The following is a 72089-nucleotide window of genomic DNA, read 5'->3' as shown; positions in this document are numbered from 1 at the left end:
ATGAAGTCATACTCATTAGGAGTCATAACGCTATCAAAATCGAACGAATATTAGTTAGAATTAAAAACACCAATAACTGACTGATTGCCAGACGTGAAGGATAAGAGAGTTTAAATGTGATTATTGCAAACGTACTTATTATTACTTCGTTTTTAACAGGGATTCATAAAATACATATTCAGGATGCTCATTACGTAAAAAAATGTTTGTGTCATCTTCAGATTTTTCACTGCAGAATCCCGTACGTGCGGAATTCGTCGTTTTGAACAAATTTTCTGCAGTTACATTGCAAATTTTGGTATGGTGTTTGATTGCATCATGTCAGCTCACCTGATTAGCCTGCAACTGGGCCGGGATAGCCTGGTTGGCAGGGCACTGGACTCACGTTCGTGAGTCCAGTGCCCTGCCAACCGGATTTTCAGTGAATTCAGTCGGATCCAGTCGACCGAATCCAGTTCGAATCCAGTCGACCGAAGACTCCTCGTGTAGTAAATGGTGACTGGTGCACGTTGTTAAATCTGTCAGGTCAGAGGTTTGGTATTCAAAATCAAGCATTTGATTCCATTGAAATTTAAATGTTCTGCCTGCTTAACATTTTAATATAATCAAAACTGTAAACATGTTTCCGCAGCTCCAGCGTGTCCTCTGCTAAGTGCACCAGCCAATGGGAAACTGACATTTTCAAGTAATGAGCTGACTGAAGGTGTCACAGCTGAAACAGTCTGCAACCCTCACCACCGTCTCATTGGTGAGCAAGTTCTGACGTGTTTAAATGGTGGACATTGGAATGAAGAGTTACCTGTATGCGGTACGTAAGAAACATGATATTTTAAGTTATCTAAATTTTCTTAATTTTATGTTCATTTTATATTTTCTAATAAGTATTGTCAAAAATTACTTTCAGTTAGGTCCAGATTTATCTGCTTTTATCCTAGTTTATTTATTATGAGATAAACTGGCAGAGCTCACCGATTCGTTTAGCAAAATTAGTCAATTTTATTAAAACAATCACACCTTGACTTATTTAAATGCAATTTTCGGTAATATATATTAAAAAACATAAAACCAACATAAAATTAAGTCAATTTAGATAAATAAAAGTACCAAACCAAATCGTATGAATAGACAATCCATAAAAGGAAAGTACCCCTAGCTGCGTGCAAGAACAATTCCGGTCATGAGTGGGATATGTCATTCTTAATCCTTATAATGTACCTTACTTCCCCTCCAAGTTTAAACACGAAGTTTCGAGACACTCTGTGCAACCTTTACGAACTTCGGCAATTTTTTTCTGAATTCCAACATAGCATTATGTCTTGTAAGTGCAAAGATACATGTCTCATCGTCTTGCGGCTTCTTTTCGTTTTATCGCATAATGTCTCTCCTGTCACTCAAGCCCTTAGCAACACAAGCACGAATGATTACCTAGTTCAAATGATAAAAAATACTTACAAACATATTACTAAATTCCACTGGATTAAAACCCACAAAGGATATGAGGGCAATGAAGAAGCTGATTGAGAGGCCAAATTAGCTTGTCAAAAATCAACAATAGATCTATATGACGTACCATCAAAACAAACAACAAGAACAGAACTTATGAGGAATAACCTTTCAACATGGCAGCAAGGATGGGATAATAATGATACAAAGGGTCGACACACTTACCAATTTATCCCAAAAGTCAGTAATCGAAAAATCTGCTCCTACTTCTATATCAATCAATTTCTAACTAACCATGGAGCCTAAGGTAGTTATCAGCCAAAATTGTTCGGGAAAGACCCGAAATGTAAAGTTTGTAAAAGTTATGAAGATATCGAACACGTATACTTACTTTCTGTCCAGTTTATGATGATTTAAGAATTAAATTTCTCCCGAGAAATTTCAACTTAGATACCATTAAAAGAAACTGGAACCAAACGAAAATAAACAAAGGAATTGAAGAGAATTTTAAAAGACTTTTTGAAAACAGAATTGAAGATCTGGCCTAAACCGATCCTTCAACAGTATTCCCTGGATGCCTCGAATGGGGGGCGGGACAGGGTAAAGCCGAACTATCGCAAAATGTGCATTAAAAACAACATGGCATTATTTCTCGACTCTACATAATTTCTGCTAGAGATGAGTTTGGGCAAGTTTTTGGAGGCCAGAGTCCACCCGAACCTGAGATCCAAGGGATCATTTCGATTCCAAGACTTCCGACGTTCAGCCACGTTTGTAAGATTAATATCAAAATTCGTGGAGATAAAAATGGGGAAGAAAATTTGAGACAGATTAGTTATATCGTTAAAGATATTCAGATTATGAGATATAGCGCTTTAGATTTTTTTTAATATACTAAATAATGCTTACAATATAAAACTTTAAAGTGAAACCATCGGATTTTCAAGTGCTTGTTTAGTTTGAGAGGAGTACAAGAGTAGGAAAAGTTTATAATGAGCCCGAATCCGAAACGCAGAGTAAGCTCAGGATTCCAGTCTCATCTCTAGTCATTACTAACATCCGCAGCCTACTGAAAAGTCTAAAACAACAAATCGTGTAAAATTTGTGGACGGTCCGTCTGTATCGGATTTTCACGATTTAAGAATTGTTATTAAGTTTTGTCTTTATTTAATATATAGTACTTATCTCTATAGTGTTTGATTATCGTAAACTTTCACTGAAAAATCAACATATAATTAAATCCGTTTCAACATATAATTATGTATATGTATTAAAATTAAAACCGGGCATGAATGTACGAAATTTCAGGTGCGCATGGATATGTTGGGATTATTTAAAATAGCATTTTCAATTATGCAAGCAATATATTTATTCATTTCTGTTTTTTTATAGAGAAATTGGCCTTCTGTCCGGATCCTGGAGACGTGAGAAATGCAGCTAGAAAAGTTCCTCCAGAATCAGTCAAGATAGGCGGGCACTTTTTGCAGGATAGTAGAATCAATTATAAATGCAGAATCGGATATGAGCAGATGGGATTCGCCACGATTCTGTGTCTCTTTGACGGAACATGGTCCGATGAATTGCCGTCTTGCATAAAAGGTAATGCGATTCGAATCTATCTAAATATCAAAAGCTTAGAGAATAAAATTGCTCTGCATTTTAAGTTGTTTACATTTACATTTTAATTACATTTACTGCTACGTATAGTGTGGCTTTCAGGAGAACTCCTAAAGACATCAGTCTCGCGTCATGGCGGGTACCATGGTTACGAGGGAAAGTCACTTCGAACAGGGGTGTGGAGTGAATAGTTTTGTCGTGATCTTTGCATAGGTCAGCGCGAGTAAACCAATCGACACCTTCATTTCTCCATTTCACCTCCATTAGAAATGTACTCTCGCTTGTTACCGTTACCATAGCAGCAGACAGCCCCAGACGTTTCATCTGGAGGAGTTCTCTTCAAAGCCACATTATACATACTACTACATATTTGAAGTTTACTGCTGTTGAGTAATAAAGCTCAAAACTATTTTATTATTATGTCAGTAGCTAGTGTGTAGTGAAATTTACTCTAAAATCTGGATATTTTAAAAGAATTGATAAAAAAAAATGAAAATAACGTGGAAGCAATTTTTGTTAGAAAATAGACAAAATCATATTTTTAGGAGAAAAAAAAACACACAATATATATTTTCTCAATTTTTCTTAAATATATGAGTTTCCATTGAAAAGTAAATTTTCGTTATTTGGAAGATTTTATTCACCAATTCTTTTCAACAATCCACTAACTTCCACTGACTTACCCGAGTTCTTTATTGAGTGGTATACTTCTTATCATTTCCGTAAACTTATAAACAAATAACAAAGCGTTTCGTAAGGAATCTTTATAAAAAATTAAAATTCTTTTAGAACCTTTATCGAAAATGAAGACAAAAAAGATGGACATCGAGGATTGCAAATTATTATTCAATTGAGAAAGATACAAAAAAAAGCTATCACAATTAAAAAAGGTGGGTGTACAGAACACCAAAACCTGTTGGATTGCAGTTTGAAACGTGAGGATACTTCTGATAATCGTATCTCAACTCGTGTCTTTCTTTCCATAATGAAATAGTTTCTGGTGTTTCGTAAAACCACTTTCTTCACTGTAACTTCACCACCAAATGAACTGTAACTAAACTAAACTAAACTGTACTAAACTTAACTGTAACTAAACTGTAACTTCAACTGTGAAACAGATCGCAATAGCCTTTTTTTCCGACTAAATATTAATTTACTACCCCGAATATGTATATTTTTTGCTTGTTTTTAAATTTTGTTGAGCATTTTCAAAATATATATTAACCCTTTAATGGGTCATTTATTTCTAGTAAAGGTAAATTAAAGTATTTTTGGAATTGAAATTGTTTTAAGAATAGTAATCGATACAAGAAAAACAAAACTAATTTAGTTTTTAAAAATGCCATTTTTTGGTGGTAAATATATTTAACACCACCTATTAGGAACTTACTGATTTTTATTTTTCTTTATTTATAAAATAAATTCTATAAATGCTACAAACTTCAAAAGGAATTATGTATTTCGTAACTTTTATGCGCTTTTTTGAACTAACAAATGGTTACCAATTTTATTCAAACGCACTTCAAGAAGGCTGAAGTTATTAACAAATGGAAACCTAAATTAAAAGTGGTGGTAAGTATACTTCCCACGGCCTTCGAAAGGGAGTTCACAAAGAAACAACGTGTAGATTTTACTCGATTATTAATATACAGTTATTTGAGAACTTAAACTCATTAAGCATGTGTGGACTCATTATTTTGCTGAATGTATTACCAGTTGATGATTATGATCCATGTAAGTAAGGATCCATTATGGGAGAATTTTTATGCTTATAAGGGACTGTTTTAATTTTAAGTAACGCTTGTTACAGCTGTTGCCATTAGTACATAAAGTTCCACATTTTATTATCTAAAATATTCTTTACGAAAGTTTATCTTACTCTCAGTTTCATTACATGGGGTTCCTGTTAACTAGCGAAATAGAAAAGCCATTATTTTGATTAAATAATCTCTATGAACAGCTCATAGATGATGCTTCATTTGAGAACCCAGCAGTTTAGAAATTGGTTCAAAATTGCAAAGTCATATTTTTATCTGTTTTAAAAATTTCAAAACATTGTGTACGTTAAGTGTTTTCATGGTTTTGGACATCGTGTCAAACATCTAATCTAAGAAAACTTTCTTAGATCTCGCTATGAAATAAAATGGGCAAGTGTGCTCAACAAATTAATTAAATCGGTATAAATACTAAAGTAAATTGAAAGTATTACAATTTACATTAAATAGAAATAAATTTTTGCATTTTACGTTAGGCCGCGATAGCCTGGTTGGCAGAACGCTGGACTACCGTTCGCGAGAACGGGAGTTCGAATCCAGCTGGCTGAAGACTCTCCGTGTAGTAAAATGGTGACTGGTGCATGTTAAATCTGTCGGTCATAAAGTCCTCCATGTTTCCATAACAAATTATACTTTCTGTGTACTGAATTGGAGATGAATCATTCTCTGGTTCAGGTTAAAATTACGATCTGTGGATGAGTGAATGGATGTATGAATGCGTCCGACCTATAAACGAGTCCGACCTAGAAACGAGTGTGGCGTATGAGTGGGGCGGAAGTCGAATTCTTGGTCATAGATGCTGGCGTTCCTGAGAAACAAAAACAATAATTCCTTAATAATCGACGACAACAACAACAAGTTACGTTTTTCAGATAGACTGAAAATAAGAAAATAATTCAAATTTTGTCAAACTTAAAACAAAAAACATAGGGTGCATCTCTTTCGAAAGGCTCAAGGTCAATTTTCAATGGTGATAGAGGTTAATTACTAAAGGGATGCGCATCATATTTTTCATTTTATATCTGTCAGAAATAAAATCCTCTCCTTCATTTTCGTCTACTTGAGAAACATAGCTTCTAAATTTTTCATTTTATTTCATCTCTTTTATTCTTTTTAGGAATGATTTTAGATTGTATTGGATTCAGGCTCTCCTGTCCTGAGCATTATAACTAGAGATAAGAGGTCGAAATTTTTATTGTTGATAAATTTTAATTAGCAATAAAATGGCTAAATAAATTATACTTGTGGAGAACGGGAACGATTAAAGCTTGTACTGTCATCCAGCAAAGTTCCTCAGTTCAGTTTTGAACCTTGTAACTAGCCGGAAAGGGGTCGAAAATTAAATCGACGCCTATACATGGTGAACAATTTTACTTCCTTAAATGATTATTTTCTTCCAGCATACAGCTTCCGTTAAAATTTAAGTATTCTAGTTATTCTTTGTTCAGTGCGAACTGAGAGTGTCAACATAAAGGTTCCCTGCTTATCGGTTCCTCGATGCGTCAGTGATTCTTCTCTTACTTGCCATTGATCAGATTAGAAGCGCTTGTCATAACTTTGACTGCGAAAGCCAAAAGAAATACGAAGTTTCCGGTAGTTTTATTTATTTTCCCAATCACAGTTCTCACTGAACAGAGTATAACCGGAAAGTGGCTTAAGTTCTAACTGCAAGGTTCCAGAATAATAAGAAAATTCCAGTTCATAGCACGTCCCCACGTGTATAAATTTTCTATCAGATTTAAAATTATACCTACAAAAGAAATATTAAATTAAAATTAAAAAAATATATAAAATTGTGCCTACAAACGAAATGTATTTTTTTTCGAGCTAAGCCAAATCGTAGTTTTACGGCCTAGTTATGTTTTATCCTTTTAATTAGAAATATTTGAATATTGCACTAATCTATATAAATTTACTTTAATTTTTGTAGTTTCGTCTCTAAAAACAGACTGCCTCACAAAAGGATCTGAAATTGTTTCTGAGCCAGGGGTTCCGGTCAGGTTAGTTACATCTACGCCTTCTAGTTGCTTCAATAAAATACATGTTTTGAATTATATTGAAAGTGTGAGGTTTCTTTGAAAAGTAAATATATATTAGGTGCATCATTACACTTTATTGCGAATTACGGCAACTCTGGCTTGCACCTTAAAAATTTAGTTTTCTTTCTGCAGTTTGTTAAACATTTCTACACCAAGTTTATTTCATGTTTGCAATGGCTGAAGTTCATTTTTAATACCTCTAAAGGGAAAATAGCTTATTTAGAGATCATAGTAGGATTACTAGTTTAGCGTTCGTTGCGAGAAACCATTTAATTGCCTTTTATGAAATTTAAAATAATTCATCACGGTAAACTAATTTATACAATAGCAGAGTGTCGAATCCACCTGCCCATTAAAAAACATGTCCAGTTTATACTAGATTCCAATTGGAAATGTGGAACAGCTGTAAGAGAAAGGATTAAAATGGTAAACTATTTTTTACAATAGCAGAGTGCCGAATCCACCGGTGCAGTTAATATTAGATTCCATATGGAAATGTGGAAAGAGAAAGGATTAAAACGGTAAGCTAATTTTTACAATAGTAGAGTGCCGAATCCATTTGTCCATTAAAAACATGCCCAGTTTATATTAGATTCCATATAGAAATGTGGAACAGCTGAAAGAGAAATGATTAAAACGGTAAACTAATTTTTACAATAGCAGAGTGCCGAATCCATCTGTCCATTAAAAACATGTCCAGTTTATATAAGATTCCACATGAAAATGTGGAAAATGTTGAAAGAGAAAGGATTAAATGTCAACAAGTGAAAGCCTAGGTAGAAATGGATTTAAAATATTAGAATAAAGTGTCCTAAGAAAAACTTGAGATTGCATCAGAATTTGAATCTGATGGCAGAGTGATGAAATTAAAATGTATCTATTTATGTTTATCCTTAGAGTTGTCTGTCCACCTGAATGTGCAGATGAGGATTTCAATGTATGGGGAACTTCGATATACCGACAACATTCGTCGGTGTGCCAGGCAGCCATTCATTCAGCCAAAATTACAAATAGTGGAGGACCGGTTGATGTCATCAATAATGGAGAATATTCTCATTTCACTGGAAGTTTTTCGAACAACATTGAATCCAACAGGTAAATTTACAACCATTATTCTGATAAAAATGTACAAAAATGAGATTAAAAATAATTAAATGAATTTTAAATAGTTCTTTTTTAAATTCATGAAGTATTTTGGTATATTGAATCTTGTTAATGTTTACAGTCTTGTTAATTTTCCATATTCCGTACTTAAACGGGTTGTTGTGCAAACTAAAGCAGACTAATTGTTTTATAGCTAAAGATAGACTTTTAATAGTGCTATACCAAAATAACTTTGCTAATTATGAAATTTTGTTATTTCAGTTTTGCAGATCGAGATGAAAGTTTTCGATTCGATAGATTGCAACCACAGCATCGTGTTGGAAACAATAAAGGTAAATAGATGCATTAAAATGAAATACGCAAAGAAAGGTGAATCGAAAAATTATACTTTTTTAATGACATTATTTTGTTCATTGTAAAATGTACTTTCTGATACGCATCTCCTTTAATAGTCACGCACACAATTTTTTAGACATATTTAACATATATGCAATACTACTCTCAATTAGTAATAAATTGCAGTTTTGAGTTATAGTCATTAATTTTTTGAAGAAAAAAGCTGTCTGGGCAAACACTAACTTGGTGAAGTGCTTATTCACAATTTTAACCCAAAGATATTGATTTGGGGTACAATACAGAATATATGGTGGCTAAGACAGAAGTTTACGTTTCAATTAGATAAGTTTTCTAGCATGACATGAGATTTTCCGTCTTGATGGAGGGAAAAATCATAGTTCGGTTTGCAATTTCTAAATATCCCAACAAGATTTTCATATGCACTAGTAAAAATAAGTTGACATTAATGATAGATCATAAGTTATTCCGTTATTTTGACTTGTCCTTATCAGACTTTAGAGGATAAATGAACAAATAATTTTCCTTTTCATATAAAATATCATAATAGTTTACATTATAAATATCCCCGTCGTTATAATTAATACTTTTTTCCACAAGTAATTGTAATCCGAAATTTCGATGTAAAAAAAACAAATCAAAACTGAGCAGGAATATTGCCGCTAAGTTCTGCGTAAGATCATTCATTCTGATTGTATTTTGAATAGGATGATCTGAGCTAAAAAAAAACATATGAATCAACTGGCAAAAAGAGAAAAAGTAATTGAAACGGATCTTGTTAAGTTTTTAATTTGATCATGAAAATATCTTTAATTCTGATCTTAATTTACATATTGTAAACTTTATCAAAATATTATTGATAAAAATATGAATAAATAAATTAAAATACCCATATTTGAAAGTTTTAAGGTTTAATTCTTGTTCATTAGAACTTAGATCATAATAAAAGGGGTCACCTAAGATGGTAACTCAAACAGCCAATGTGTCTCAATACTTATGTCCAAAAGTTAGGAAATAAACTTCTTTTTGCAAAACAACTCAATCAATAGCGAATCAAATCAATCGAAGATTGATAACGATGAGTCACATATTTATAATTAAAAGATATAACAGTGATTACAAAAAACATGTTACAACGAGTTCAAGATCGTAAGTTAATGGGAAGGGCTTTCCAAAAATGATGTTGCACAATGGCACTTATGAAGGGTTTAATATGGAATGACCATCTCCTAATCTCAATACGGATCTCAAAACATCCTCCGTAAAGTCAGTTGTTAGGTTTGGGAGGCTTCTGAAAGGGAAAAAATAAACTTAATTGCTCTACCGAGAGCATCCAACGTGCTCCGAGTTAGCCACGTTTGAAGATCTGGCTAACCATTCCATCCTTTGAATGTCTTTATCTTGTACACTCAACTCGGGAATGTATTATCTTGTATGCTTAATAAACTAAGCTCTGTGAGTACACGCGTTGCTATCCATAAAATTAAACTGGCGACCAACAACGCTTCTGAAAATTTTTACTTTGAGCTTGAAGATCTTAGCCGTATGCTTCAGATAAGTCAAGGTGCTTATAAAAAACATCAGATCGTAAGAGAGCTCGTTTAAACTGGTGCGGACAACACCTATCTTGGACACATGCGCAATGGTTCTCTGCTTTCTTCGCTGATGAGCCTGGATGCAGTCTAAGTAATTATTCTCGGCGAATTCAACAATAGAGAGAACCAGGCAATAATTATTGCCTGAGCCGACATAATGTTGGACGGCTTCACAGACTTGCATATCTTTCAAGGATGCATCCTGATATCGAACTTTTTTGAGGCAAAAGGCTGAGATCTTAGAGCTTTCTGTAAGATTGTCTAGTAGCACCGTTGATCTCTAGTTCACTTTTAAGAATGATAATGCGTATCAACACAGCAATCAAGCCTATAAGCACAGAATTGCTTCCAAATAGATTTTAAGAGCTGAATCCCATAAAAACGTCTAAGATGTTATTGGCAAAGCCATTGTAGCTCATCATTCCTCTCTAAATCCTTCCGAGGTTAATAACTGCCAGCTATTTTTGTTCCGAAACAATTTTTAATTTTGTAACCAGCATAAAAGTCTGTTGCGAAACGTGCATTGCAGGCAAGGAGCCTGCGTTGACTATATAGGAATTTACCTTTCCGTCACAACCCATATTAAATCCTCAACAAGTGACCTTTTGCTATAACATTTCGAACTATCTTACTATGATACCCATCAATTCATGGTCGAGTTCGTGCATTTGTGTTTTTCTGATCATAGTTTTTGAAATTTTTATGAATACTTTTTTTTTATTTTGTGGCATTTTCACATAAAATTTCACTTGATTTGGTACATTTAATCATCACTGGATTAAATTGTCTAAGAAAATGTGTTTGCTCCTTACTTTTAGATATTTGTGTAGTTTCTTATAAACATGGTTGCTTATTGCATCCACAAAAACTCTATTTTTAGTGTTAATAGAATTTTTGGTTAAAATCTTACTAAAAATATAAGTTTCTTTTTTCCTTCGAAAAGTCTTTAAACACATGTTTGTATTTTTTTTAAAAATGGCAGAATGCGATAAAGGATTGGTGAAGTTGGATCAAAAGTGTGCTTACATATCCAACAATCTTCGAACTAGACAGGAAGCAGAAGCAGTTTGCACCAACATGGGGTTGTCTCTCGAGTTACCCTCTTCATCCCAAGACAGACTCAGACTGGTTACTGAACTCAACATAAGAGGTAGTACCCACTCACAATTTCTCTGTTTTTAAGTTAAATATGAAAAACATGATGAAATTGATATTGAAGTATTGAAGAGGAAAAAAGACAGAATGTTTTATTTGACAGCTAATAATCGGTATAAAATTAAAATTACGAATCAATAAAGTAAAAAAGAGTTATATAAAGTGGCGCAAATTATTATTTAAGTGAAAAAATGTTTCCTAACTTTAACCAATCACTATTGCGGTTCATTAGAGCAAAAAGAGATTAAACATTCTAAGATCAGTTCTTGTGAAGATAAAATATCATATTTTTATTATAAGTTTAATAGTTAACAATTCTTGTTCTAATAATCGTATGCAAGAATTTTTGTAATCCATCGCAATTTCTGTACATTTTTTTATGCTTTAATATTTTCAAGTTTTTAAGTGCTATAGATTTTGCGCAGCAAAAAGAACAAAAAAATGCAACGTAAAGGTGAACACCCTAAAACCGAGGCAGTGGCTCTTTTAATTTTTTAATATAGCGAGATTCCTAATTGGCGATCAGAATGGACTACATTGGCGCATAGAACTCCTTACTTATAGCAATATTAGGCACGCTTTCACCATAAGCAAGTGGATAGTCATATCATAGGAGTCGGAAGTGCGTTGGTTTCTTTCTTGATTTTCAAACCGGCTAAATATTTTTAAGCTTGAAAACTATATGACGCTCAAAACTGCATTAAACATAGCGCTTAATTTAAGTATCATGGAAATTTCATGATATATTTTTGACAATCTAAATACATAAAATATTATGGAATACATCGTAATATATTCCCATACATATGAGCAGAGAAAGAGGTGGAAGGAGGGAAGTTCTAGTTATGAAACCTGTTTTCTTCCCAGAATTCGAGTGTTACAGTGTTACCAGAATTCGAGAACTGGAAACGCTGAATAAGAAATATGCATATACTCTGGTATTATCATCCATACTTAGAATTTAATTTTTCTGTGTATTAAATTGAAAATTTGATTTTTTTTTATAGACATTGACTTCATCTGGATTGGAAAAAATGAGACTTTGGCAGATTCTGATGCAGCAGATAGTACTTATGACCATAACAATAACAGTCCCTTCTGCCCGGGTGCTTCTGTTTCTCATTTGACTTTAAAGAAATCGAGGAAAGGTTGTGAGGATCCCTCGAATTTCATTTGCATTCAGAAATCACAAGCTTCTTCTTTAGGTATTGTAAAATAATTCTTTTTTTATCAGTTTTTAAACTATTAATGTTTTTATATTATAATACAAAAAAACAAAAAAAAAAGAACTAGTGAATAGTCAACAAAAATTAATTTGGAAAGATAAAGTATTGTGTTACCATTTTTTGTTAGTTCACTAGCATCAATAACACCTATTGTTTTTCCAGCTGTGTGTAAAGATCCAGGATCCTTAGAGAATGGCGCTTCTAAACCTGTTGGACAAATAGACGGCGTTTATTATGTGGGATCCTCCATTGAATTCGCATGTCAATCTCTACATTATCTGAAAGGTGAGGAGAGTATATCTTGTACAACTAGTGGAAGTTGGTCACACACCAAACCAGTTTGCATTAAGGGTGAGTATCTAGTGTTACATTATATTATATATATTGTTCAGTATTAAGTTTTACTTCTAGCCGTTATTACGTATCCTACCGCGGAATCTCTTTTAATCATCAATTAAAGCACTTTCTTTCCACTTTCTTTCAATTTTACCAACACTTTCTTTCAATTTTTGTCTCTTTCAGTAAATGCATGTGAAGATCCACCCATTCCGATTGGTGGATTCGTAACATATTTGCCACCTTTGAAGTCTCCCGCCGCCCAAAGAGCAGCTGTAAACAACAGAGGAACTATTCAAGGAATGAGGTAAGCAACATAAGATTGCTATTAATTGCACTGTGTAAGTTTTAATTAGCTTACAATATCTTAATATACTGGGAATATCTAAAAGAATCAGCTTAAAAAATCCTGTCCTTGAAACCTTCAGAAATTAAATAATTAATTAGAAAAGTGGTACTTAAGATATATCGTGTCAATGATTGCTTTAAGATCAATTTTATTAATATATTAGATTTTAGTAACATTTATCAAAGCTTTATACTGTTCTTGCAAAAATTGGAGTTAAAAAAAAGTACAATATTAATAGAAAAATAATATTAAGAGGAGAAGAAAATAGCGCTTGCCAAACTATGACCAATCATTATTGTAATTGAAAAGTGAAAATGCATCGAAAACCCATTTAGTATTTATCCAGTACTACCGAAAAATGTGTCTGTTTTTTTCGCCTTCTCCTTTGAACTTATTTAAATATTTTTTTTGCATTGTTTATTGCTTTATTGATTACTTACATTTGTAGGCTTGTGGGCTCAATTTAGGCTTATAAGCCTTTGTCAAGATGAAGGACGGATAAAACAATTCAGAGAAAGACATCACGAAGAATACATCCTGGGATACGGCAGGATTCGAACCCGCCACCTCCACGCTTCGCACAGCGTTTGGCGGGTGATGCCGCTCGGCCAGGGAGGCCCCGTTACTTTGTAGCCGGTATCGAGCATACAGCTTTTTTGTTGTTGCTAGAATTATTAAAAATATATTTTGGGTGGGTCATTACGAAACATCCTTTTTATTTTAGCCCTCTTCTTTACTTTCTAACTCTGAAAAAAGAAAAGAAAAGCTAATGCACTTTTTATTGTATTGAGTATCGTTAGTGTGTTTACTGCTACAGTGCACTCAGTACATTGCCTCAATAAATTTGCAATAAAAATATTTTTTAGCAATACTCTTCATTTAGTCTATTCATTTTTCATAGAGTTGGAAGATTGCCGGTGGGACTATCTGGTCATTCTGGAGCTCCTCAAAATGCCATCGGCATCACAACTACTCCAGAACCTGAAACTATATCCTTACCACCCGGACTTCACAGGATTGGAGAAAGAGCAATGTATGATTGTGAATCTAGGTACTACAAGCTCATTGGGTCCAGAACCAGAAGATGCCAAGGAGCAGGTGAATGGAGTGGAAGGCCACCAACTTGCATACCAGGTTCGAACAACTTAATTTTACTGGTTTTAAATGTTAAACAGATAATATGTGATCCACAACAGGAAGATTAATCTAAGATTTTCTTCAAAAATGTATTTGATAATAAACCTGGAAATATTTTAAATATTTTTATACTAAGACTAAAATGTAACCTGTAACGCCTTTAACCTGTTTATATATCTCGATTATATTTTATTTTAAAAAGTTAATAAAGTGAACTTAAATAAAAGATAACAATACAGAACATGTGTAAAGTTCACAGTAATGATGAAATATGCTACTTTCGGACCAAAACAGCTTACCATCCCTCTGCATTTCTTGCTGGGATGGGATGACACTCATAATTTATTGTATAGTGGTCCCAGTTGAATTTTAGTAGTCTCAGGTTAACGGGTCACCGTTAATTTAGTGCTCTGTAGGATATGTTATTTTCTGTGTTGAAAATTGAGTTTTTCATGATATTGAAAGAAAAAAATATATAAATATTATCGAAATCTGACCAATCAATATGAATACAGTAGATGTAGAATTAAAATAATCAAATCCAATATATTTTTTTATTACCAATCTTTATTCTACAAGTTATCTATTTACTCTACTGATTATTTTTAATGCTCATGCTATGTCTATTTACCCCTATATACAAGGTAGGTAGGCTCAGTTGAAACAATTTTGCAATATATATATATATATATATTGCAATATATTTGACAATGGGTCCTTTACAAAATAGGCTAAACTTTTACTCACTTACAAACTAATTTCGGCATTAAAGACTCCAGAGGGATTAGGAGAATTAGAGATTCAGCTATATANATTCATCATTAAATTTTAAGTGGTTTCATTCATCTCTAGTTTATAACCAAGTGTGTTCAACTAGCCGCAATTCATATTTGATGTTATTGTTATGGAATAAAACTGAAAAAATCAAAGAATAAAAACTGGTATAGTCCCTCCTGCCTCTATAGTTTTTACAGCCATCATAAAGGTGTTTAAAGTACTGGTTTAGGATCATAGAAAGATTAAATTGGAAAACTTTGATGGCCTTATTTACATGCATTAATGCTACTGAAGTGTCATTACAAAAAACTGGGGTTCAATACCCATTAGCAACCTGAAGCCCATCCGGATTCATATCGATAAATATCAGATTTCCTGGGCTCTCATTGAGCTGTACTGACCACATTGTCACAATCATGTCATTGGTTACGAAATCTTAAAGCTTTAACCTCCATGTCCTTAATCGCCTACAACAAGCAGCCGCAGAAGTACTTTACTCGCCTTAGAATTATTATGCAATTAGTATTTGCAACATTTCCGTTGCAGTTTAGCAATTGGTTTTTTTCCAGATTATTTTCGTGTTTCATAATTTAGCAAAAATTCCGTGAAATTTTGTAGTCTAACTTTTGAACGTCTCTTTGTGATTTCATTTTCCTCATTTCATTTCAGTCTGCGGACGATCGGATTCTCCACGATCCCCCTTTATCGTTAATGGAAATGCATCCGATATAGGGCAGTGGCCATGGCAGGTTGGCATAGCACGCCATTTGCCTGATTTAGGACAATGGTTTCTTTTGTGCGGGGCTTCTCTACTTTCCGAACGATGGGTGATAACTGCAGCTCATTGTGTCACCTATGCAGGAACAACGCTTGTAATAGAACCGAACAGATTCCAACTTTATTTTGGAAAATACCATAGACAGGATACTAAAGATGACGAATACGTTCAAGTGAGAAAGGTAAGATGTTATGGACTCAAAACTTATATATAAGAACATCTTAATAGTTCGAGATTCAAATATATACTTTCTGAAAGTGGCAGATCTTTATTATAACATAATACATTTCAGTCAGTGACATTTCTTTTCATGGGATTTCGGTTTTTGCCATATCGCATTTCGTTCCCGTTACTAATTAGATTCATCTATTTTGACAAAGAAAAACATTTCTTGTTGTTCAGTAACGGTTGTGCTTTAATTGATATTCTCATTATAAGGACTTATTTGGTGTACAAATTAGTTCAGTCCGTTTTCTTGTGGTCAAAAATGCATTTACTTCAGAACAAAATGAATTAACAGATTAATAAAAATATTGTCGATCTCTGGCTACTACTTTTTCCCACCTCTCAGGCAATTTTTGAATTCCATCTCGAAAACATGTCTCGTCTTTTGAGGCGATCCAAGTTAGGAGCCAATTTTCGATTTCTGCGAAGGAAGTGAACTGGTGACCTGCCAAATTGTGCTGCATCCGTCGAGATAACCACTAATCAGGAGGAGCAATGTCCAGCGAATACAGCGGGTGCGGTAAAATATCCCACTTGAGCGTTTCCAAATAATTTTTACGATTTTTGAGACATCAGACCGACCGTTATTATGCAGAAGAATAACTTTGTCCTGTCTTTGCTAGTATTCCGGCCGTTTTTCTCGTAATGCACGGCTCAAACGAATCAATTGCAGCCTATACCGATCGCCCGTAATGGAATCACCAGATTGTAGTAGCTCATAGTATACAAAACTATTCACCATTCTTGAAACGTCGAAACGATTCCCTACATGATTTATCAGTTGGAACATTGTCACCATAAAATTCTACCAGCATTCGATGCTCTTCAGCTGCACTTTTCTTACGATTAAAGCAGAAGCATAAAACCTCCCGCAAATGGTGCTTCGTTACCACAAAACTTGACATACTCACCAAAGTAAAGAACGGGGTTTTTGTATGAAACTGAAAGCGATATAAACTGAATCTTATTGACAGATGTTTAACCTCTCTGAAACCACCGAAACCAGCAGTTGTCACTATATAACATTCGTAACAGCAGAGCCATCTTTTAAAAACGGACCGAACTAATTTGTACTCCCAATATATTCCCATTATAGGGGACCGATGTTCCCGTTTTAATGACTAATGCCTCTACTTTGACCTGAATAATAAATTGAGTCAGAATGACAAAATATTTAGAATATTTTTCACGAATTTAAGGTGTATGACGTCATTTTAACTCACCTTATAGCTGAAATTTTTTTATCGTCAGCTCGGAGAAAAGATTTTCTTATGTTTAAGTACCTTGTTCTATTAAATTAAGAAAAAATAGTTCAATGGTAATTGAAGTAATAACATAACTCAAATAATTGAAAAAAATAATGCTGTAGTTGTTTTTTCTCAAATAAGCAAAGCGTTACATCAATTGCGGGAAGATTTTATTGCTTGTGTTTTCATGCAGATCTTATGGCAATAAAGCTTACAGAGCATGTCAATACATCTTTTTTCAGATCGAGGAAATTCACATTCATCCAGATTATGATCCTGGATTAATGGATGCTGATATAGCATTAATACAAGTGGACTCACCCGTGCAGCTGAATAGCAGAGTTCAACCTGTCTGTTTACCCACTGAACAAACCACTAGAGAAAACTTGGTTGAAGGAAAAAAAGGAGTGGTAAGTTTAATTTTTATTTCACGATTTAGATCAAAATTTCCTTTTCTTTTCCTCCACTCTCAATGTAAAGGATGAAAAAGCTGAGAAAACAGCCTACAGAGATACTTTACAGACAATTTGAAGCGAGAAATTTATGTCCTGTCTGAGATCCGCCTGAGGTACCATCCGCACTGTATCCGATTGCTCTGGAAAAGAGTGCAAATCTTTAGAAATTATATGTAAAGGAGCATTCACACAGCATTTGATTTCCCAAAACGAACCTGCAGAAGTGGCACAGTTGGAAGAGTTAAAAATTTTGGAAATGCTCAGAAACTACATGCAAAAGACCATTCGCATTGCATCCGATTGCCATAGATGAACGCGCAGATGTTCAGAAATTATATTTAAGAAGTTTAATGTGAATTAAGAGTTGGCTTCTCTAAAGAATTTTGCCCTCAGTTAATTTTTTTTAAAGAAAATATATTGAATATCAACAGAGTCAAACTATGCAAACTAACTTTGTGAAACAACACAAAATAAAAGATTTATGTTTCAAATATAAAAGATTTATATTCCTTGCGAAACGAAACATGACGAAAAAAATTGGTACTTCACAAACTATTGTTAATAGTTTGAGAGCCTATCGCGCTCGTACTAAAATGCAAAACTTCCAGATCGACACAGATTAAGATAATCGTTACATTTTAGTTGACAGATGGTGTCATCACAGTTTAAAATTTGATAGAATAATTATGAGTTTTAATTTTCTCCATCAGGTGACTGGACGGAGACATATAGCAAATGTTATGTCTAAAATTTGATAGAATAATTATGTGTTTTGCTTTTCTCCATCAGGTGACTGGATGGGGCATGAATGAAAATTCCACATACTCTGAAACTTTGCAGCAAGCAGTTTTGCCTGTCGTTTCTCAATCCGTGTGTGAGAAAGGGTACGAAGATTCTGACTTGCCCTTGACGGTGACGGAGAACATGTATTGCGCAGGATTTGCCAGAGGTCGATCAGATGCTTGCAGTGGTGACAGTGGCGGACCTATGGTTTTCACAGATGATTCCTCACGAGAAAGAAAATGGGTATTGGAAGGGATTGTCAGCTGGGGTAGTCCACAAGGATGCGGAAATCCCAACCAGTATGGCGGTTTCACAACTGTTAGTCAATTCTTGGATTGGATTCACCTTTTTTACTAACAAAAAGCACAAGAAATGTGATCACATTAACCACGGAATTCATTATATTCTTACTGTTTGGTGATAAATGGAATATTCAAATCATATGTAACCATTTCTCCATACCTTTCACCCACAAAATGCATAATTGTACTAATATATGTGTAATTTGGATGACATCAAATAAAAAAAATTATTTTTTATATAAGGTAACCTTTCTTAATCACAATGAAATTCATTGAAACCTGCGCTTCATTAATTAAAAAGAATTTTTTCAAGCAAAATTTTGGACTTTTGTACCAAATGTAATCAATTTCTAAACTATTATTAACAATAATAAATTAGTTTAACATATGTTCCAGTAACCTATGTTCCTATGAATTAGTTTAACCTTTATGCTTTTGAAATTCTTTCTTATATATCTCAGTCTTATATATCTCTATCTTATATATTTTATTCCCTTTACTTTCAATTTGAAAAGGATTTTATTTTAAAACTCATTGAAACATTTCTTTAAAATTTTATTCCATGTGTGTTGAAGAGGCTGAACTCTTAACTTACCAATTTGTATATGCCCTACATCTTTAGTAAAAGTATTTGTTAAAGTTTACTTTTGTAATGTATTTGCGGGGAAATCGATAAAGTTTAACAAATGTGTTTGCAGTTTTATAATTTTTTTTAAATAAAAATTTTTTTACGGACATTTTTATAAAGTACACGAGTTACATCACATGAGTTTAATTACATGAGTGTAAATTTCCCTAATGAGATTTGGAGTACATTACATTTAAGTTCATTTATAGTAGATAAGTTCTGTGACAAAGAACTGGTGAGGCTCGCTTCGAATTCTCAATACTGTCAGTGAATAACATGTAAAGAGTTGAAAAGTTTAATTTATTTAAATGCCAGAGGGTGGAAAGACCCCCCTACACTTTTTTTAAATGTAAACAAAAGATTTAGAGTTAAATAAAACGTTTTAATAACGATCATTTACTTATAAAACAAAAGTATTATATAATACTGTTCTTATTATATATTTAACACTAAATTTTTACCTGAACTAGAAAAAATGAGAATCCAATTGATGCAATTTAGGAAGACTGTTCGACAGATGAAGTCCTTCAATTTCTGAAAATTATGATTGGAAATTGGAATATATTATAATTCGTTAAGTTTAATTTGTAGTAGTGCTGCCATTTATTTCTCTGCAGAATTATTTTAAATGTTAGAAATAACATTTTTACCAAATAAATACTTATCACGTCATACAAAAAATGTGAACTGCAATTCTTCGATCGAGTGAATGTGTACAACTTCTAAGTTGAAAAACCCCGAGTCTACTCCACGGCCTCCCCCCCTTTTACAGAACTCGACCATTGTTCATTTTTAGTACAATTTTAAACTCAGTAATCAACTTTATATGTTCTGTTCTGATAAAATTAAAGATCTCCACTATTCGTTGTTGTTGTTACTAATGTCACTTGACAATATCAGCAAGCCCGCTACGCGAAATCCTGCGATTTTAAACCAGAGGGTGCATTTCTTGTTTTTCAGTAGCGCCATAGAAATCGATTTTAGACAAACACATTAATTTTTATTATAAATGTATGAAATGTATTAAATTACTATATTACTAATTTAATAAGTCGAACAGATTTTTTTAACCTCAGGGACTTCTCCAATTACTCGCTAACACCAGAAACTGCCGATGCAGTTCAATTTATATCACTTAGCTAATTCCTGTAATGCCTCAAGTTTATTTATAAACAATGAAATGTAGTACAATAAATTTCATAGCTGATTTTAATTAATTTTTTATACCTGCTTTGCATTGTTCGCCAATTCTCGGAACTGCTTGTTCAGTTCTATCCAGATAACTTGCGCCTTTTATCTGTATCATCCGTAGCAGGACGGAGTACCAATAAATTGACAAAAAAAAAAAAAATTGTTCTAATGGATTGATATTCTCTCGTAAACGAACACAATTTTACAGTTTGATTAAAACAAATTTAATTAGAGATTTAATAAAAGTTAGGCATATTGTCCATCTACAAATATAAGACAGGAGTTAGGTATTTACAAAAGATCATATTTAAAAAAGTTACATAACTGCTGCTGGTTTTCCAAAATTAAATTCCGCGGTGCAGTTAAAAACTTCATTTATAAGTATTCGAAAAAAATTAGGACGGTAACAATAATATTTTGATATCAGAGTATTTCCTTAGAAAGATACAAAATTTTCTAATGTTTAACCTAATGGTTTTGAAGTTGTGCGACTTGTGATTTTTTTTAAAAAAAATTTTGGAGGCTGTGGCGACAGTTGCTTAAAATAGTTAAAATTATAGAGAGATACATTCAATCAATTTCCTCCATTTTATCTTTGAGATTGTCTAATCTGAAAAAGCCTTTTTTCTTTCGACACATTTTAACTGTTAAATGTTGTTGTTTTCGCGTATGATATGATACTCGTCTTTCACAAACATACATGTATAAAAATATGTAAATTTTTTTCTTTTCGAGTGTAAATAGAGAACTTTTAAAAATTAACTTAAACTCAGGATTTCCATGAAAATCACTTAGTAACATTATAAGAAGTCAAGATGGTTGTGTGGTTAAGGCTCTCGTTGAAAAGAGCTGGATTTCGATCTTACTTGCAATAAGCTTAGATTGCTATATTGTAAGAGTTTGTCAATATATCTTCAAAATTAATTAACCAAATATAAAAAGTTGAGAACCCACCTATGGAACACTCTTACCTAAAGGAAAATAATTCAAAAAATAATGTCTTATAATTACAACAACAAAAAAATTATCATTTAATTTAAAATTTTATCATTTAATCATTTAAAATTTTGAACTATAAAGTTTTGCAACATCTATATTTCTTAAAAAAAAATGCACTAGTTACTTGAAAAATACAAAATTTAAACATTGTTGAATAATTCAGGAAATATATATTACAAATGAAAAATGATTTATATAAATTTTTATTTCTCATCATTCCCGAAATTCATATCAGTTGGAAAAAAAACGTTTCCTCGAAATTTTAATGCTAACCTTACCTGCATTTATTGTTTACGGCGGAAGTTTAGTGGAATTGTAGAGAATGGTACCCTGTAAAACAGAGGTGTCAAACTCAATTTTGCAGAGGGCCATATATTAAATTTAGAACGTGTAGGCGGGCCAGATTCAAATAAAAAAATGTACTGAACTATTATAACATTTTATTTATCTAATTTTATGGTATATAATATACGGTTGTTAAAAATCATATCAAAGTTATAAAAGATGGTAATTATTTTGAACTCGAGAATCCAGATACCTGACTTCTCTTGTTTTCAGAATGCGTGTTGCATGCTTTTTTAATTCCGGGTAGTTATCCAAACTCTTGAAATATTGTCTATAAAATGTAACAGCGTTAACCTCTTTAAATTTCTCTTTCAAAATACTTTCCGATTGAAGATTTATCAACTCCATTTGCAAATGAACTGGTGCCTGTGAAGCTTCAAAATTGAATGGATTGTTGAAAATTGGGAATTCCGTTTCATTCATTTTGTGGAAGTCTTCAAAACGATTGTTGAATTCCGTGATCAGATTTTGCAGAAGTTGTGAATACTGATCCAATTTCTTCGGTTCACTGTGCCAAATGATTTTAAATGAGGGAAATGATCCAAAGTTTGATTTTTTACCTGATTTTTCCCACAGCCTCAACTTTGTTTCAAAGGCTTGAATACATGAATACATTTGAGTGACAATCAGATTTTTACCCTGTAACTTTACATTCAGATCAGTCAAGTGTTAATTCATATCTACCAAAAAGACACAATCAATCCATCAGTCATTGTCATAATTAATTGGGTTGTCTTTTTCTTACATGAAAGCTTGAATAGGGTCACGTAATGCAAAAAATCTATCTAAAATTACTCCTCGACTGAGCCAACGACCTTCAGGGAAATAAGGGACATCAGAAAAATTTTCGTCCAAATCTTGTAAAAACTGCCTGAACTGTCGGTGATTTAGTCCTCTGCTCCTTATAAAATTTGCTATTTTAATTATAGGTAGCATAACATGGTCCATTTTTAAATGATTGGATGCCAATGATTCCTGGTGAATTATACAGGGAAATCCCACAAAATTTCCTGATGTTTTCTGTTTTAATTTAGTTACAACGCCCGAATGATTACCAGCCATGACAGGAGCGCGTAGTTGTGCTGCTAAGTATATTCCAGTCGAAGATTCCGCTTGTTGCTAAGAAATGGCGTTACTGTCTATCTCTCTCGCTTGTCTAGGCACGCGCTGCCCTTGAAATTAATTATAAATGTAGTGTGCAAATTTTAAAACTTCCGTAGAGGAATCGAGTGAAGTCTAAAAGCTCTAAAAAACACGATTCTTCTTTCTGTGACATATCGCGATCGCGGGCCGTATTGATACGAACCGGGAGCCGGATGCGGCCCGCGGGCCGGATCTTTGACATGACTGCTGTAAAACATTCCGCATCAAATTACGGTAAATTAACGGTACTCAGGTTGTCGGTACGTGTCATCATAAAATTCATTTTTAACAGAATATATTACGGAAATAAAATCGTATATACCATACATTTTATAGTAATATTTACATTGAATTCACTGAATTACACTAATTAAAAAAATATTACTGTAAAAATTACTTTATAATATTGTACTGTAAAAATGAATTTAACGGTAAAATGGATTTTAAGGATTATACACCGAAAGCGATGGTATCTTATTCCGTAATTTAATACGGAATTTTTTATAATGCCGGAAAGTGTAGAGAGTTTATGCAGTAAAAAATTAACAATTTTTTTTTACAATGCAGAGGCCTTATCTTGTAATTGGGGATTATAAATTTGAAACCGTGAACAATTTTAAATACTTGGGATCTGAAGTCAATAGTCTTAACAACATCCTGCCTGAGAGCATGAATCACAGCAGCTAATCGATGTTTTTTCGGTCTTAAAAAGTATCTGAAATCTAACTTCATCAGCAGAAAAACAAAGATTCTGATATACAAAAGTTTGATGAGACCCATTCTTACTTTCTCTGCTGAGACTTGGATAATGACAGAAAAAGTAAAGCACATTATTTCTGTGTTTGAAAGAAAAATTTTAAGAAGCATATTTGGTGGCCTTAAATGTAACAATATCTGGAGAAGAAGAACTAACTCCCAACTTTACATACTATTTAAAGAACCTGACGTAGTCAAATATATTGCAATTCAGAGAATCAAATGGGCGGGGCACCTATCAAGAATGGATAATAACCGCGTAACAAAAAAGATCTTCTCTGCCCGACCATTAGGCACTCGAAAAAGAGGAGGACCTAGTCTTAGATGGCTCGACTGCCTCGAAAGTGATTTAATTATTCTAAAAGTCACAAATTGGATGTCTCCGGCCAAGTGTAGAAGAGCCTGGAGTTCAACTCTGCAGAAGGCAAGGGCCCATCCTGGGCTGTCAGGCCAATGAAGAAGAAGAAGAAGAGGCTTGTACCAAATTGGATATACCAAACCAAATAAAACAATGAACCCAAGCATTCCTTCATTGTGTCATTCAAAATTATCTAGCTTTTATTATCACCAGCTGAGTTATTCACTGGGACTTTATTTTTTTTTCAAAATTGAAAAAGAATTAAGTGAAAGAATCCTGTGTTTTCTGTCAATATATTTTTTCTCGTTAACTTCTCTTTTTACTGTTCATCATTTTTACACTTAAAATATATTTTACCTTTTAACTCGTTTTTTGTTACATAAAATTTAACTATATATGTTCTGATTTGCACTAATCATTTTATTAGAAAAATAGGCACCATTGGTAGCACAATATTAACCCTGTAGTAAAATTTTTATGTCTTTTCAGTTATTCCTTATAAATTGATACTTATATAAACACACATGCCGGTTCAATAACTAAATATATTTAGCTTCTGTATTTAATTTTAATACAAAATCATCAAAATGCAAAATATAATAACTACACTTTCTCAATTAATAAATACCTGAAAAATTATTTTGTTAACTAGTTTACTTTTTCAAAAGTTATCTTTTTGCGATGTTATAAAGGTGTAATCGTTTCAAAACATATTATGTCGTCTCTATTAGAAATACTAAAAAAGCAATTTATTGAAAATAATTATATGTTCTACAAATTTACCTGAATTAAAAATATTTTTTTTTATCTCTAGAACCTTATAACAGAAGTTACTTTATGCCTTAACATTAGATTCGACTGTTAAAGAGTTTACTTAATTAGTTCAATAAAGTCTTTATGTATTTTACCTTACATTATTGTATTAGTTTAAGAAATACGGAAGAATATCATTACCCAGAAGATAGTTTAAAAAATTAAGAAATATTTTTTTAAAAAAATTTCCTTTTAAAATTTTGACAAGTTAAAGTATTCCCTGGAGTCAATTTTGCATTAACCAGAAATATGGTAGTTTTTATCTCTGAGACAGCTAATAGAATTTGTTGTTAATCTTTTAGAAATATATTACAGATACATTAACATAATAAATTGGTGTTTCAAATAAAGAGCTGAAATACACAAAGATTTTCAGGTATTTTTCGCATTAGCTCAGAGATCTGTATCAAATATCCAACATCAAATACAGGTTATTACGAATATTAATACCCAAGATTGAAATCAGAACATTTATATAATGAAATTATTTTATTTGGAATTAGGTCATCATTTAACTCATCACTATTACTGGCTAAAAAAGTCATATTTAAATTGATTCCATAGTGAATACATAATTATAGTGTACTATTTCATAGAGTAGCATATTAATTAAGCTTATGAGTAAAGTCCTTGTAATGAGCGAAAGCACTTTGAATAACCAACCTAGCTATATAATCTTACTATATACTTTTTATCCTTCTATCGGATTTCAATACATTGGAATATGAAGGGCATACTATCAGATATGTTAATTAATCAGATATGTTTTGAAACAGATGAAATCAGATGCAAGAAATACCTTATCTCACTAAATAAACATCGCTTTATTCGATAGTTTTATACTTTTGATCCTCTAATTGTAAGTTATATAGTCATAATCTGTAAAATATTATTTGAAATCGGTTATTTAAGTACACACAATAGAACAAAGTACATTTTTACAAGAATTTGTAAAATATTTTTTTCCCATAGTTTTCAAAATTTAAATGCATTTTTTCATCAAATAATATTTAGTTTTCGAGAAAAGGAATTTGCTCTCTTTTCTTGGTTCATTTTTCTTTACTTGTGTAAATGATTCTCGAGAAATGATTTTTTTAAAAAAAATACGACATTTAAAATTTGATAACTCCCAAACTATTCGACCAATTTCAATCAAATTGTGTATTTTGTCATACAAAATTTCTCACTTTAAAATGATGTTAAAATGCGTTATCCTTTAAATTTTAAAATTTTCAATTACACTTAATTTAAATAATTTGTATTTAAATATTGTATCTTCGTTGCCTCGACCCTCTTCAACATCGACCTCAACTGCTGCCATGACACTCTTTATACCGAAAAAGTCAGAGATGTGGCCAGGGCTGTGCTCCATGCCTTCGATCCCATTTGACTTGCACTTTAACTTTTCTGCATTTGTCAAACGAAAACAACAACAATAAAGAATATAACTAAACCACACACTTTTTTTCAAATCTAAGGTATGATATTTTCATTGTCTTATAAATAAATTTGTTTTAATTTTCAAATAAATGTAACAATTTTGCTTTCTATTAATAAATCGCCATTTTTTAGAATAATTCTCTTGACTTCGATACCATTTAATGAACTCGTAAAAATTAAGAAAATGTAGAACTGCATTTCGTAACATAAATAATAATGTTATTTGTTTTTGGTTTGCTTACTGTTTATTCATTTGTTTACTCATAATTACTCAAACTTTATTTACTCCTGAAAACAATAATCTCTGTCAACTTAGTTTCATTTTATATTTTATAACTTTTTTTCAACCCCCAATTGCCCATTGAATCCAAAATATTTTCTACTATATAATAATACATTTTGATGTTGCATGATATGGTTGATGACATTCAAAAAAGAAATACTTCCAAAATGAGTAGCATAACTTTAATTTATAATTCAACACATCTTATGACAATAGTCACACGGAGAAATCATTACGGTTATATCCTTGTTCTACTTACATTAACTTGCTTCAAAACAGCTTGCTTACTTAAAATCACATTATTAAGATAGCTTTAAAAAGTAGAACTGCGTAAGTCAATTTAAAATTTTATCCCTTATTACCAAAAGCGGTCTGAAAACATCAAGCAGACGCTTTTCATAAATATCAGCCGCATGTTTTGAATTCAAGTTATCGTCAAAATATTTGTCTTTATAGCCTTTTTGATTAAATTGTTGCAAACCTGCTGTTGTTGTTGTTAATTTACGTTGCACTAGAGCTGCACAATGGACTATTGGCGACGGTCTGGGAAACATCCCNAACCTTAACGACGTATTTAAATAACAACCTCCTTTATACCTTTCAAATATACCTCGTTTATACCTCGATTTTTTCATAAGGGTGACGTCTACTTTCTTAGTTAAATTCACTTTTCAACGCTGTGTCATTATTAAATGCGTGACAATGTGGATAATTTTAAACCGAGAAATTCCAATGTGCCATTACTGCAACGAACAGAAAGAAAATACTTCAAATTTTGGTGTTTATCCCCAGCAAACCCGTAATTGTTTTCATTTTCTATCAGAAATTATTTTACCATACAAAAGTGATTTTATTTTTTGAATTGTTTTTTTCCCCTCAATGTTAAAAATTAATTATCCTTATGTGAGACCCAGGTAATCCAGCTTCACGTAATATTAAGCATTTTAGCCTAATGTCGATACGTTTCATCTAAATTTTCGTAAAAATTAGTTGATTCATGGTAATTTTTCATAAAAATATAATTTCTTAAACTATTTAGTAAACTTCCATTGTTACTGCTCTCTGAGGTTTCAAATTTGTTTGTTATTGTTGAGTTTTCTTTCATTTTAATTACTTCTAAGCAACAATACTTGACAGAATTCAATATTTTTATTTTTATTTTAGTGCATTGTTTAAATGGTTCTTAAAACATTGTTGCCAAAAATATGCCTTTGTTGTTCACACCAACAATATAAGAGAAAATATTAAATCCTCATTCTTATTTGAGCTTTTATAAGTGAATAACGTCTTTTTTGACAAGTGACTTATAATTTGTGAAAATGAGTGAATTATTTCGTTTTGCTGTTCTTAATCACTGGCAAAAAGAGTTGAAAAGGAATCCAAGGCCTTATCGTAATTATGAAAATTATTAATTTCTAAAATTTTAAGTAAGAGATAAATTTCGAACTATCACCAAATCTTGATTAGGATCTATCTAAGACTTTTTGGTACTAAGCAGGAAGTGGTGATTTACATTATTAGAAGTCTATATTATTTTGTGTTAGATAATCCCTAACTTCTTCAATTTGTGATTTCATTCCATAAATGTTTTAATTTAATCTTATTTGAAAATTGTTGAAACTGAATTGAATTAAATACAAAAATTCTTCCATAAATTGCATGCAGAAGTATTAAAGAATGAAAAACTTCAATGAGAAATAGAAAAGAAAAATATAAAAAAAAACTGGTGTTACTTGTACAAATACAAATATATTATTACCTTTTAACGGTCCAAAATCCGATATTTTTTGTGAAACAGTTTTATATTCTGAAGAATAAAAATAATTTTTTAACGCTGCAATTTATTTTTCCTTCATTAGAAATTACTTTTATAATGCAATTTCTTAAGGGTTTTAATTGATGCAATCCATGATGCACTAAACTGTAAATCATTACAGATTAGATTACGGTAAAAGGTACTTCTACTTTGGGTGCATATCATGTGTAAAATACATGACATCCGGAAAGGCACTACTTTTTATCACGAAATCCGTTTTTACCGGAACCTGTTATGGATCGAAAAATTTTGCAATAACTATTACCGTAAAATCATTGAATCATTTATATTAAATAAATATTACTGTAAAAATTACGGCATAATATTTTACGGTAAAAATGTGCTTTAGTGTAACATGTATTTTACTGATAATGCACCCAAAGTACCAATACATTCATTGTACCGTAATTTTATTCAGAATTTTTCAGTGTAGAAAAAATACATTTAGAAAAATATCAAGAAAATGATCAATTCAAGTCCTGTTGGAAATAGTTAGCATTCGTAGAAATATAAAGAAGATTATTATATTGTTTTGTGTGAGGAAATACTTCAATTTATGTAAATTGTAAGTTTATTTTAAACTGAAGAATCTTTCATCATTATATCATTTCGAGAGCCGGTTTCTACTCGATCTATAATATATATTTATATTAGGCTAATAGGAACCTATCACAACAATAAAAGTAATTACTTAGTCATTGATTAAGCATGATTGGTATAACTAATAGTTCGACGATATTTTGAGATCCCCGAATTGAAATAATACTTGTATTTCTAATGTTCACATAACATTTAAATTATTATACATTAAATAAAGAAATTAAACTCATCAAAAAGGGGTGTAGAAAGAAAATGTTGTTGTATGTGCATTCATATAAAAAGATTCCTTACTTTTAAATAAATTCCTTACTTCAAAAAAAAATTTTTTTTTAGATTCCTTTTTAATTTGAAGCAATTATATTTTAGTTGAAAACTATAATATTTTAACTATATAATAAAATANAATAACTATTACCGTAAAATCATTGAATCATTTATATTAAATAAATATTACTGTAAAAATTACGGCATAATATTTTACGGTAAAAATGTGCTTTAGTGTAACATGTATTTTACTGATAATGCACCCAAAGTACCAATACATTCATTGTACCGTAATTTTATTCAGAATTTTTCAGTGTAGAAAAAATACATTTAGAAAAATATCAAGAAAATGATCAATTCAAGTCCTGTTGGAAATAGTTAGCATTCGTAGAAATATAAAGAAGATTATTATATTGTTTTGTGTGAGGAAATACTTCAATTTATGTAAATTGTAAGTTTATTTTAAACTGAAGAATCTTTCGTCATTATATCATTTCGAGAGCCGGTTTCTACTCGATCTATAATATATATCTATATTAGGCTAATCACCTATCACAACAATAAAAGTAATTACTTAGTCATTGATTAAGCATGATTGGTATAACTAATAGTTCGACGATATTTTGAGATCCCCGAATTGAAATAATACTTGTATTTCTAATGTTCACATAACATTTAAATTATTATACATTAAATAAAGAAATTAAGCTCATCAAAAAGGGGTGTAGAAAGAAAATGTTGTTCTATGTGCATTCATATAAAAAGATTCCTTACTTTTAAATAAATTCCTTACTTTAAAAAAAAAATTTTTTTTTAAGATTCCTTTTTAATTTGAAGCAATTATATTTTAGTTGAAAACTATAATATTTTAACTATATAATAAATTAAAAACTACATTAAATAGTTTTCTTTTCATAAAATGAGCTAGGTTATTTAGCTACTATTATTCCATTTCTGTTTGAAAATTTAGTTACAATTCTTCAGTTTGTGGTTGATTATCCAGTTATTATATGTTTAATGATCATAAAATATTTCTGTTACCCAAATTTAAATTTAGTCAAAAGTAAGCTTAATTAAAATTTAATTAATAATCTATTTTTAGCGCCTGGATTTCTTGCTGAGGACACCAGCAGTAGTTCATCTGAAACAGATGGGTAAGTATTTGATTTAGATTGCCAAATAGTGTAATTTCTTTTAGGAAAAAAAAAAGGTAGTTTTTTAAAGTTTGAAAAATAAATAAATAAATCGATAAATTAAAAAAAATAAAATAAAAAAATAAAATAAAAAATTTATAAAATAAAAACTTATAAATAAAATAAAAATAAATAAATAAAATAAAAATATATAAATAAACTAAAAAATAAATAAAAGAAAAATAAATAAATAAAAAATAAATAAAAGAAAAAAATACAAAAAAAAATTCTTTTCAAGAAGTGTAAAGAAACCGTCTCATTTAAATAATTTAGATTATATATCATTGTTTGAAAAAAAAATATTACATTACATTTTGTACTTAGAATCTGGAATATGGAGAAAAAATATTAAATGTAAATATAAATATAAAATGTTAATACAAAAATGAAAAATATGTTAGGAGATATTTTTAAGAAAATTGATTTCATTAATATTAACTTTACATTAAACTAGTCTTTATAATGGCTTAAATATGAATCGAGCAAGAAACTGGTGAAAGATGACCCTCTTGAGATAATTAAATATTTTGTCTATAAATATCTAATCTGTAAATATATTGTTTTCTTTCTTTTTTCAGCTACGAAATGCTGGAGGTTGAGAGTGAGGTAGAGTGTGAGGAGTCAAATTTGACTTCTGATGAGGAGGAGGCTAATGATAGGTACTATATAAAGTTATTATCTTTAAATGATCATAATATTTGTATTTTAAACTACTTTAAATATCCAAAAAGAATTGCTGTTTATTAGTACACAAAATACTACCATGCAATAGAAAATAAAATTGTAGTGATAAGGAATTCAAAAAAATTTTTTTTTGCATTTGGCATTTTTGTATGATATGCTGCCAAATGCAATTTTTTTTTCAAAAAAAAATTGTATTTTTTAATTTTTGAAATTTTATATTAGAGTTCATATTATTAGTAACAGAAAGAAATGTAAGTCAAAGAAATCTATCGTGGATAATATGCGATGTTTCTACTTTTGCATACATATTTTCATATTGGAATCAGCAAAAATATTTTAAATTATGTAAATAAAATTAATTAGCTATTATATGAGACATGTAAATATAAAAGGCCTATAGGATTATGAACGTAAAGTGCAAGAAAATATGCTTAAATTCTCATAAATAAAAAGACTTGTTATTATAAATTTTTTACTATTAATTGAGTTAAGCAAAATCATGTCTTGAAATTAAAGCAACAATATAATGTGATAATTTCATTTTTCACCTTTAGCGATGATATGGAAGAATTGAGTGCTGAAATAGAGCATTCTGAGTCATCTACAACTGATGACGAAGAGGTTGAAATTTTGGATAGGTAATCTGTTTAAGTTTCATTTTTTGATATCGTATTTATTGTCTTTAGTTAGATTTTAAATATTTAGCGATTTTTTATATCATATATTGAATTGTATTTATGTTGCTGCTTTTGAATGCTGATTTTCATTGTGGAAACTTAAGAAAATAGCTGTGTAGAATTCTTTTTAAGAAATGTAAATTGAAATAATTTATGATAATCAGAGTTATATGAATTAAAATAAATTGTACAAAATTCAGAAAAGTATGATTCAATTCATGTTATTAAAAAACATGCAATTATGCTGCATGTTAAGCATATGTAAAGCTTGACGTGTTCACTATATAATATAGTAATTTTATTTTTTTATCTTTAGGGATGACTTGGTTGAAATGGGTGCTGAAATAGAGCAAAAAGAGTCATCTTCATCTGATGGCGAAGATATTGCTATAGAGAATAGGTAGTTTAAATATTATTGAAATTAAGTATTTTAAACAAAATTTTATAAACGTTGTAATTTTTAAAACAAATGCTACTTTTTTGCATGTAAACTTTCGTAGTGGAATGAATAGAAAATATATACTTAGAATTTATTTAAAAAGTACGAACTAAATGAATTTGTTCTGGTCTGACCAACATGAATTTAAAAAAATTAACATGAAGCATAAACGTGTAACGCATGAAAATGGTTTAAAAAGCTAATAATTTTACTTTTTGATAAGTAAATATTTCAAGCAAATACTGTTAAAAAAGACTTTCTCAAAATAAATATAGTCGAATTTTAATACTCACGCATTCAATACCGGTAAAGAGGCATGGTTAAAATTAAAACAGGGTGTATATTTATTTTGATGCATCATGGCAAAATGTAAAATCATCATCAAATGTGACAAGATTCAAATTTTATTTGTTTATAACGATTAAATAATCGGAAAAAAAAGTCTAATTTGATAATAGTTTATTGCACTTACCTCCATTCTAAAATTATTTTACAATCTACTATATTTAGTTCTACTTAGCCGCCATGTTTATTTACAAATGAAGATGGGTTCTCATAGATGTTCTTTTGAACATGTCACTATACATGGAGTTTTCCATTTAAATTATATATATTTTTTGGAGCTATTCTATCACATTTTTTCACGAATTTGAGAAACTCATTTTAACAGGGAAGGCATTTGTTAATCTTGAGGTAATTATCCCATGCACTAAATTCTTTTATTTTCAGCGAAACAATGGAGGAATTGCAGGCAGATATTGAGCCTAAAGAGTCACAAGTGATTCTTGAAAAAGAGATGGTTGATATGGATGGGTAATTAAAATCATATTTTAAACTTACATAAAATGAGTCTTCAATAAGTTAATACAAAAGATTTAAAATTTCATGGTCCTAAATGATAATTTTATTTTATTCGAATTTTTTTAATTATTTTCTTCGTGAAACAAATAACCTACATTCTATTTCATTCATCTTCAAATAGAATGGATATTTTCCGCTTCCATTTTCATCAGATTTATGTTAAATAGTGGCAGTATTTTAATCCAAAACCCGATTTTCTGCACTTACGTAGTTTTGCGTAACTCCTTCTTACTGTCCATAAATACTCATAATTTTATTTTATTAACTGAATGCAATTCCGTTTAATGTAAATATATTTTTTAAATAAGAATGTATCATCAATTTATCTACTTTATTATCCAAAATAGGGATTGTAACCACAATCTAGAAGACATGATCTCAATAGATCAATTTTACTTTCTATCAAAAGATCTGTTGACAGCTTTTACACCTTAAAGTTAAAAGTTAATAATGTGTTCAAGTTTTTATTTCTTCTCTTTTTAGCTAAAAGCACATAAATTTTAATATTAAATTAATTTTCTTCTTTAATTTTAGTAGTGATAGAAGTGGCCATTGGTACTTCGAGATTGATTCGAGGGAAAGGAAAATATTGGCCAAGGCTAATGAAGTGAAAGAATCACTGGATATTGTGGTTGGATTAAAGAGGTATCTATTAATTGCTATCGATCTTATTTAAATAAGTGCATTTCTTTGAATGTGAGTTTAAACCACTTATATGATTTTCTATGTGCTTTAAAAGTATATTTTATGATTTATTTATTTAATTCCACGTCTTCTTTTTAAACTAAAAAAGTTATAAATAGTAATCAAATATGCTTTTAAGAAGTATAAATTGGGTATACGAGCAAAAGTTCAGAGAAAAATTTTTTTATTAAATTTATGGACACTATTTATGCACATGGTAAAGTATTAAAAATACATTTTCTTTAATTTTTCGCATTTTATATATTGACTAACTAAGTATGATGTTTTCCATGGACAATCGAGCATGATGTATTCATTCAATAAACATGAGAAGCAATTTAAATAGTTTTTTAAAAATTATTTAAAAGAAATAGCTCTTAAAGATGCAACCATAAAGCAAAATTTTAAATGGTGTCCAGAATACGTAAAAAGAATTCATTATATATATTTGAATTTTTCTGATTTCAGCACGGCAACTATCGATATTTGGAAGGGGGGGATTCTAATCTGTTCTAAAAATTTAAGTTAATTCAGAGAAAGTACTCTAGTACTGTCGGGACTAATTAATTAGTGTATTTAAAATAAAACACTGCAATATATAAGGTTGTTTGATTACAAATTGCGATATTTTCCGTTACACTTCAAAAATAAAACATCAAGGTACATCTAGGTATCATATCTATTGTTCATAATTAAATTTTCTTTTTTAAATTACTTTATATTTAATTATGTAAAATTTATTGTGCATGTTTTTCCAATTCGTTAGATTCTTTGATTTTGATAATAAAATCAAATGTACTGTGATTGTAACATTAAGAAAATTTTATGATAAGAATAAGGTATTTCAATGATTAAGGATAAGGTCAAGATTAGATGAACTTTGGATTTTGTTATAATAAGAAATAATGCAACGTTCTTTCTAAAAATACCTTGTCAAGCTTATTAGTTAACGTAAATATTAATAAAATTCTTCTCTTTTTTTTTAACAATATCTCTTGCAATTCTTTCACATGCATGATTAATAAACAAAATAATTAAAGTCTGATATAAATTTACGTACACAAATAACTTTCTTGTGGATTGTTTAACAATAAATATATTATTCCTTACAGTTGGGGAGATATTTCTCTTTTGACAAAAAATCTGGAGGAAAAATTGGCCCAAAACCCAGATTTTGCTGAGAAAAGAGAAAAGGCGAGAAAGAAAGAGAGGAGAAGTCTCCGTTACTTTGTGAGACGCCTATTTAGTGGGTGTTTCATGAGGAAATATTAAAAAACAGAGTGAACCCGAAACTAGACATTTCCCAACTTACGACTACCGAACTTCGACAAAATTTCTCAAATTGTGACTCCAAAAGTACCCATTTCCAGACTTAGTGATTCTGAAAGTTTACAATTCCTGAGTATTGGACTTTTCCTGACTGTGACAATTCCCGATCATGACGAAAAATTTCCGAATATGTGACTACAAAAGCATACATTTCCCGATTGTGTGTCTTTACCTACCTGTGTGAGTCTAATACTACGTATTAACTAACTAAAGACTCTGCAACTGGACGAAAACGCCTGATTTTGTCATTCCAAAAGTATGCATTTCCAAATTGAAAAACTCACAAATATTTGGACAATTTCCGACTGTCTGACTCTAAAAACTGAAGACTTTACGATATCTTAAATCAGTTAAGAGCAGCCGAATGTAAGAGAAAAAAGTGATTTTCCAAATCCATCATTACAAAAACTGTGTGACTCCAAAATTATACAACATCACCAACTGCATGACAACCGAATTTTACCACCTTTAATTGCAAGTTTTATCTTTATTTATTAAAAATTATTTTATGCATGTAAAATCAACACTAAGAACAATAAATGAAACATGTTTAAAGCTTTGTTATGTTTTATTACTCTTATTATTCAGAATTATTGAAATTAATTTTTATTAAAAATGTATATTACTACTGTGTGAATTTAATAAGTCGAACACATTTTTTTAACCTCAGGGACTTATCCAATTAATCGCTAAAACTAGAAACTGCCGACGCAGTTCAATTTATATCACTTAGCTAATTCCAGAAATACCTTTTGTCTCACGATTGTTCATAAACAATGAAATATACTACAATAAATTTCATAGCTGATTTTAATTAGTTTTTTATACCTGCTTTGCATTGTTCGTCAATTCTCTGAATTGCTTGTTCAGTTCTTTCCAGATAACTTGCGTCTTTTATCAACCTCTCAGAAGAAATACAATATATTTGTTCCATTTAATCCTTGAAATTGCCTAATCTGAAGAAGCCTTTTTTCTTTCGACACATCTTAACTGTCAAATGTTGTTTTTTCGCTTATGACATGATATTCGTCTCTTCCAAATACACACATCTAAAAATCGGTAATTTTTTTTCTTTTCGAATGTAAATAGAGAACTATTAACGATTAACTTAGACTCGGGCGAAGAGCTTATTTTCGATCTCTAGTGGCTGCTTTCAGTAATATTAGATTGCTGTATCGTAAGAGTTTGTCAATATATCTTCAAAATCAATTACCCAAATCAAAAAAGTTGAGTATCCACCTTTGGAACTCTCTTACCTAAAGGAAAATTAGTCAAAAAATGATGTCTTATAATTACAACAAAAATAATATCATTTAATTTAAAAATAGTATAAAAAAAAGTTTCAACTATTAAGTTTTGCAACATCTATGTTTTACAGAAAAAATACATTAGTTACTTGAAAAATACAAAATTTAAACATGTGTTAAATAACTCAGGAAAAATATAATAAATGAAAAATGATTTATATAAATTTTTATTTGTCATTTTCGAAATTGTCGTAATATCAGTTGGAAGAAAAAAAACGTACCTCGGCATTTTAATACAAACCTTACCTGGATTTATTGTTTACTGCAGAAGTTGAGTGGAAATGTAGAAAATGGTATACTGTAAAACATTCTGCATCAAATTGCGATAAAAATTAACGACAATCAGGTTGTTGATACATGTCACCATAAAATTCATTTTTATCAGAATATGTTATGGAAATAAAATCATATATACCATATATTTAATAGTAACTTAAATTCACTGAATTATACTAATTAAAAANAATTGAAGCAACAATATAATGTGATAATTTCATTTTTCACCTTTAGCGATGATATGGAAGAATTGAGTGCTGAAATAGAGCATTCTGAGTCATCTACAACTGATGACGAAGAGGTTGAAATTTTGGATAGGTAATCTGTTTAAGTTTCATTTTTTGATATCGTATTTATTGTCTTTAGTTAGATTTTAAATATTTAGCGATTTTTTATATCATATATTGAATTGTATTTATGTTGCTGCTTTTGAATGCTGATTTTCATTGTGGAAACTTAAGAAAATAGCTGTGTAGAATTCTTTTTAAGAAATGTAAATTGAAATAATTTATGATAATCAGAGTTATATGAATTAAAATAAATTGTACAAAATTCAGAAAAGTATGATTCAATTCATGTTATTAAAAAACATGCAATTATGCTGCATGTTAAGCATATGTAAAGCTTGACGTGTTCACTATATAATATAGTAATTTTATTTTTTTATCTTTAGGGATGACTTGGTTGAAATGGGTGCTGAAATAGAGCAAAAAGAGTCATCTTCATCTGATGGCGAAGATATTGCTATAGAGAATAGGTAGTTTAAATATTATTGAAATTAAGTATTTTAAACAAAATTTTATAAACGTTGTAATTTTTAAAACAAATGCTACTTTTTTGCATGTAAACTTTCGTAGTGGAATGAATAGAAAATATATACTTAGAATTTATTTAAAAAGTACGAACTAAATGAATTTGTTCTGGTCTGACCAACATGAATTTAAAAAAATTAACATGAAGCATAAACGTGTAACGCATGAAAATGGTTTAAAAAGCTAATAATTTTACTTTTTGATAAGTAAATATTTCAAGCAAATACTGTTAAAAAAGACTTTCTCAAAATAAATATAGTCGAATTTTAATACTCACGCATTCAATACCGGTAAAGAGGCATGGTTAAAATTAAAACAGGGTGTATATTTATTTTGATGCATCATGGCAAAATGTAAAATCATCATCAAATGTGACAAGATTCAAATTTTATTTGTTTATAACGATTAAATAATCGGAAAAAAAAGTCTAATTTGATAATAGTTTATTGCACTTACCTCCATTCTAAAATTATTTTACAATCTACTATATTTAGTTCTACTTAGCCGCCATGTTTATTTACAAATGAAGATGGGTTCTCATAGATGTTCTTTTGAACATGTCACTATACATGGAGTTTTCCATTTAAATTATATATATTTTTTGGAGCTATTCTATCACATTTTTTCACGAATTTGAGAAACTCATTTTAACAGGGAAGGCATTTGTTAATCTTGAGGTAATTATCCCATGCACTAAATTCTTTTATTTTCAGCGAAACAATGGAGGAATTGCAGGCAGATATTGAGCCTAAAGAGTCACAAGTGATTCTTGAAAAAGAGATGGTTGATATGGATGGGTAATTAAAATCATATTTTAAACTTACATAAAATGAGTCTTCAATAAGTTAATACAAAAGATTTAAAATTTCATGGTCCTAAATGATAATTTTATTTTATTCGAATTTTTTTAATTATTTTCTTCGTGAAACAAATAACCTACATTCTATTTCATTCATCTTCAAATAGAATGGATATTTTCCGCTTCCATTTTCATCAGATTTATGTTAAATAGTGGCAGTATTTTAATCCAAAACCCGATTTTCTGCACTTACGTAGTTTTGCGTAACTCCTTCTTACTGTCCATAAATACTCATAATTTTATTTTATTAACTGAATGCAATTCCGTTTAATGTAAATATATTTTTTAAATAAGAATGTATCATCAATTTATCTACTTTATTATCCAAAATAGGGATTGTAACCACAATCTAGAAGACATGATCTCAATAGATCAATTTTACTTTCTATCAAAAGATCTGTTGACAGCTTTTACACCTTAAAGTTAAAAGTTAATAATGTGTTCAAGTTTTTATTTCTTCTCTTTTTAGCTAAAAGCACATAAATTTTAATATTAAATTAATTTTCTTCTTTAATTTTAGTAGTGATAGAAGTGGCCATTGGTACTTCGAGATTGATTCGAGGGAAAGGAAAATATTGGCCAAGGCTAATGAAGTGAAAGAATCACTGGATATTGTGGTTGGATTAAAGAGGTATCTATTAATTGCTATCGATCTTATTTAAATAAGTGCATTTCTTTGAATGTGAATTTAAACCACTTATATGATTATCTATGTGCTTTAAAAGTATTTTTCATAATTAAATTATTAAATACCACGTCTTCTTTTTAAACTAAGGAAATTATAAATAGTAATCAAATATGCTTTTAAGAAGTATAAATTGGCAATACGAGCAAAGTTTAGAGAAAAATTTTTTTATTAAATTTATTGACACAATTTATGCACATGGTAAAGTATTAAAAAAACATCTTCTTTAATTTTTTGCATTTTATACATTGACTAAAAGTATGATATTTTTCATGGACAAACGAGCATGATGTATTCATTCGGTAAACAAAGGAAACAATTTAAATATTTTTAAAAAAATTATTTAAAAAAAATAGCTCTTAAAGATTAATGGTGTCTAGAATATATATATACAGGGTTATTCATAATTCTCTCCGGGCAGGAACTGGACTATCGCATTGATGTATGCCGTGTGACCAAGGGTTCACACATAGAACACCTGTAATGTATGTAAGTAAAACTTGAATAGTTTCGGAATAATTTCATATGTTTCTTTTTTTCTTATTCGTCTTCTTTTTTTTCTCTCTTCGAAACCCCGGAGGGAATTATGAATAATCCTGTATATATATTTGAATTTTTCTGATTTCAGCATGACAACTATCTATATTCGGAAGGGTAAAAATTCTAATCTGTCCTAAAAATTTTAAGTTAATTCAGAGAAAGTAAGCAATTTCAAGTACTGTTGGGACTAATTAATTGTGTATTTAAAATAAGACACTGCAATATAGGAGGTTGTTTGGTTACAAATTGTGACTTTTTCCGTTACACTTTAAAAATGAAACATCAAGGTACGCAGCTATTATTCACCAATAAATCTTTTTTAAATTACTTTGTATTTAATTGTATAATTTATTGTGCATGTTTTTCCAATTGGTTAGATTTTTTGATTTTGAATAATAAATTCAGATGTACTGTGAACATTAAAAAAAATTTATGATAAGAATAAGATATTGATTAAGAACAGGGTTAAGATTAGATCAACTTTGGATTTTGTTATAATAAGAAATAATGCAACGTTCTTTCTAAAAATACTTTGTCAAGCTTATTAGTTAACGTAATTATTAATAAAATTCTTCTTTTTTTTTAACAATATCTCTTGCAATTCTTTCACGTGCATGATTAATAAACAAAATAATTAAAATCTGATATAAATTTAAGCACACAAATAACTTTCTTGTAGATTGTTTAACAATAAATGGATTATTTCTAACAGTTGCGGAGATTTTTCTCAATTGACAAAAGTTCTGGAAGATAAATTGGCTCAAAATCCAGATTTTGCTGAGAAAAGAGAAAAGGCGAGGAAGAAAGAGAGAAAAAGTCTCCGTTACTTTGTGAGACGCCTATTTACTGGGTGTTTCATGAGGAAATATTAAAAGACAGAGTGAACCCGAAACTAGACATTTCCCGACTTATGACTACCGAACTTAGACAAAATTTCTCAAATTTGTGACTCTGAAAGTACCAATTTCCAGACTTTGCGACTCTGAAAGTATGCAATTCCTGAGTATGGGACTTATCCTGACTGTGACATTTCCCGACTATGACAAAAAATTTCGAATATGTGACTACAAAAACATACATTCCCCGATTGTGTGACTTTTCCTATCTGTGTGAGTCTAAAAAAAATGTATTAACCGACTAAAGATTCTCCAACTAGACGAAAACTCCTGATTTTGTCATTCCAAAAGTATGCATTTCCAAATTGAAAGACTCACAAATATTTGGCCAATTTCTGACTGTGTGGCTCTAAAAACTGAAGACTTTACTAGATTTTAAAAATCTTAAATCAGTTAAGAGCAACCGGAATGTAAGAAAAATAAGTGATTTTCCAAATCCATCATTACAAAAACTGTGTGACTATAAAATTATAGAACATCACCAACTGCATGACAATCGCATTTTACCACCTTTGATTGCAAGCCTTATCTTTATTTATTAAAAATTATTATATGCATGTAAAATCAACACTGATAAATGAAACATGTTTAAAGCTTTGTTATTTTTTATTCTTCTTATTATTCACAATTATTGAAAATAATTTTTATTAAAAATGTACGTAACTATTGTGTGTGCCAAAATAATTCAATAAGTCGAACAAATTTTTTTAACCTCAGGGACTTCTCCAATTTCTCGCTAACACTAGAAATTGCCGATGGAGTTCAATTTATATCACTTAGCTAATTCAAGTAATATATTTTGCCTAAAGTTTGCTTATAAACAATGAAATGCAGTACAATAGATTCCATAGCTGATTTAAATTAATTTTTACTAACTGATTTGTATTGTTCCTCAATTCTCTGAACTGCTTGTTCAGTTCTTTCTAGATAATTTGCGCCTTATATCTGTATTATCCGTAGCAGGACTTAGTTCCAATAAATTGACAAAAAATAAAGTAGCAGTCATGGACTGATATTCACTCGTAAGCAAACACAATTTTACAGTTTAATTGAATCAAATTTAATTAGAGATTTAAAAGAAAGTTAGGCATATTGTCCATCTACAAATATAAGACAAGAATTAGGTAATTACAAAAGATCATATTTAAAAGAGTTACATAACTGTTGCTGGTTTTCCAAAATTAAATTGCGCAGTGCAATTAAAAACTTCATTAATCTATAAGTATTCGAAAAAAATTAGGACGGTGACAATAATATTTTGATACCAAAGTATTTTCTTAAAAAGATACAAAATTTTCTAATGCTTAATCTAATGGATTTCAAGTTGTGCTACTTGAGATTTTTTTAAAAATTTTTTGAGGCTGTGGTGACAGTTGCTTAAAGACATAAAAATTGTAGAGATATACATTCAAGCAACCTTTTAGAAGAAATACAGTAAATTCAATCAATTACCTCCATTTTATCTTTGAAATTGTCTAATCTTCAGAAATCTTTTTTCTTTCAACACATCTTAACTGTTAAATGTTGTTTTCGCTTATGACATGATACTCGTCTTTCACAAATACACATGTACAAAAATCTGTAAATTTTTTTCTTTTCGAATGTAAATAGAAAACTATTAAGGATTAACTTAGACTCGGAATTTCCATGAAAATTACTTAGTAACATTTTAAGAATACACAAAGTGGGCAACCTTTGTGCTAAAATACAAACTAAGGCATTAGTTTTGTAAACATTTTAAGAAGTCAAGATGTTTGAGTGGTTAAGGCACTGAACTGTCGTTGAAAAGAGCTGGATTTTGATCTTACTTGCAATAAGTTTAGATTGCTATATTGTAAGAGTTTATCAATATATCTTCAAAATTAATTAACCAAATATAAAAAGTTGAGTACCCACCTTTGGAACCCTTACCTAAAGAAACATTAATTAAAAAATAATTTCTTATAATTACAAAGAAATATTTCATCATTTAATTTAAAAATGGTATAAAAAAAGTTTAAACTATTAAGTTTTGCAACATCAATAGTTTTCAAAAAAAAAAAAATAATAATATGCATCAGTTGCTTGAAAAATACAAAATTTAAACATTTGTTGAATAATTCAGGAAAAATTTAATAAATGAAAAATGATTTATATAAATTTTTATCTGTCAACATTTCTGAAATAGTTGTCATATCAGTTGAAAAAAACGTTACCTTGACATTTTAATACAAATCTTAAATGCATTTATTGTTTACTGCAGAAGTTGAGTGGAACTGTAGAGAATGGTACACTATAAAACATTTCGCATCAAATTACGGTAAAAATTAGCGGTTGTCGATACATGTCACCATAGAATTCATTTTTAACAGAATATGTTAAGGAAATAAAATCATATATACCATATATTTTATAGTACCTTAAATTCACTGAATTATACTAATTAAAAAAATATTACTGTAAAAATTACTTTATAGCATTGTACGGTAAAAATAGATTTTGAGGTAAAATGGATTTTACAGATTATGCATCCAAAGTGCTGGTATTTTATTCCGTAATTTGATACCAAATTTTTTATGGTGTCTGAAAGTGTAAGGAGTTTAGTCAGTAAAAAATTTGTAATTTTTTTTTACAGTGCAGAGGCTTTCAATAATTTCTTTAATAAAATGCTTCATGCAGATGCATTTTAACCCCTTCTCTTTTCAGTTTACAAATTTATATGAGTAAAAAACACCAAAAAAATTTAACTAATCTGTAACACATGTATTTAGGCAATGAAAATAATTTTATAACAGATTGGTAAAATTTTTTATTGAGGATAGATTTTCCAGTTATATAGGGCAGTTCAAATAATCGTTAATATGTTTTTGGTAATTTTTTAAGCCCATTCCTCCTTAGTAGGAAATACTCTTCTTCCATGCTTATGTCCACCCAATCCTTCACCCATGCATAAGTCACATCAGTTTTCTTCAGAGAGCCCTTGTTTTTTCTTCTTTAATTTTGACTGTCACTATAGTAATTCAATCTTAGATATTAACTTAAGATGCTTAAAAAATTTACGTTTTAGTTTATTGTACAACATTTTGTTTAAAGTATGTTTACTTTTCTACCGTTGTCATATTTCTTAACTACGAGAAGAAATATTTTTCAAACAATTTATTTCCTCCAATTTAACTTTTAGTTCGAATTTCAAATTTAATTTTTGTTCCTTTTTATATTTTTTTAAATAAAAGAAATTGAAAATTTGGATATTTGCGTATGTATTATTTGTAGCTACTATCAAAAAATATAAAGAAACCATCTCATTAAAACATAATTATGATGGAAATCTTTTTCGAATATTAGGCTTTCTTCATAATAAAACAAAATTCTTTTGTATAAAACTGATTCAACTTTAGTTTTCAATGAAATAGTGTTTTCCATTTATATAAATGAACCTGAATCTAAAACACACATTTTTGTATAAAATTGGTTTTTCTTATATCTGACATGATGAAGAGTTTGCTCTGGTCGACGATCAAACTTTTATTTAATCTAAGATAATGGATGGTTGAACTTTACACAAACTTACGAATAAAGAAGGAAAGGAAATATTTTAAATTTGACTATTCCAACAAAAATCAAGATAATTATGATTAAATATAGATATTTCTTGCAATTTTGCAAATATTATTTTTTCCAAAAAATTTTTAGAACCACTATCTATAAAAATAAAGCAGTGTTTAGAAAAAAAAAAATAATTTAATCATGCAAAATATGTGTATTAAGTTAAATAAGTTTTTATTTAAACAATAATGAATTTAACACAATCATTTAATTTAATGGAATACATCTTCTGACCCGTTTTCAGTCAGTTTCATTTTGAATAGAATCGTGATCCGAACAGAATGGAATCATCGAAATATTTTAGATTTGACTAATACATCAAATATGAAGAAGTATCAAAAATATAAATCTGTAGTATAAACCTATGTTTATTCAGTGAAATAAGGCATTTTTTGTATCTGATATAATCTGTTAAGATATCATCTGCAAAAATTAATTAACATATCTGATGGTATGCCCCTCATATTACAATACATTGAGATCTGTTACCAGAATTTAAAAACCAATTTTGTTAAAAAAAAAATACTTAATTTGGGATTTAGAGCAAGTAAAATATTATATATTATTTAATTACACTCTATTCAAATACCATTTAAAAGATTATAACTGAATTTAATATTATTTTTTTAAAATATCAATTGCAAACATTCCCTAATTATTATTGTTTAAAATTGCCATAACAAAATAAATTAAACAGAAACTTTAGAAATATTTTTGAAGCCAAGTTTGTAATAAAGAAAATTTAAATAATATTAAGACAATGAATACTTTTGCTACATTTAATTTATATAGCATCAATAATTTATATTTAGCAAATGGTGTTTTATTTCACAAGAGTTTTATATATATTCTTATTTATTATTTCAATGTTTGTTCGATTAAATTTTTTTTAATGTAATTTCCGTTATTTTTTCACAGATGTCTGATTAAATATAAAACACAAAAGTACCATTTCATTTGTGATACAAATCTATTTCTAAAATTTGTTCTAAATTGATAAAAATTTAAATTGTCAATTACATTAAATTGATTCAAAAGCATATAGAGAAATTTACTTGTATTGATATAGATTTCTAGAAATTGATGATTAAAGTTTTATATATTAAGTATTGCATTGCTGTATATTCTAAGTTAAATGTTAGATAAATGTACTTTTGGGAAATTTTGCTCTCAAATTTACACGGAACTTTAAAAAAGATAAAAAATAATATATAAAGAAGTTTGATACAAATACATAATTCCAGATGCAGCTACAGATAAATGAATATAATTTTCCAATTAGAGCAGATACTCAAGTTAGACATATGATACGGAATAGGAGCTTTTAGTCCACAGTCCATTTTAATTATTAGGTTTACATCCCCAAACACCTATCACTTGATGGGGAACATGGTTAATATCTTCTTGAAAGTAAACCTCACACGATTCATAGAAGAAAAAAAAAAGCAATGCATAGCTGTAAGTCATGACGACCTATGGAGTTGATTATTCACAATTGATCATCTATCAAGTGTCTGACTAAATGTTTCATTTCTCACCTCAAAGATTATACTTCTGTTCTCTTTTTCATCCCAGCTGTGTTAAATACTGTCTTCAAATTAATAAGAAAATTAAAGATATTTTCAACTTGAGGGGCCACATAAAAAGTGTTGACCGATTTATTTCATAAGAGCAGTATCATTTTCTCTCCTTTCTTTACAAAGATAAGGCAAAATGACAGGAGAACATTGATTCTTTAGTAGTGAAATAGCTTAAAAATATTTGAAGTAATGGATAAGGTAAAAAATTTACATGCTTTAAAAATGGTGAAAAGATTTTTTTCTTCTAATTTAAAGTAAAAATAGTTTTTTTCCTTCAAATTTAGAAAATTAATGTTCGGTTTGAAGAGATAGAAAATAATGTTTCAGGGCAAAAAAGACTCATGTAAATAATGGTTTATTCATAGAAGATTCCCAGGGAATTAAAAATATGTCCATATTGAGAGGCATTGGTTTTGCAGGAGTGTCCACAAGAGGTTTCACTGTTTATATATACATATATATCACTCACTCGCCCCCACACACAGATATATACATATGAAAAAACATTGTCTTTAATTTTCTACAGGAAATTAACAACATATTTAATAACAAAAATAAAAACACATTTCTTATGATAGGTAATGTTCCAGTAAAAGATTCTAATCATAGTATATATAGTTTGAATAATTCATAAACCTTTCAAAACATCCAAGTATCCTGTACTTTTTCTGATCAATTCTTCAAATTTTGCTAAGTCTGAAATAAAAAACAAGATATTTTATACTATCAGTTATATTAAAAGGAAAGCTGTTGACTACTAACTGAAATGATTTTTATGAATATCAGTAATTAAGATGTAAACAACAAATATTTTGTGATGTACGGTTTTTTTTAATCATAAAAAATAAAAAAAATTTAATGAAAAAGTATAATAAAACTTATCAATTAGTCCACCCTTGTAAGTTAACCTCAATTATGAAGTACTGTATTTATCCAGTATAAAACACCTGGACTATTTATCTGTTTTTTACTATTGAAACACTTAAGACTATTTATCTATTTTGTATATTGATCAATGAAATAGATTAAATTCATCCTCAAGTAATATTGAAACTTAAAAAACAAAATTAACTGGATGACTGAAATAAAAAGAAAGAAAAAAACTTCCAGAACATTTTTAATGCAATGATGTTATGTGTTAAAATTTCAATAAATGAGTCGGAGAATATTAAAACTTTGCCACATGATGGGAAAACTAAGAAAAATAATAACAACAATGATAATAAAAGATAACGAAAGATCCATTAGGAGGTGAATTTTTTAAAGAAGCTTGAAAATATAATCATTATGATTTTTTTAATAATAAATATAATATGAAAAAGTACAAACATGCTAATAAATGTAAAAGTTTCATAATATGGGCATTTACTGAGCTTTGATGTAATATAAATCTCAGACATGTGATTGTTGAAAGAAGAAATGTGAAATGATCTTAAATTTTTTTTAATGTGTAAATTTTTTTTGTAGTACTGAAATTTTTTATTTCTTTTTGTTCAGAGATAAATAAAAACTTTTGTGCAAAAAGTAACATTTGCAAAATTTAAGAAGAAAAGGTTTTTTATCAAATAATTTTTTTCACTTCAACACATAAAAGAATACATATATTAAAAATATACACATCCCTCCTTTTCCCACTTTGCATTGCATTGAGAATTTTTTTTTAAAATTTTGTGAAATTCACAGCAATAATTGAAAAAAGATTGATGAAACCACGTGTACCACGATGAAATTACATGAACCAGACGTGTCAGAAAAAGGTTCATTAAATGTACGTTTCCAGATTCAAGTTTTGTAATAAATTATATCATATTAAAAATATCGAGATTTTTCTAAATAAAAAAGCGAAAATCAGTAGCAATAACTGCCAGGTAATTGATTGAAATAAGCAATAGAAAATACTCAATCGAAACACCACATTGGATTTACTGCAAATCAAGGGCGTAAAAAAGTAATTGCACAAATGTGAGATTCGAATTTCTCGTTTCTTAATAATAATGTACGAAAATATTAGGACTTAACCACATGGATATCAGTAGCAATAACTAGAAAAGAAGATCGAAGAAACAATCATATTGCCGCATTAAAAGTCATTAATAAATACAAGAATTTAATTTTACATGTCGTAATAATATCGGAATTTAAAAAACTATGGGAAAAATCAATTGCATTAACTGCAAAAGAGAAAAAGACCAAAATATCAATTTATGATGGTATTGAGCGTGTTAAAATGCTGGATTCGAAATTTCCATGTTGTAATATTGCATGAAAAATTCAATCTAAATATGGGCAATTAAAAAAGGGGGCAATTATACCACATTGATTTAATGATTCTACTGTTACTTATTTGCCACTTATTAAAATTTAAATTTAAATTAAAAAAAATAAAAAAGAAGTTTTTTTTTCTCCAGCGAACAATTATTTAAATGTTTGCCATTCCGGAATTACTTTTCAGATTATCAGTTTTAAACTTTTGTATTATCGTTAGTAGTTCATTAATTCTAGCTCAAGTCATGATGCAATTTTTTTTTCAGTTTTGTTTTCACGAACTTTATCTGAAGTTTTGTTTTTCTCTAGCAAATCTGCATTAAAAAAAAAAAGAAGTTATTGCGCCTGAATAAAAACTTACGAAAAAAAAACAAGGGAGTGCTTGTAAGAGTGGTATACATATTTCGTAAGCGAAATTTGAAAAAAAAAAAAAAACTTTAAATTTTAGATTAGCGGAACTAGCAATATATAAATTATTGATTCGCGGAAGCCTGCAAATCGATGACTTGAGATTCGCGGAATTCTGCAAATTAGCAGAAGAATCACATGCCTGATAACTGTATTATGTATCGTTATTAATTTCAAAATACCAATGCAATTTATGAAAACTAACGTGCTTTAATGAGATTTCCCATTTAAACTTGTTATAGTTTAATATGATGGTGGGCAAAATTACTTCAAAAACAAATTAGTATATGAAATTAGTATGCTTTAAATTAGTTGTTGTGAATTTATAAACAAATAAACTAAATACACCCAACAAGTAAAATGAATATACCTTCTTTACCCTAAATGTGGTACAAATGAGAGTAAACCACTATCAGGAGGCAGTTCTCTAATCAATTTCTGAACTTCTTTAAAATTTGGATGAGTGTAATCACCAACTAAGCCAAGGATGACACTTTCGCTGGTTGTCAGCCATGCTCCCATTGACTTCATTCTTTGAAAAGAATACATTCTAGAAAAGANTCAGTTTCCGTTTTTAAAAGAGCTACATGTTGAGCCACCTCGGCTAGATTTGGCATGTGACATTTTTAGCGGCAATCATTGGTCGATTCGCCGTGTAAGAGAAATAGTAACGTAAACAAAACAAAGCAAACGTTGCCACCGGCGGAAAAGAAATACAGCCAAAATTTGGGAGCCACATAAGAGAATTATATATAATAGATTACAAATATTGAGATTTTCTTCCAAATTTTTTTTTTAAAAAAAGGCGAAAACCAGTAGTAACAACAGCCAGAAAATTGATTGAAATTGGCAATGGAAAATACTTGATCGAAGCACCACATTGAATTTGATGTAAATCAAGCGCTTAAAAAAGTAATTGCACAAATATGAGATTCCAATTTCTCGTTTCTCAATAATATTGTATGAAAATATTAGTACTTATAAAACCATGTGGTTATCAGTAGCAATTACTCGATCGGAAAAACAATCGTATCGCCACATCAAAAGTGACTAATAAATAAAAGAATTTAATTTTGTGTGTCATAATAATATCGGGATTTTGAATACAATGGGAAAATTGATTGCATTAATTGCAAAAGAAAATAAATACTGATTAATTATGGTATCAAGCGTGTTAAAATGATGGATTCGAAATTTCCATGTTGTAATATTACATTAAAAATTCGATCTAAATGTGGCTAAGAAAAGGGGGCAATTATATCACATTGATTTAATGATTCTACTGTTACTTATTTGCCACTTATTAAAATTAAAGTTTAAAGAAAAATGAAGAAAAAAAAAGTTTTTTCTTGTGAATAATCATTTAAATGTTTGCCATTCTGGAATTACTTTTTAGATTATCAGCTTTAACCTTTTGTATTTGCTTCAGAAGTTCATTAATTCTGGCCGAAGTTATTAGGTAATTTTTTTTCAGTCTTGTTTTCACAAAATTTATCTGAAATTTCGCTTTTCTCTAGCAAATCTGCATTAAAAAAAAAAAAAAAAAGAAGTTACTGCGCGTGAATTCAAACTTAGGGAAAAAAAGAGAAGGGGGTGCTTGTAAGGGTGGTATAAATGTTTCATTAACGAAATTTTGCATAAGAAACAAAATTTAAATTTTAGATTAGTGGAACTCTAAAAAGAAAATTGTTGGAATATAAATTATTGGTTCACGGAAGTCTGTGAATCGATGACTTGAGATTGGCGGAATTCTGAGAATTAGCAGAAGAATCACATGCCTGATAACTGTATTATGTATCGTTATTAATTGCAAAAGATCAATGCAATTTATGAAAACTAACGTGCTTTAGAGAGATTTCCCATTTAAACCTGTTATAGTTTAATATGATGGTGGGCAAAATTACTTCAAAAACAAATTAGTATATGAAAGTAGTATGCTTTAATTAGTTGTTGTGAATTCAGAAACAAATAAACTAAATACACCCAACAAGTAAAATGAATATACCTTCTTTACCCTAAATGTGGTACAAATGAGAGTAAACCACTATCAGGAGGCAGTTCTCTAATCAATTTCTGAACTTCTTTAAAATTTGGATGAGTGTAATCACCAACTAAGCCAAGGATGACACTTTCGCTGGTTGTCAGCCATGCTCCCATTGACTTCATTCTTTGAAAAGAATACATTCTAGAAAAGAGAATACAGATCTATAGATTTATCAATATAGATTTATCTATAGAGAATAGAGATTTATCAATTTATGTTCTTTTTCAACATTTTGCAAAAGGTGTTCCACAGAACACCAAGGATCCATGGTAGGGTCACACAGAATTTGAGTAAGAATTTCTTTTTTCTAAATTTTTCTAAAATTTTGTGAATCTGAGAAAGATTTAAATTAAGATTGTTCAACATGAAACTTTAATTGATAGTTAGCTCTATAGATTAGAATAGAATCAGATAATTCTATTCAAATAATAAAAAATTCAAAAGAAATATCTTAAAATTAATTCTTATGTAATAGAAAATGGATCTTCTTAAATCTAATTTAGAATAATTAAATTTTAGTTGTTTGTAATTTGTTCAGTTGTTTGTAATTTGCATTAAAAAAATATGCAAATATTAAAAATATGGACCACAATAGAGATAGAATGCAGTAATATTCTGTTATCAACTATACAATCATACAAATAGGCATACATATTAAAAAATTCAAATAAAATGAGTTTTAGAAACTTATTTGTTATACGTTTTTTTAATTGTTGAAATGCATATGCTTTTCAAATACAAGTGAACTTTGAATTTAATAGGGCTGCAATACCCGAGTCCATTTTCGTATGTGACATAAGTGGCACCAAAAATAAAGGGGGCCTTGAAGTTGTTGGCAAGAAGAAGAAAAAAAATCAAGAAACATAGGACGTACTGTTTGTCTAAGATAGGTACTCTGACCGCCACTAAGTCTGCGGCAGTCTGGTGCTATGGAAACAAGAAGAGGGCACTTTAGGGAGGGTGTCTTCGATGAAGAGGTCTCCTCTTCTTCTGCCGAAACCAGTCCTAAAGAGAGACCCCGCAGCTTTACTTGAAATAATCATACCTCGTTACCATAGTCACCGCCACAGCTCCAGACGAATGTCTCGCAGAGTACCAATCGTAGACAAACAGTATATTGATAACAAATTAGTTACCACAATTTATTTGAAATAGGATTACGATAATTTTCAGAAATTATACCATACCGATCTACCATACTACGAGAGGAGCAGCCATCAGCAACAACATGAACGTTGAAGTTATGATTGACGAGTGCTTCAACTGTGCATTGTACGCAAACATGAGACTCAATCCCACAAATGATAACACTGTTTACATTAGGATGTTCTTTCTTTAGGAAATCTTCAATCTCTGGAGTCACCATAGAAAAGGAAGTTTTATTAAAAGGTTTTATGTCAGGATAATCATCTAGTCCAATTTCTTTGACAGTATTGCCAAGACCTGCAAAATATACAAAATTACAAAGAAAAGATGAGAGTTAAATATAATGAAAATTAATAGCAATAATTTTCTCAAGTATTAACCTTTCCAAGAATCAGAAAAAAGTGCTTCTGCACACACGCATGTTATTTACAGTATGTGTACTAATGTGTACATAATTATGTCAACATTAATTGAAATCATGATGTTCATGGGCTATTCGAGTCAGAATGGCTTCTTTAATATATGAAGGGGAGAATCTCGTGGTTAAAACAAATTAGCCTATTGACTAAGAACTGAGGTACATCTACCACACTAAACTGTTTTACGATTCTAAAAAATATATTATTTTCTAATAATGATTAATAATTTTAGATTGTACTTCTCTCTTTTGAAAGGCCCAAAAAATGAAATACTAATATTGAAACAAGTGGTGTTTAAGTAATTGTGGTAGTAGGTATCCAATATAGATATACATAGTTGTAAAGGCCTTTTAAGGTTCCTTGAAACAGATAAATACCAAATTTCATTATTCTAAGACTGTTTAAAATAACAAAAGAAAAAGTTAAAATAAATAACTAAGATTAAAATTTTTTATTTATTTATTATTATTTTTTATTTATTATTTTTTTTAGACTCGCTATGCTATTTAACCATTTATTTTTAAGCTACTTGCTCTAATATAATAGTTACAATAAAATAGTTTAATAAGAAAAACGTCAAAAAAAAAAGGATAAATTTAAAAAAAAAATTTTTTTTGTTAAATATAAAATGTAAGTAAATAATGTTTTATGTCTGCACAATTGCATAAATTTATAAGCAGCAACAAATAAGGATCTGCAATTTTATCTAATTTTTTAGCAACATAAAATAATGCTCAAATGCTTGCATATACTTCAGATGATCAAACGAAACGTAAAGCATGCTAGAAAATTTAGGGTTAAAAATTAGCATTTTGATAAAAAAATTACAAAAGAATCTGCATTCTACAAAAAATAAAGACAAATAGACATCTAACATTTGTATTAACAATTTACTTCTTTTTCTAAGAAGTAAATTAAAAAAAATTTTAAAAATATTTATTTTTATATATTTTTAAATTCTAAATAAACATTCTAGTAAGGATTCTAGTAAGGATTCTTTATTCTAGTAAGGATGTCCAGCACTTCGAACTTACAGACAATACAATAGTCCACTTTGCTCTTCCTTTCCTATTTATTACATAATATTAAATCAATATATTCAACCATTTTAAGGAAATTATAATACTATCCGATATTTAGGGGGGCAGAAAAAAATTCGCCAAACTGTTAATTTCTGTGATATATAATTAAGATAATAGGTACCTAATATAAGTACTGTGGTAGACGGTTTTAGCAATTTTAACAGTATTACACTCAAAGCAGGAAACAGCAGAGTAACAAAATGTATTAATTAATGAACATCATTAAACCTCTTTAAGTAGACTAAATTGTAGAACAACCTTTTTTTTTCTCTTAAATATCCCTTAAAAATAATTTAAACAATTCAAATCATTATTAATTTAACGAAATATAACATGCAAATATATGCATGCAAAATTCTTTAAATATGTGTGACATTAATTTTAAATTTACACAGTATTCATTAACACAAGTATGAAACTAGAAAAAACAATTTCTATGAATGAAAAAAAGCAGAGATAAAAACCTTTAGGATTTTGTTCAGTTACAACAACAGGCATTTTTAAAATTCTAGCTGTTTTAAGAAGACGTGAAGCAACATTAGCAATAGCAGGAAAATATTGCACATTTGGGGCAAACTTTTCCTGCATATCACATAAAAAAAGAGCTGTATTTTTTGGGATTAACTGCCTTAATCTGCATATACCAGACATGATTGTAATTCAAAAATTAATACTTTGAAAATCAATAAATAAGGAAGATATCTAGACAATTAATTGCTTCTGAAAGTAGTTGTAATCTCGACGAAGAGCCGCCTAATTCTTATAGCAGTCAGTTTGTTTATTTACATTGGAAAATGTGATATTAGTAGAAGTAGTAGTTCATAAATATTTGATTTTCGAGATCTTGCTGACTGTGCAAAACTAGGCAAAGATGGCGCTGGGCGTTAAAATTCGTCGTAAGTTTTCCGGGTTACTGCTTCCGACTGATTTTTACGTCTAAGCTTGAAAAAGAGTGAAATCTAATTAATATACCTGTAATCTAATAATAATACCTGTGATGTTTTCAATAAAACGCGTTGTTTTAAGTAAACTTTCAAGGAAACAAATAACAAATGAGAAGACTCAGCAAGCATGCTATGAAGCTACCCAAAAAATAACAAATTGCGCTATTTCACACAGAAATAGCTAAGTAAGGGATAACATTCAAAACCTGGTAAACCTTACACTTAATTTATGCTGAGATATTAATTTTCTTAAATTTGTTTTAGGCTTATGACCTTTTAGAATTTATAAATTACAGAAAACTCTTATGAATGGTAAAATTACGCGAAAATTTAAACAGAAGTCACAATAATAAAACGTCCTAGAATATTAAGATTATTCACACACCGCCGCGCAAGCATAACATAGGCGGAGGGAAACGTCGGTAGTTTTCTGAATTCTTTCCTGTTTTATGGCTATATCACACGAGAGAAAATATGTGCAACTGCAAGTGTAACTGCAAGTGTAAGTGCAACTGCAAGTGAAATTTCTCCAAAAAACGCTCGTGTGATATAGAAATTACGGTTGCACGAAATATCTGCAACCGTTCAGGCAATTTCTTTCATGAACCAATCAGATCGTTTGCTTTTTATGACGTTTCAATTTTATGTGATGACATATACAAATGTAAATAAAAATGGCGGCGACGTTAGGAAGAGGATGATCGGATGAAATTTTTTTATAGATGAGACGGAACAAGTTTTTAGTTTAATAATAACATTTCCTTTAAAATGAAAGCATTAAAAATACTTTCGCACTATGAGATGNTCTTCCTTGGCCTGCTTATTCGCCGGATATGTCGCCTATTGAGCACGTGTGGGATATGGTTGGTCGGCGTCTCACTCGTGATCCGCGTCCTGCAGTTTCCAAAGACGAACTTTGGTTGCGCATACAAGCGATATGGAATTCTCTTCCTCAAGCAGATATTCAACATCTGTTTGACTCCATGCCACGTCGTATAGCAGCACTTATTGCAGCGCGTGGTGGCTGCACCAAATACTGATTTCGGACGCTTAATTTGTTTCTTTTGTTTTGAAAATTTCATCATTTATTTGTATCAGTACAAGTCGTTTCTGCATTAAATTTCATTTGATTCTGATGATTCTTTCATGGTGTTGCATTTTCTACAAACAGCAGTTTACTTGTGGTGTTTTCATTAAAACGCGTTCTTTTAAGTAAACTTTCAAGGAAACAAATTACAAATGAAAAGACTCAGCAAGCATGCTATGAAGCTACCAGAAAATTACAAATTGCGTTATTTCACACAAATATAGCTAAATAAGGGATAACATTCAAAACCTGGCAAACCTTACACTTAATTTATGCTGTGATATTAATTTTCTTAAATTTGTTTCTGGCTTATGACCTTTTAGAATTTATAAATTACAGAAAGCTCTTATGAATGGTAAAATTACATGTAAATTTAAACAGAAATCACAATAATAAAGCGTCCTAGAATATTAAGATTATTCACACACCGCCGCGCAAGCATAACATAGGCGGAGGGAAACATCGGTAGTTTTCTGAATTATTCCCGGTTTTAGAAAGTTCGTTATTGTTTACATTCAGTCGATCATCCATACGAATGAGAACCTGGTAGGTGAAAAATATTTATCCTCAAAAACTTCCTCCGATCGCCTTAGATTAAACAAGAGCTTGTCTAATATTCGCTTCTACGGTTGATGCTGCTGCTGCTGTTGTTGTTGCTGTTAATTTACGTCGCACTAGAGCTGAACAATGGGCTATTGGCGACGGTCTGGGAAACATCCCGGGGGATGATCCGAAGACATGCCATCACAATTTTGATCCTCTGCGGAAGGGATGGCACCCCCGCTTCGGTAGCCCGACGCCCTGCGCGCGAAGTCAAGCACTTTACGGTAGCACAGTTTAACGAGGACCAATACCGCATACCCTCGGTCCCTGCGCAGACTGATTCAAGTGGTCACCCACCCGCACACTGACCGCAGCCAGTGATGCTTGACTTCGGTGATCTGCTGGGAACCGTGTCTTAACGATCAGTCCACTGCGGGACTCTACGGTTGAATGTAGGTTTTAATGTCACAAAGTTCTAAATTTTCATGCTGGGCAAAATTGGTTATTTACTTAACTAAGTGCAAACTATTTATTTATTGTAACACACATATGTGCAGGCTTGTGGGCTCATTACACATATGGATTGTAATCCCTTATTTATCAGAAGAACTGATAGTACAAGTTAGAGAAGAGCATCACAAAGATACACTCAGGGCTACGGTGGGATTCGGACAAATTAGCTCAGCCCTACAGAGAGCTGGGTGGAACGGTGACACCAAGAGGTTCTGACAAATGTAGGCTCGTGTACTCATTACAAAAAGGGCTAATAAACTCTTATCAATTTGAAGAGCAGCTGACTATATTTATTTATTGTCGCACATATGCATGTAAGCTTGCTCAATACAATAGAACAGATGGTATCAGTTCAAGAAGAATAGCACAAAAATCCATTAGCGGTTATGGCAAGATTCGAGCCTGCTAACTCCATGCTTTAGAGCGTTTGAAAAGACAGCGACTCTGTTTGGCCAGAGAGGGACCTATGCAAGTATGGGAAGCGGTCAGCTACATCAAAACACTTGAACACCTCGGTCTATATAATTGAAACATCTTTTATTTTAATATCTTTTATCAATACAAGTCAGAAAATAATCGCCATCGGTATTGTTAAAGTGTATAAGAGTACTGAGCTTCCCAAATGCTGCGAGCATTCTCTGACTCCAAAAGGATCATGAGGTCTCAGGGGCCCAGTTCCACTACAACGAACGAACGAACGAATTCTCTGGCTCCAGTTACTAAAATAAGACCTGATATTTAAGAACTTTATTCACGGTGTAATTCGAAGTAAATAGATTATATTGAATATCTATCAAATCTCCAGATTCTATCAGTCTAGTAATAAACGCAGTCTTCAGTTTGCTGATAATGAGAAACTAAAGAAAAACGGAATACCTGTTGCTGATGATGGAATGATGAAGAAGCTTTTGACTATATACTGCAGTCTCCTTACTCTTTTAGAAACAATTTGAGCATTACTAGCTTATGATTTCCAACGAAAGTGAAAAATTCACATTTTAAAAACATCTTTTTTTCTATATCTTCATTAAGAATAAATTTAACTATTAGTAAAATGGTTATTCTAATAAAGTTTATTGTTATTTATTTTTAATACGTGTAAATTTAAAGTATGTTCGCTTCTTTCTTATTCTTAAGCTTACGCGAAAATGTTTAAAACTAAATTCGTTTGCTATATTTATTTGAAAAAGAAATAGGAGATTTGTTTCCATGGTTCATTTTGAACTTTTACTTCTGAGTGTTAAAATTTTAAGGTTTGAATTTTCCTTTTTTAATTGACGTCAATTTACTATTTTTTTTAAAATCAGCCATAATTATTTTATTAACTATAAAAAGAAAAGATTTAAGTCTTCATGCGAAAAAATTTTAGCAGTAAAGGTGAGTTATTTTAAAATTTTTGATTAAACATTTCACAATCTCTAGATAACATGGTAACGCGCGTACGCGAACTCCAGATAATATAAGTTTGCATAGAATCTAATATTATAAAATGCTGAGCAAACAGCGATCTCTTGTATCTTTCTAATATTAGAAGTTGTGCATGATAACGTTAGATTTTACCGATTTTCTGATGTTATCTAATATTAGGTGTACTTGGGGCCTTGTATAAAATTGTTTTTCGTTGTTGGCGGATTTCTATTAGCCAGAAAGTTGTATGAAATCTTGTTAAATCGCATGAAAATCAAAATTTCTTCAGTTGCCTCAATACAAAAATGTTTTAAAGGCAATACAATTTATCATTTTATATGAAGTTTAATTACCTTTTTTAAATTAGAGCAAGAAATATCTGTAAAATATTCATCCTGAAAGGTAATATTTATTAAAAGATAAACTGTAATATTTTTCAACCTTCTATCTTCCGTTATGAAGTTTTGATTTCATAATTATGCTCTCCTATGCTAGCGATGTGTCATACAGTTAACTATGATTTTAGACGAATGACATTTAGGGAATCTAAATAAATATAACGTATACATAAGTACTGTATACACACTGAATATTTTCAGAATTTTTTTTTACATCAAAAATAAAGTAAACATACGCATTTGAGGGAGTCTAATTAATATAAAGTGAAGGGAAGAGAAAGCTAGGTTGTAATCTGTCGAACCACTACTGAGGAAAGTAAACTGAAAATATCTGAACCTGTTTGAATGAGTGAACAAGCGTCTTAGATAGTTAGAAAAACATTTGAATTTCCCGGCAATCGAGTTTCAGTGTTAGTCTCTCTTTCCTCTCAAACGATTCGATAAATTTCGATAGTTTGCTACTTCTTTGCTAAAATAAATGCCAACTACTATTTTATACCTAATTGCTTTCACTATTGGAGAGGATTGTTGTTGTTGACGTATGCTTTGTTTTAGGCTGAGGGGTGCGATTGTTCTTGTTTTCCAGTGGCGCCATCTATGGCCAAGAACTCGACTTCTGCCACACCCATACGTCACACCCGTTTACAGGGTGGACCCATTCATTTATTCATCCACAGAACGTAATTTTTGACCTGAATCAGAGAACGATCGATCTCCAATCCAGTATCCCCAGAGGTATTGATTTGTTATGGGAACATGGAGAACTTTGCGAGTCGACAGATTTAACGTTCATCAATCACCATTTACAATAGTCGGGGAGTCTTCGACCGGCAGGGTTCGAACCCACGAACTCTCGGGCATGGGCCCAGCGCCCTACCGACCAGGCTATCCCAGTCCATTGGAGAGGATTCTGAAATATATATTAAAGACTGTTTTTTTTAGGAGCATTTTTACATAACTTATGCATATGGACTATATATAAATAGATATGCTTAAAATAAAAAGTTTAGTTTTGATGCGTTTATAAAATTACGGTATTAAGGAAATCCTTTTCGTTTATTTTTTTCTTTTCTGCTTTGTTTCATGTTACCTGTAAGAAAGATCTGCGCATGAGTAAGAAAACGAAATGAAAAACTTTTAAAGCGAACATATATATATATATATATATTTCCTTAACTTTGAAGACCGTTTAATAAATTGTGGAACAAAATTTATTTTCAAAAATCTTGGAAGTTTTAAGTTTCTTAATTGTTATGCGGACTCTTTGTACTCGATAGCATCAGAAATTTTCATAAATTTAAATTTGAAAACTTAAATTAAGAAGATCTTAAAGTTATTGGTATATCGGTTAGAACAACTGGATGTTTCATGTAAATTCCGAAGAATACTTTGTTTTTAATATGTATATAAATGGAGGTATAAACTTTGTCTATCACGAGACATATATTTCAGAAATGCAGAATGAAATTTTTTGAAATATTCTTAGGAAAAAGAATTTTTATACTAAAGTGTACATTTTTAAGAACTTCCGTATTGGAAATTTTTAAGAATTTCCGATTTTTTTTTAAAAAAAGAATATTAGGCTTTTACAGCATAACAAGTTTTAAAAATTAAGAATTTTTTATTAAGCTAGCTGATATTAAACTAAAACTATTGCAACCATATCAAAACTTTCAGAATTTGGCAATAAATTGATAAAGGAAATTTATTTTTCATTAAACATTTAAAGAACAATTGATGGAGCTCAAATACAAAGACTTATGAATGCATTTATTCTTTTAGGTATCTGCTAGAAGCTGAATCTTCAAGTTTGTACTATGGGTGCAACGCATGCGTACTATCGCTATTGTAGCAGAATCTTGAGCGTTGTCTACAGCAGTCTACAGTTCGGCGGAGATTCCAGGTATGACTTCGCTTGTTTTCATGCCAACCATAGGTTATTTTACGTTCTTTTAAACTCATTCCATTCAAATTTGTCACTTCATTTAGGAAACTTTGCCTTTCGATGTTTAATTTGTATACATTAGCTAAACTTTTCTTAAAGATGAAAAAAAAATAGCACATACTAAGAACCTCTTAAGTAATTTTTAAATTATTTTAACTTTAAGACATTGATTCAAATTCCTTTTTTTTATTCTAAATTTTCCTTTCTTTTAAAATTTCATAACAGAATTAGCAGTTAAATTTTTCATACGTCGAAACAGCTGCAAAAAAAACGTAGCATTTAAATGGCATTTATCATACGTAGATGTTTTAAACTATTTTTTAAAAATTGAAATATTAATATTTAAGTAATTAATTATATAGGTTGTCACTTTAAAAAAAAATAGTTTTGCAGGAAGTGAAATTTTAAGAACACTAAAAATTTTTATATTTTATAGCGGGTTCCTTGGGGTATTCATCCACTTTTCCTTCGAGGTTAATATCTTCCTTACCTGTACTAAGCATGATTCTTTATCACTTTACGAGATCATCGCCAACAAAACCAATTATTTTTATTTTTTTAAAAGGCCGGATGCTATTTTGGTAAAGTATGAAATAATCATCCTGATGAGGTTATTATGTAAATGATGTGCATGTTACTGTGAATGACCGAAATCGGTGGTTGTTGACTTTCACCGGTGAATGTTGACAATCAAATTAGTCGCTTTGGTGAATTATTAGCCGCTTTGGTGTATTACATCCGATTTGATATTAATTTATTCGTGGATATAATTACATTTATTCGATATTTTAATACTTACTGATGATAGATTAGAACAAACATCAGTGTTTGGAGTATTGGGCAAATATATACCGGGCAATGACACTTGACCTTAAAAAGCATCCGTGTAGGGTATACCGGGCAAATGTATACCGGGCAGTAGCACTTGACATTAAAAAAACATCAGTGTAGGATATACCGGGCAAATGTATATCGGGCAGTGGCACTTGACCTTAAAAAAACATCATTGTAGGATATACCGGGCAAATGTATACCGGGCAGTGGCACTTGATCTTAAAAAACATCAGTGTAGGAGATACCGAGCAAATGTATACCGGGCAGTGGCACTGAACCTTAAAAAAATATCAGTGTAGGATATACCGGGCAAATGTATACCGGGCAATGGCACTTAACCAGACCTAGTATGACTAAACCTTTGGTAAATGACCGAAATATATACTAGGTCTAGTGCCACTTTTGCTATAGCTTAAATATTTAAAAAAAATTAANAGGCAACAAAATTTATCATTTTATATGAAATTTAGTTACCTTTTTAAATTAGAGCAAGAAATATCTGTAAAATATTTATCTTGAAAGGTGATAGTTATTAAGAGATAAACTGTAATATTTTTCTACCTTCTATCTTCCGTTATGAAGTTTTGATTTCATAATAATGCTCTCCTATACTAGCGATGTGTCATACAGTTAATTATGATTTTAGGCGAATGACATTTAGGGAACCTAAATAAATATAACGTATACATAAGTACTGTATACACACTGAATATTTTCAGAATTTTTTTTTACATCAAAAATAAAGTAAACATACGCATTTGAGGGAGTCTAATTAATATAAAGTGAAGGGAAGAGAAAGCTAGGTTGTAATCTGTCGAACCACTACTGAGGAAAGTAAACTGAAAATATCTGAACCTGTTTGAATGAGTGAACAAGAGTCTTAGAGATAGTTAGAAAAACCTTTGAATTTCCCGGCAATCGAGTTTCAGTGTTTAGTCTCTCCTTCCTCTTAAACGATTCGATAAATTTCGATAGTTTGCTACTTCTTTGCTAAAAAAAATGCCCACTACTATTTTATGCCTAATTGCTTTCACTATTGGAGAGGATTGTTGTTGACGTATGCTTGTTTTAGGCTGAGGGGTGCGATCGTTCTTGTTTTCCAGCGGCGCCATCTATGGCCAAGAATTCGCCTTCTGCCGCACCCATACGTCACACCCGTTTATAGGGCGGACCCATTTATTCATCCACAGATCGTAATTTTTGACCTGAATCAGAGAACGATCGATCTCCAATCCAGTACCCCCAGAGGTATTGATTTGTTATGGGAACATGGAGGACTTTGCGACTAGACAGATTTAAAGTTCATCAATGACCATTTACAATAGTCGGGGAGTCTTCGACCGGCAGGGTTGGAACCCACGAACTCTCGGACATGGGCCCAGCTCCCTACCGACCAGGCTTTCCAGGCCCATTTGAGAGGATTCTGAAATATATATTAAAGACTGTTTTTTAGTAACATTTCTATATAACTTATGCATATGAACAGTATATAAATTGATATGTTTAAAATTAAAAGTTTAGTTTTGATGTGTTTATAAAATTACGGTATTAAGGAAATCCCTTTCGTTTATTTCTTTCTTTTATGTTTTGTTTCACATTACCTGTAAGAAAGATCTGCGCATGAGTAAGAAAATGAAATGAAAAACTTTTAAAGCGAACATATACATATATATTTCCTTAACTTTGAAGACCGTTTAATAAATTGTGGTATAAAATTTATTTTCAAAAATCCTGGAAGTTTTAAGTATCTTAATTGTTATGCGGATTCTTTGCACTCTATAGCATCAGAAATTTTCATAAATTTAAATTTAAAAACTTAAATGAAGAAGATCTTAAAGTTATCGGTATATCGGTTAGAACAACTGGATTTTTTATGCAAATTCCGAAGAATTCTTTGTTTTTAATCTGTATATAAATGGAGGTATAAACTTTGTCTATCACAAGACATATATTTCAGAAATGTAGAATGAAATTTTTTGAACTATTCTTAGAAAAAAATTTTTTTATACTAAAGTGTAAATTTTTAAGAACTTCCGTATTGGAAATTTTTATGAATTTCCGATTATTTTTTTTAAAAGAATATTAAGCTTTTACAGTATAACAAGTTTAAAAAATTAAGAATTTTTTATTAAACTAGCTGATATTAAACTAAAACTATTGCAACAATATCAAAACTTTCAGAATTTGCCAATAAATTGATAAAGGAAAATTATTTTTCATTAAACATTTAAAGAACAATTGATGGAGCTTAAATACAGAGACTTGTGTTTGTATTTATTCTTTTAGGTACCTGAGAGAAGCTGAGACTTCAAGTGTGTACTATGCACGCAACATATGCGTACTATCAACCTACAGTTCGATATTCTTGTAGCAGAATCTTGAGCGTTGTCTACAGCAGTTCGCCGAAGATTCCAGTTATGACGTCGCTTGTTATTATGCCAACCATAGGTTATTTTACATTCTTTTAAACTCACTCCATTCAAATTTGTCACTCCATTTAGGAATCTTTGCCTTTCGATGTTTAATTTGTATGCATTAGTTTGAAGTCAAATTAGCATTTCTAAATTTAATTATCAGTAATTTAACTTTTTGAATACATTAACTAAACTTTTCGTAAAGATGAAAAACAAAAATAGCACATTTCTAGCACCTTTTTTATGTAATTTTTAAATTATTTCAACTTCAAGGTATTGATTCAAATTCCTACTTTTTATTCTAAATTTTCCTTTCTTTTAATATTTCATAACAGAATTAGCAGTTAAATTTTTCATGCGTCGGAAAAGTTGCAAAAAATCTTAGCATTTAAATGGCATTTATCATACAGATGTGTTAAACTATTTTTTAAAAATTGAAATATTAAAATTTAAATTAATTATATTGGTTGTCACCTTAAAGTGAAATTTCAAGAAAGCTAAAATTTTTTATATTTTATAGCGTAACCTAATTACTTCACGTGGGTTTTATTAGCTCATCTTTGGCCATCATTAGGATAAAAAATTTTACTTAAAACTGTCCCCCTTTTACCAGAAGAGTCACGTTTACGAAATCGTTGCTTTTTGACTCCTTGCGTCAAGTCATTTTGCCATTTAATAATAAACAAATAAAAGTACTCTTTAATTCAAACTTTATTTTTTCAGTGTTAACTGATACTGAGCAAAGCACGGTAGAATTGGAAAAATTCTATAAGCCTAAGACTATATAAAAATTTCCAAAAGACGCATGCTTGAACTTACTGAATTCATACGAAAGTGAAATTTGAATTTAAATAAATTTTCAGTGAAAATTAAATCGTAACTTCGTTTGAGTGTCAAAACAAAGTTGGTAAATTACTGTTATAAAGGTTTAAATTTGAATTAAAAACTACAGATATTTAGTGAAGCTATTTGATAGTTAGTGCACAAATCTAATGCTTCACTAATCTATTAGTACATGCTATCTTCGCAAATCTGAAATCGTTGTGGTGATAATCTATTCTTTTTGCCAAATTTTATCTTTGCTTCAAAAGTCATGCGACAAAATATAAAAGATAAGTAAATTAACTTAAAAAGGAAAATTTTTTTTCCTTGTAAGTAAGATATTAGTTTAAAATTAGCAAATTTTTAGTATGTGGTATTTTGAATTTGAGAAAAATCTTATTAAATTCATTTACGAACGATTAATGTTTGTCAACTTAGAAATACCTGTGATTTTGGTCCCATAAGATAAATACGAGAATAGATTAGCTAATAGAAAGTTAATATTTGGTTCCCGATATTTGGTTTCCATCTTAACAACAAAACTTAAATTGGATTTAAAATTAATTTAATTACTAAAAAACTTATACTACATTTCAATTATCAAATTAATTTTATTAGTGCGAATACCCGAATATAAAGTGAATTCTTAATGAAGTTTTGTTTGAGTTTTCAAATTGTCATATTAGTGGAGGAATTCAGCCAGAGGTTTGTCTTCAAATACAGCCAACAAGTCTTCTTCCTAAATTCCCTTTTGCCTGACTTTGTTTATGAAATAACTTTCTACCTCCATCACTCAATTACAATAACGTCATTTTGATGCGTACAAGAAATTTTTTTTAAAATTTCTTTTGCGCCATTGAAATCTCCATTGAATCCAGAAAATAAGTCTTTAAGGATGAAAAAGATTGAGATCAAATTCTATGTGCTAACTGTTTGTAAAGTTTAGCGTTCCTTACATTGAATTTAGATAAAGGAAAATTTTAATTAAATTTACTCTTCTCATACGTTCAGTATTAATTATCGTTTAGTTGAAATTTTAGCAACTCGTAAAGATCCTTGTAACAATTGTAGGAAATGTCACGTAGTCTTCCACATTTTTGGACTACATTACTTATAAACTGTGTAGAACTTAAAAATTTCACTTAGTATGGGAATTTTAGAAAAATTGAATGAATTCATTCGTGTCTAATGTATAGCTACCATTTGAGTAAAATCATATAGTTCTTAAATAAAAATAAGAAATTTAATTGGTTTTAAATCTGATCCTTCTTCTTCAGCACGACAGCCCCTTACAGGCCTTGGCTGCTTCAACCATGCGTAGCCTCCAACTCCTCTTATCCATGGCGACTTTTTTCCAGTTGTTAATCTTTATTACTTTGAGATCTTTAGTAGTGTCATCCAGCCATCTAGTTGGAGGTCTTCCTCTAGCCCGAGATCCAGAAGGATTTTTGAAGGTGGCGATCCGTACTGCATTGTTTTCTGGACCTCTCCAGATATGGCCAAGCCATCTTAATCCATTGCTTCGGATGACCTGCACTATCTGTGGCTGTCCATAGAGTAGAGTCTATATAATTCAAAGTTGTATCTGATTCGCCAACAGCCTCTTTCCCGTACTGGGTCAAAAATATTTCTAAGGATTTTCCTTTCAAAAACACCAAGAGTAAGCTGAGTGTCTGCGTTTAGTGTCCATGTTTCTTCTGCATAGAGCAATAGACGTAGAATAAGAGTCTTATAAATTTTAATTTTGGTTTTTCGACTGATTAGGCTTGATCTTAATTGCTTTCTTAGTCCAAAGAAACACTAAAATCTGACCTTCAGAATTTAAAAATTCGCTGACGAAATATAAGATATTAAGGTAAAAATTATCAGCAAATAATTTTAAAATCTAAACATTTTTACAATGAATAAAACAATTATTACTGCAAAACATTATTTTGGGAGTAGTCCTTAGCGTAATCGGTTAACACCTAGGTTCTTAATAGTTTAGATCTATTTATATACTCTTTTCAGTTTCTATGATGGCTTAAGAAAGTAACTGTTACCCTTATGTCTTTCTGATTTCAATATAATTTGTAAAGAGATTCATTTTCATCCAGCATTTGCTTTGATTAGTCTTTAAATAAAATTGAAATTTGTTTGTAATATGATGCATATTAAATGTACAAAAATTACAAGAAATTGTAATATTTTTTTTTCTTATTTTGCTTCGGCATATGAAACACCAACGCACGCGGAATAAAAGAACAATAAGCTAACTTGCAAAATAAATTTATAAATTTTTCTAAAATATTTAAAGTAAACAATTGCTGAATCTTTAAGGAATTTCCTTACTCTAACTAATCTACTGTAACTGCCTAACGGGGTATCTTAACAAGATGCTAACACCAATTTATTGACGTCAGAAGTTAAATAAGAGAATAATTTCTTAGACATTCAGAATAAAAGCTTGATTTATGTATATAATAAAAAATTATTTTCTTAAGCTTACAAAGACATAGAAAAAATTTGTTAAAAATTATGTCTAAATTATGTAGTTTTCTCGCAAATTCAGTTTCATTAAATAAGACCGTTATTTGAAAATGCATTCAGATTTATGTAAATTTTAATGAATATGAAATTGATTATATATTCTTGTGGCCGATGAATTTCAAAATCTCAAATTTTGACGGGGAATGTTTAGAATGTTAAGGGATATTTCTAGTGCTTAAAGAAATATTAAATTATAATAGCATTTTAGCTTCAGCTCAAACCAGAATCTCAGTCTTAAGGTGTGGTTAAACCAAATACCATGGCATAAAAACGTGTTTAAAATTGAATATCAGCCAAGTTGAATGAAAAATATACGAATTTTGTTATTGTTTTGCATTCCTGAAAATTCTAAATTTACAGACGCATTTAGGATTACTTCAGTAACTAATATTATCCACAAACAGACTGATATTTGTTAGATAATATTAATCCTTACAAATCTATTTGGTGCTTTAAATTCCGAAGTAAAAAAATTTCAAAATATTTTATTTTAAAAACTTTCGTAAATTTTGCCTTTACTTTTTGTCTATTCATAGCTGCAGATAAACTTGTTTTTCATGCATAAAGTATCGCACAATTTTAAAGTGAGCGTTGTTACTTTCCAACTAGTTACTTTTTACGATTCAAATGCATTGCAGAAAAACATTTTGTTCAATTGACTAGGCGAAGAAGTCAGCCTGTATTTTTTGAAAGTTATTATGGATTGAATGTATATTTTAATGGTACACGCGAGCATTATTGCCTTAAACGTTAGAAATATGCAGGGTTATTTTGGACAATTTTTGAACTGAAAATTAACTCTGAGGATTTTGACCGTAAACTTTATTAAACAATGCTCTTATTTCCAATGAACTGCACAAGTGCGCACACATGAGCAGACCTAGTGCGTTCTCCAGAAGTGGTATCCACTCTTTCAGGACCACCACAATGGGTGAGATACCGTTGGCCATGTTAATTTGGACGTCTAGTTTCTGCCACCTAAATGGCAGGACCGAGACTATTATTTGGATGCTAAAGTGCACTAGGAATTTAATTTTGCCGGAATTGCCAAGAGCCAATAAGGCACTCCAGGGATCTTTTACATGCCGCATAATCATACGACATGGTCGCTGAGGATTTTCTGCATCCCGAAAATCCGGTGTCTGGGCTGGGGATCGAACCCGCAGACTTGGGCTCAGAAGGCCGACGACAAACCAACTGCGCCACCCAGCCACTTATTAAACAATGTTTGTCAAAGCGAAAGAAAATAGAGGTAAAAGGGTTGTTTATGGACAACTTAATTTTGAATTTAATATTTTGAAAATATTACTTTTGAGCTCTAATTATTACGTTTGAAAAATACAAATCAAAAAGCCTATTACGGTATGTTTTAATTTATTAACGGCGTTAAACAGTTGACGAATTTTTCGAGTTTACGACTATCAATGTTGAACTTCGAAGTCTTTTAATATGGAATTTAACCCAAAAGACAAGGAAATTTCTAGATTAAACATTGGGACACATAAGTCTCCCGGGATAACTTTTTGATTCAACTAACACACATTTACGTTACACAGAGGAAATCCTCCCATGGTTAGTCCAATGGCAAGGTGATTCTAACCCATGATCAAGCTATCATTGGAGATATTTTACGTCAGCACTGGCTGGTGCTTGCCGGGAGCAGATTTCGAAGCGATCAGCCATAACTCTATTCCAAACTGGGTTACCTGAGCTAGTGATGTAGTATTTTCTCTTTTCAAAGTTACAAAACTGGATTTTTTGGAAGAACCGTGCATCCATTAATCGCATAGATAGTTGACTGCTGTTTATATAACTGAGGAAATTTTCTTTCGTATAGTTTGAATTATATTAAATGTCATTCCGGAAGTATTAAAGTTTGTTCGAAAGATTTTAATCAAAAGGGTAGTTTTAAAGATGTCCTTAAATTAAAATTTACATAAGTGCAAAAGTGCTGTGGATATAGGTTTTAGGTGGGAAAGTAGTTCTAAAAATAGAAAGTTAAAACTTTTAGAACAAATTAAGCTTTAATACATAAAGAACAGATTTTCTGAATCTTCAAGCGTGAATTCAAATGTAGATTTTAATTTTAATGAAGTTTTAAGCTATCCAATTAGTAGCTTAACTGCTAAATGTTGTATTATTAAAATGCAATAATTTTGGTGCTCCTGCAGAAGTGATAATTGGATTTTAAGGGAAGTAATCAATGAATGTTGGAATTCATAATTGCAATTCATGTGAAAATATGTATTTGTTTTCAGAGAAAGATAGTCAAATATTTCTCCCTTTAAAATCTGGGTAAATTTCAACATTTCACGAAAGGGAGAAAACATCTGCTTTTTAAGATTCCAGTCAAAGGTGAGATATGTATTCATTTGTCTTTCATGGCTCTAAAATTACAGGTATTTCACGAAGTTTGAAACTATTATGGTCAATCTCAAGGTAATGGTAATCATTCGAAATTAAGAGAAAGAGAACTTACTTTTTAATTTCCATATCTAGGCAGTTTAAGAAGGGTATGTAAACTAGTGTTTAAAATTACTTTAAAAGAAGTAACTAGATTTTAATCTTTTTTAAATTATGGTAATACTTCTTTCTTATACGTATAAATAAAGTTTGTTTAGTACAGGTTTTACGTTAAGCATTGTAGATTTATTCTGAAGATAACTGAGAAATAAAACCTTGTTTTTGCAGCGACTTTTAAACTTCGACGTAAAATTTAAGAAATTTCAAATTGCATTATGAGCTTTTCTTTAAAGTTGTTTATATTATATAATATTTAAAGTGCTTAAGCAACGTCTGATCACTTAAAGGTTGAAAATTTTTAGAATTCAGTTTAGCTGTACTAGATTTTTCATTTCATTTATTGAAGTGATTACCATGTAGCGAGAAATTCGTGAATAATGTTCGTGTCGAAACTGGTGGAAAAGTTTGCTGTTATTAAGTCAATAAAATTTGTGCACCATAACAAACCCTTAGCAATAATTGTTTCTTTCAACAATTTGAAATCTAAACAATTTTTGGTAAAATTATTTATTAAATGCTGGGTATTAAAAATCGTCAAACTTCGAATAAAATAAAATCATCTCAGTTAAAAAAAAAAGCAAATTCCTTAATACTAAAAATTATCTAAATTCATTGCTCATTTTAATTATTTCAGTATCAGTTATCGGGCTTAGCTTTCTAATTAAATTTGTTCTCAATCTGAACAAATTTTAGTACAGGCTTTATAAACCAGATATTCAAAAACCAGAATTTATTTTATTTAGAGTTGTTAGTTAGAACACGTAAAAATAATTAATGTATTTAGAATAAAATGGTAGGAATTTGATAAATAATAAACGAGGAATAACGAAGCATTTCAAAACTCTTAAGCTTCAAAAACTCTGACTTTATATGAATCTCTTTGTTCCAGATGTTACCGAAATTTGAGAGCATAAAATTTACAAAAACTAAATGAGACTGATTGCTGAGAATCGACGTAATACGGAGACATAATCTTAGACAAAAATGTGTAAGTTGGGCCGAAGTTTCAAAATGCTTAAACGCGTGTGGAGTGCGAAGTGAAAGTGGTAGACGGCCGTTCTGCTTTTGCTTTGTGTTTAATACACGTCTAGCCGTTTCGAAACTTCTCGGTCCATGCATGCACTCTTTTGCTATGGAACAATGTCCTCGCAGTATGTAGAAAGCTTTTGTATTTCAGCGCTACAGTATCTTTCAATTGGAGAATATGCTACCATTAGCTGTTCTCATTATGCGGTGCTGTGATTCTAACAAATTTAAAACGTTACTCCACCAAATATGCTGGTACAACATGCCAGGTGTGGATTTACTGAGATAAGCATAATTAAACTCATTTACAGAATTCATACATTTTTAATGCTCATAAATCAGTAATTTGCTTAAGAATTTTGAGATATTCTAGACTATTAATGCAGTAACTGCAAAAACTTAACTGCAAAAACCCTCCTATTGAACTAAAATAATTATATTTAAATCTGTAAAGTTTTAAAGATTTTGATCATATAAGATGCTTTGCATTTATCTACTTTTGCACAAATTTTCTTATGATAGGGAGTAATTGTTGATATAGAAACATAAGTTAGCTTTATTTATACCTTTGTAGTCTCATAACTGTTTTTGGCCACAAAACAAGTTTTGAGTGTAATCAGTGTCGCTGTTTTCTGTCACCACGGCAAAGAAACATGTTATTCGACAAAACTGTTCTTCTAAGGCTTTGTCAATTTGTAAAGTCAAAAATCTACAAATTGGCTAAAATCTACAACTTGGCTAAAATCTACAAATTGGCTAAAATCTACAAATTGGCTAAAATTTCAAATTATTTTTCAAATTTTTTAATTATCTTGCTTAAGGTCTACTAACAAACTATAATCAGTATGTATGAACTTATAACGATCACCAAGGTTGAAAATTGTTCTTGTAAATTTTTTGGCTTCAAACTTTTTGAATGTTTTATTTGTTGTAAAAACAGCCAGACAGAAATAGATTTAAAGTTCCTAATTTATGTGCTGGCATAATTTTGTACATGATTTTTGTTCGCCTATTAGAAAATAAAATGTTGAAATGTATAATGTACCTTTATGTAAACGTGAAATAATTGTCAAAAGAAAGCTTTTATTGTGAATAAGTAACTGTTAATTTTCAAACCGACTTGATGTAATAAGAAAATGTAATAAATTTTTGCCTTTCTGTTAAAAAAAAGTGCATCTTTTCTTAATGTAATATGGCTAAAAATTAAAGATTATTATTTTTTAACTTATTGAATTTGACTTTGAAGCTATATGTTAAGTTGAAGTGCATTTTATCGTTCGTAAAATAAATTTTTTAACAATGCTTAGTAATTGTTTGAGTACGTTTCCAACACACTAAGGAATTTCAAATTAATAATGAAACTAAGAAGAAACAAACACGCTATCTAAATCAATCGGATCACTGCTAAAGAAGACGGGAGAAACAGGTTTTGATGTTTTGACTTAAGACACTAAAACCTGTTTATTTGCCATAGGAAACGGGAAAGAGTTGAAAATTGATCATTACAAATACCTAAAAGTTTCTTATAGCAATCAAACTGGTTTTGGTATTTTCAGTCCAACCTTCATTAGTAGTGATTAATAAGATTTCAACTTTTTTTGTTATGGAATACCCAGCATAATTTCTTTTAATTATAAAAGAACAATTCTAATTTTAAAATGGTATCTTTTCGTTTTACAAGTGAAAAGATACACTATCTATAAATCTATCAAAATCTTGGAAGATAAGAAGCTGGACTTATGTTTTACGACGTTTAGAAATTGGATAAAATGTATGGTCATAATTTCGTCATCATCGATAAAGAAAAAAAAAATTTCTTTTGCAGCGAGGGGTTGAGTGTTTTTTCTTAACAACCATATTTCTTGTCCCTAGTCATTAGAACGGAAGTGCTGTAATTTATCCTGATGTTGTTTCCTTCTAATTCGTAGCAATTTAAAATGCTTTATCTTCACTTTATTCCCATAAAAACAGCTTTAAAATTAGTCTAGATCTGAGACTAA

General features: G+C 30.2%; 3 protein-coding genes and 1 long non-coding RNA gene across 4 annotated transcripts in view; 2 read left to right on the top strand and 2 right to left on the bottom strand.

The window, feature by feature from the left end:
• The window catches only part of LOC107456777 (limulus clotting factor C), a 44302-nt gene extending 25368 nt beyond the window's left edge, over positions 1-18934 (top strand). Inside the window, exons 6-18 of the mRNA XM_043046138.2 lie at positions 632-808; positions 2836-3042; positions 6766-6835; positions 7772-7969; positions 8240-8310; positions 10910-11077; positions 12090-12287; positions 12471-12659; positions 12831-12951; positions 13895-14127; positions 15577-15866; positions 17400-17567; positions 18402-18934. Coding sequence (XP_042902072.1) covers positions 632-808; positions 2836-3042; positions 6766-6835; positions 7772-7969; positions 8240-8310; positions 10910-11077; positions 12090-12287; positions 12471-12659; positions 12831-12951; positions 13895-14127; positions 15577-15866; positions 17400-17567; positions 18402-18752 — 2441 coding nt within the window. The 3' untranslated portion in view covers positions 18753-18934. The remainder of the gene's footprint in view (positions 1-631; positions 809-2835; positions 3043-6765; positions 6836-7771; positions 7970-8239; positions 8311-10909; positions 11078-12089; positions 12288-12470; positions 12660-12830; positions 12952-13894; positions 14128-15576; positions 15867-17399; positions 17568-18401) is intronic.
• Positions 18935-38125: 19191 nt separating this feature from the next.
• LOC139425488 (uncharacterized) lies at positions 38126-41143 on the top strand. The gene is made up of 3 exons (XM_071180497.1): positions 38126-38392; positions 38975-39085; positions 40392-41143. The coding sequence occupies exons 1-3, from the start codon at positions 38316-38318 to the stop codon at positions 40549-40551; spliced, it is 348 nt and encodes a 115-aa protein (XP_071036598.1). The 5' UTR covers positions 38126-38315; the 3' UTR covers positions 40552-41143.
• Positions 41144-46236: 5093 nt separating this feature from the next.
• LOC139425349 (uncharacterized) lies at positions 46237-48967 on the bottom strand. The gene is made up of 2 exons (XR_011636556.1): positions 48784-48967; positions 46237-46436 (listed from the first exon to the last, which is right to left on the bottom strand). It is a non-coding gene; the product is annotated as an uncharacterized lncRNA (long non-coding RNA).
• A 1429-nt stretch (positions 48968-50396) lies between these two features.
• Positions 50397-53903, bottom strand: LOC107456766 (isochorismatase domain-containing protein 2). The gene is made up of 3 exons (XM_043046137.2): positions 53569-53903; positions 51645-51900; positions 50397-50598 (listed from the first exon to the last, which is right to left on the bottom strand). The coding sequence occupies exons 1-3, from the start codon at positions 53753-53755 to the stop codon at positions 50424-50426; spliced, it is 618 nt and encodes a 205-aa protein (XP_042902071.1). The 5' UTR covers positions 53756-53903; the 3' UTR covers positions 50397-50423.
• Positions 53904-72089: the final 18186 nt, after the last annotated feature.

This window comes from Parasteatoda tepidariorum, chromosome 4 (genome assembly GCF_043381705.1).
Source record: "Parasteatoda tepidariorum isolate YZ-2023 chromosome 4, CAS_Ptep_4.0, whole genome shotgun sequence".
Classification (NCBI taxonomy): domain Eukaryota; kingdom Metazoa; phylum Arthropoda; class Arachnida; order Araneae; family Theridiidae; genus Parasteatoda; species Parasteatoda tepidariorum.
The sequence above is the reverse complement of the archived record's forward strand: the minus strand, read 5'-3'. Positions and strand labels throughout refer to the sequence as shown.

Bases quoted from the DNA above. Each gene is read 5' to 3' on its own strand.
- LOC139425488 (XM_071180497.1), top strand. From the start codon at position 38,316: ATGGAGGAATTGCAGGCAGATATTGAGCCTAAAGAGTCACAAGTGATT. The intron at 38,393-38,974 runs GTAATTAAAATC...CTTTAATTTTAG, and splicing joins GAGATGGTTGATATGGATGG to TAGTGATAGAAGTGGCCATT. The intron at 39,086-40,391 runs GTATCTATTAAT...TATTTCTAACAG, and splicing joins ATTGTGGTTGGATTAAAGAG to TTGCGGAGATTTTTCTCAAT.
- LOC107456766 (XM_043046137.2), bottom strand. From the start codon at position 53,755: ATGTCTGGTATATGCAGATTAAGGCAGTTAATCCCAAAAAATACAGCT. The intron at 51,901-53,568 runs GTTTTTATCTCT...TATATTTTGCAG, and splicing joins AACTGAACAAAATCCTAAAG to GTCTTGGCAATACTGTCAAA. The intron at 50,599-51,644 runs GTATGGTATAAT...TCTCTTTTCTAG, and splicing joins TCTCGTAGTATGGTAGATCG to AATGTATTCTTTTCAAAGAA.